This window comes from Cavia porcellus, unplaced genomic scaffold (assembly GCF_034190915.1).
Source record: "Cavia porcellus strain 051 isolate PalLab524CR breed Dunkin Hartley unplaced genomic scaffold, mCavPor4.1 scaffold_27, whole genome shotgun sequence".
Classification (NCBI taxonomy): domain Eukaryota; kingdom Metazoa; phylum Chordata; class Mammalia; order Rodentia; family Caviidae; genus Cavia; species Cavia porcellus.
In genome coordinates, this window is record NW_026947510.1 from 35,110,236 (window position 1) to 35,171,183 (window position 60,948).

The 60,948-nt window shown below is 34.6% G+C and overlaps 1 protein-coding gene and 1 long non-coding RNA gene across 11 annotated transcripts in view; both read left to right on the forward strand.

Annotated features, from left to right (window-relative positions):
- Positions 1–3,462, forward strand: part of LOC134473634 (uncharacterized) — a 4,846-nt gene extending 1,384 nt beyond the window's left edge. The window contains exons 2-5 of the long non-coding RNA XR_010043986.1: positions 967–1,035; positions 2,189–2,340; positions 2,668–2,771; positions 3,334–3,462. This is a non-coding gene — a long non-coding RNA (uncharacterized LOC134473634). The remainder of the gene's footprint in view (positions 1–966; positions 1,036–2,188; positions 2,341–2,667; positions 2,772–3,333) is intronic.
- Positions 3,463–18,810: 15,348 nt separating this feature from the next.
- On the forward strand, positions 18,811–54,761 carry LOC100722817 (NKG2-D type II integral membrane protein-like). Of its 10 annotated transcripts, XM_063238198.1 has the most exons (9): positions 18,813–18,954; positions 23,535–23,770; positions 40,320–40,418; positions 41,899–42,004; positions 44,981–45,073; positions 45,270–45,305; positions 46,035–46,186; positions 46,487–46,590; positions 53,948–54,761. In XM_063238198.1, exons 3-9 carry the CDS (start codon positions 40,395–40,397, stop codon positions 54,063–54,065), a joined length of 633 nt encoding a protein of 210 aa, XP_063094268.1. In that variant the 5' UTR covers positions 18,813–18,954; positions 23,535–23,770; positions 40,320–40,394; the 3' UTR covers positions 54,066–54,761. The 10 variants fall into 10 exon arrangements, with proteins under 10 accessions (XP_063094271.1, XP_063094272.1, XP_063094268.1 ...); XM_063238201.1 differs by lacking the exon at positions 40,320–40,418 and having other exon boundaries at positions 18,811–18,954; XM_063238199.1 differs by lacking the exon at positions 23,535–23,770 and having other exon boundaries at positions 18,822–18,954.
- Positions 54,762–60,948: the final 6,187 nt, after the last annotated feature.

Genomic DNA, 60,948 nt, shown 5'->3' on the forward strand with positions numbered 1-60,948 from the left:
TTCTAGTCTGATAATAAAATCAGAATTTTGAAAGCACAAAGCTTTATCATACCCAAGAATATTCATCGTTCTGAGCTCTCTGGGTGAAACAGCCCCTATGCTCTCCTCCTTCCCCAAGGAATTGACGCTCACCTTTTTTCTTCGAACATCAAAGCAATGTCACATTTTTAGAGAAACACCAGGAGCTCCCCCTTGGTCTATAAGAAAATTATTTGCATTTTTGCTAAAATTAATGACTTTTTTCATAAGAGAAAGAAAGATGCATTTGTTCCTTCTCTCTACTCATATTGAGTGCTTTTTAAAACTAATAAATTAATATATTATTTTCATGATGTGCTATTATTAGCAAGAATAAGATTTTTTTTTTCTTAAGTGAAATGGACTCCATTTTTTAAAGTGGAGAGAATGTTTCATGAATCTCCAGGTTAAAGTTTTTAGGATTTTGAGTAAAGGATGCTCTAAATTGTTGGTGTGAGTAAGTTGAGCAATAGACCTTAGAGTTCAGCTGCACCAGGGAGGAAAGAGTGAAGGGAGAATTGACCTGAAGGGAATTTAAAGAGCAATAACTGGGTTCAGTGCATTTGAGACACTATTCACTTCAGGATGAAGCCCTGAGGAATGAGGCAATGGAAGGTTTCCCTCTGAGAGGCGGCATCTTGTCTTACTTACTGATTTCTAGGAAAGAGAAACTCAAGCATCGATTCCCTTTCTTTTCTTTTTAGGTGCCCCATCAACAGCATGGAAGAGGATAGCTGGCATTTTAGCATTCGTTTGCATAGTTTTAATTACAGTAATTGGTAACTTGCTTTCAAACTGTAACTAATCAAGTAAATAATATGCTCTTACTACAGTGCATACATTAGCAGTATGATTTTGTATTTATGTAGAATGGCTTGTCATTAAGAATGAAAGTCACATTGTCTTAATAGTTATGTTACAGCCCTAATTAATTAATTTTTGTCACAGTGTTTTTTTGCAGAGAAGAACAAAGCAAAAACATCACACTTTTTCCTACTCTGTCTTCTAAAAGTAATGGTGAGTTTTAATGTGCCCACTTCCAGTAATTTTGATTATTAGAGCAATTATTATATCTTCTTCAGATCCACAGCTATAATGAAGTCTGACAGGTAACTATGGTGTTATCTACGGTCAGTTCTTACCAGGGAAATATTCACTTGGGTAAATCAGAACAGTGATTCAGGACAATATGAAATGTCTTAACAAACTTTAAATATAATGCCAATTCTATTGTGTGGTTTTGTTAAAATAAGGAGAAAAATGAGATTTAAATATATTGAATTCTAATATAAACCATTCAAGTTTTTGTCATTTTGATATCTCTTGCTAAAAAAATCATTCAAATAGGTTTTAATTATAGAAAAATGAAATTAAATACAAGTATATTACTCCTACAAAATACACTGATATGCCAAGTATGGTCAGGGTTTATAGGAAACATGCTTCTTATAAGTTTACATCTTCTTACAAAATTTAAGTATTTTAATCAAAGAAATGAATGCTGTATACCAGACTTCCATATAAATATCTGTGAACATGTCATTTATAGCTGAATTTCAAATATTAAAAATGTCTGTGATCTGATGAATGATTGACTAAATGTTTTTTATTGTATAATGGTATTATCTGGCAAGAGCTTGTTTCCTGACACTATTGGAAGACAATAGGATTTTTGGTGTTTTTTCAGGGAAAAAGTTTTGTTGCAGAGCAAGTCAGGAAAGAACCTATGTGCCATAAACTCAAATCTGCTCTTGCAGATCAGTTGGTAGTCCAGGAATATGTGGGAAGCGAGACAGGCAGAGGTTGCTGTGAAATGGTTGGCAACCACTTCACAGCTGTAGGTTTATTTTTGAGGGTGAGTTATGTTTTGCACAGTATGTGTGAAATAGTACCATCTCTGACATGGAGATCTGCCTTCTCATGCTCATCTTTATTCTTAAAAAGCCAATTCCGAACCCAAAGAATCATTAAGGAAAGACTTGAAAGCTTCACTGGAAGACAACTTAAAAACTTTTTTATGTAAAAAATACGCCTGCTTATGTCTAAGTCTTAGTGGATTTTAATGGTTGTTAGTAAGCCTTGAACTGTGTTACAAACATATAAAATTGGTAATGGTTTTAATAACAGTTACTCATCATTCAGACTATCCTTCATGTATTTATGTTTCTAGGATGTTCCAGTGGTCTTTGCTCACACAACTGGATTGGGTATGGAAATAGTTACTATTAGTTTTCCAGTGAAGCCAAAACCTGGGCAGAAAGCCAATCTGCCTGTGCAGAGCTGAATTCTCAACCTCTCAAAGTAGACTCTGAAGAAGACCTGGTAGGTCACACACTCTCACCTTTCCATTACATTGTATCTTATTTGATTTGGAAGTACTAATGATAACATTGTACAGAAACTGACTGGCAGTTTTTATTTGACTTAATTTTCTGAGGGAGAAAAGAAAGAGACTCCACCATTAGACTATTTAATGTTATAAAATATCAAACTAGTAAAGAGATAATATCTTGAGGTCGGGTCTATAAATACACTAAGTGGCTGTAAGTGAGAACTTGGAAGAGTTTACACCACTAATCTTTGAGTCCAGGAAGGAGGAGATCTTGACACACACGCGCAATTACATTTGCAAATGTTTTCTCCCAATAGAAACTGCCTTCAGTGATTGAAACGACATGATGGAGAGCTTTCAAAACCAATGAAAACAATGGATCCAGGGTGAGGGAAAATGTCTCCCAACTGAAGGACAGCTTGTAAGTACAATGTTTAGACAGAGTTTCCTTAGAATAGTGGTGTGTGTGTGTGTGTGTGTGTGTGTGTGTGTGTGTGTAATTTGTGAAAGACACAGAAACAATACTACCGAAAAAAAGAAAGGCAATATACAGAAAATAACTGGTAAAAATTTGCCAACCCTCACCAAAGTCTCACCTTAGAACATTTACATGCTTAATGAACTAGACTTTTCAAACTAGATTTTGGCAAAATTAGTACATAGTTAGCTAAATTGAGAAATCCAAAGACTTCTGTTTTGTCATTGGTTACTTATTTGGTTCATAATTCTACTTACAATAACATAAAGGGATTAGCAAATACCCAATATTTTCTGTGAAAGTTATTGTTTTAAAATGTAAGATAACAATATTCCTTGTTTTTTCTGTATTCTTGATATTTCAACATATACCTGTTTGTTGTACTTGTTGTCTTATTCTTTTTGACCTATACTGGTGTAGACCATTTTCAGTCTGATATAAAATTATTGTTTGCAGAGATTATACCTTGCTTTTTAAATTAAGTTATTATATTATTTTCGCACAGATTTTTTGTTTTGGAAGGCAAGAACCAGAGTTGTGCTTATATGAATGGAAAGTATGTGTATCCTGAAGACTGTTCACCTAGAAAAATTTATATCTGTGAGTTTAATATATAGAAAAATTTGATTTATGCTACCTTGTTGTTATTAAAAAATATAAATATAAGACTGCTTATTTTTTATTTCATAATTTTTAATTAAATTAGCTCTGAATATTTTTACTACATTCAGAATTTTTTTCAGTCAGAGTTTTCGAGTTAAAAGTTTGACAGTTTAAATTGTATTGAAAAGAAAAAGAACTTCCCAATTACCAATTCTCCTGGAATAGTTTTCCTCCATCTCACAATTCAAGTTGATGTTAAATCATTAATCAAAGTTATTTAATACTGTCTGAGCACTAAACACATTTGCAAATTCAAAGCATAAGAAAAAAATAAAAGTTTCTGCATCAGTTAGGTCTTAGGTTAAGGAGACAGCTGCTGGATCTGAGACTGTAACTGAGACTGTAACTGAATTCCAGAGCCCCTACTACTCTCAAGCATTTGTCACCCTGGCAGTTAGGACCACAGAGACACTTTCTGTGCCCAGCATCAGTTAATGTTTCATATCAGATGGAAACTTTTTGAGATATGTACAGACTTAGTGAAATACTCAGGCTATTTCACTTCACTTAAGGTAAAGAGGACAAGTTTTAAGGACAAGAAATAATAAATGTAATTCACATTCAGAAAGTTAGGGAACTCAGAAACTAGCCTCAGTGGTGAGGCACTGTCATCATTTCAGTGTACCAACTATGAATGTCTTATGTAATTGAAAACCAAGCAGTTATAAATCAGTTTATATCAAATCTTCATAGCAAAATTAAAATGATGAAAGATAAATAAATTCTAAAACAGAAAAAATTTTCAAATATTTTGTCTTTGAAAAACCAGTAACTAAAATGTTTCCTGATGTAATTTTAAAAATATAATTCCTTTAAAAATTCAAGCAGCCTGAGAATTCTAAAGGAAAAACTAAGCACATTTCTGTCATTGTACAGAAATTCAAAAGTGAAGAATATATGATTTTGGCATTGGAAAAATGACCATATATAATGGAACAATGATGTAACTCATTGTTTGCTCATCAGAATGACACAGAAGGAATAGCAGTGATGGTAGCAGAAATAAGCTCTAACAATCCCATGAAGTCATTTGACTTCTGGTCCAATAGGCAAAGTGCTAATAAGTTGCCACTGACCTTTCTAACAAGAATGAAAGGCTGAAAAAAAGAATAAATCAACATTTCTCCTCAAAAACTTAAAGGAAGTGAGTTCACAAAACCAACCAAAACCATAGACAGAGATGTGGATATGGACAATTCTATTACATTGGGGGTGAAGCCTAGGGGTAGCTATCATGGCTGCAATTAATTGAAGGTTTATGTTTCCTCCATAATTTGATGTCTTGACCACAATGTCAAGGTGAAGAGAGAATTCAAAGAACTCAGTTTTTTTGTTTTTGTTTTGTTTTGTTTTGTTTTGGTGAAGTTACAAAGAAAAGTCAGCCTTCTGCAGAGGAAAAAAATACCTGTCTCAGAAGTCAATCAGAAACTGGCACCCTGTTCTCAGATTACATCCCTCAGGAATGTGAGAAATGGACTTGGGCTTTTCAAAAACAACTGAGCTTATGGCAATCTGAGCTGTGGAGTAGAAAAATAAACTATAAATGCTATATGGTGACATATTTGATGTGAATAAACTCAAAAGTGAAATTCAGGGGAGTGTATTCTTAATGAAGGTCCAGCTTTTATGCATTTACCTCCAAGAGCCTTACTTGTTTTTACTGTGGTTGCTGGAGAAGATAAATCATGATTCTTCTGAAATAGAGTTAAATTCAATAGTTTGAAAACTGTTAAGAGTATGTATTCTGGAGAAGCTCTCTGAGATAGTCAACTTACAATTCAACATAATACAGAGTGGGGAGTTCCAAACAGAGGTAGATGAATTCTCTCATCCCAAGAAGAAATTAAGTTGATTTGTTGACCATCAGAGGTCCCGACACAACTGGCCAACTCTGTGACTTGCTGGGGTCCCACCATGACTGCCCAGGATCCTGCCGTGACTGGCTGGGGTCCTACCACGACTGGCCAGGTTTCAGCTGCAACTGGTTGAGGTCCCGCCGTGACATGCCCAGCCATCCAAGGCCTCACTGCTTTGACTCACTGGAGGTGCAGTTACATTGAGTTTGAGGGTCAGTGAGCCAAACAGAGAGCTGAGTTGGTGGGGAGCCTATATCCACCTGTGGTGAGTGATGGGAGTGGAGCCATTCCATAAATAGGGGGTCTCTGATGGGCAACATTCTGGAACTAGGCAGGACTAGCAAGTACAAAGTGCATCAGGGACTTCAGTTGGTTGTTCCTTTCCCAAACGAGATTGATGGAGTGAGCTAGGCCTGGGTCATGTGACCTGTCTGAGGCCCAATATGTTATCCGAGGTCAAGTACCTGCAGTGGTGGCACACACGAACTACACTGGCCCATAGGGCCTCGGAGGTTTGGTTGGTCCCGAGGGGAGGCAGGGCAAATAATACAGTAGTGCAGGCCACAGCGTCTTAACTGATCTGGAGGGGAGGGGCCAGCATACACTGTCCCTCTCTGTAACTCATTAGCACACTGCAGTGTGAAGGGTCATCTAGCTAGCACCCTTCATAAGAATTGTAACCATCAAAGAAAAAAACTGGGGCCTCTGGGAAGAAGCAAAAAAGAAGGGAAGAGGAAGGAACAACAAAGAGTCCCCAAGCCCCAACCATGAGATCATTCACCCCGGATAGGTAATTACAAAGGAGAATGAGAACAGCAAATATACAATATCAGACACAGTGCCAGTGGACATAAAGAGATATATTCAGGACCTCATAGATGAGTTCAAAAGTGAAATATTTAGCCAAATAAAGCCAGATATAAGAAGATTAATAAAAGAGATACTAAGTACACCTCAAGCAGACACAGATGGAAGAAGGGAGGAACTCAAACACAGGAGAGAAACATTTGGTGAAGAATATAGAAAAAAAATAGAACACATGAAGCAGATTCAAAGAGATCACCAAGAAATTAAAAACTCTATGGAAAGATGGCAAATCAGCTTGAAAAAAAATAAGGATAGATTATCCAAACTGGAGGACAATTTTGCAATGCACTGGAGTATGAAAGTGAAAATTTTTAAAAATAACAAGGAAACAAGTAGTAACAATACAAAGGCTAGAAGATGACAGAAGGATCTATAATTGGAGAAAAAGAATGTAAATGAAGAAGCGGAGATACAAACAAAGGAACTACAAGTTATTCACAGAAATAATTAAGGAGAACTTCCCAAACATAGGAAAAGGAAATTATATTCTGAATAAGAGGCATACAGAACTCCAGCCACCTACAACCAAAACAGAGATACACCCAGGCATATAATAATCAAGATCCCAGAAATTCAATATAAGAGCTGAATATTAAAGCTGTTAGAGACATGAAACAGATAACCTACAGAAGAAGGCTCATCAGAATAACAGCAGACTTCTCAACACAAATGATCAAGTCAAGAAGAGCCTAGAGTGAAATATTCCAAGCCCTGAAAGAAAATAACCTCCATCCCTGATTGATATACCCTGTTAAACTGTCTCTAGAAATTAATGGAGAAGCAAGATGCTTCCAAGAGAAAAAGGAACTTGAGAAATTTGCAATCACCAATCCAACACTACAGAGAACACTCTGGGGAATTCTAGAGAGAGAGAAAAAGTACTAGGATTCCAGGAACAGTGGCAGAGAGGCCTCAATGAATGGAGCAGACAACAGAATGAAGAAGATAAGAGGATAACTGGTGGCAAAAAAAGAGCATAACAGAAATGAGGCAGAGAAGATTTTATTCAAAACTGATATGATTGATAGTATCAAGTCTGAGAGTATAGGCAACTACACTGAAGATGACAAGACTCTACAATACACATTCTGATTTGATAACTGCTGGTTTCTGAATTTCTATACTATATACAAATTTGTGTTTTTATTAATACTGTTATGTACTGATATATTCAATTCTACTATGTCTGATGATATAGCCAATTCTATTGGAGATAACAAGAGACAAAACAGGAACTATGGTAGAACTCTATTTTTCTCCATGGTAGAAATCTTTGTACAATAGTCTTATATGTTTATTTCATTTCATGTGTTTATTGGAATATGTTTATTTTGCCTTGCTTTGTTTTGTTTCTCCCTCTAATATAGAAAGGACAGAAATACATGTTAAGACTGAGGCATATGTAGGATGTATAAACAGTTTATGAGAACTGATCTTATGACATATGATGAAATGAACAGATACTTTGAAGAAAAAGAAACACTAAAATACCCCATGCTGTTCCTTTAGTGTCATAATGTGAAACCTAGCAATAGCATTATTCTTTGTCTAGAGTGATATTAGCCTGCCTGGATTCATTCAATCTCAACATAATTGAAGATATGGATAACAGCATGTATGTTTAAGTTTATAGGACCATATTTCTAAGTTTTTCTTGGATAGTTGAACAGAATTGGTTGTAATCTCACTGTTTGAATCCCCACTTTATAGGCTCCACTTTAGTATCTAGAATAACTATTTGTAAGAAGAAAATCTCTAATCTTCAACAAGTGATTTCTTACTGTTTATTTTTTCTTTGAAATTATGTGTTAGTTCTACCCATTTTCTGTTTTGTTTAGTCTTTCTTTAAATTAAATTTAAAAAAGACACTACAGTACCCAGTGATGATCATGGAGTCTCATGATGTGAAATCCAGCAATACTGCTATTCTTTGTTCAGACTGATTTTAACCTGCTTTAGTTTGTTTAATCTCAACATAAATGAAGTTATGAATAACTGCATGTATGTTTAAGTAGGATTGATAACCATGTTACTAAGTTTTTGTTGGACATTGAACAGAACTATTTGCAGTCTTGCTGTTTGAATTCCCACTTTACATGTTCCATTTTTGCATCTTGAACAATATTTGTAGAACAACAATATGTAAACATCAACTAGAGATTTCTTACTGTTTATTTTTTCTCTGAACGTGTGTATTATTTCTACCTATTTTATGTTTTGTTCAGTCTTGCTTCAAATAAATTTTTTAAAAAAGAGTATGTATTCTTTTTTTGCCCTCTACAGAAAGTATTTTAATAGGATCCAAATGAAATTTTAGCAAAGCATAACCAACTTAACAAAGAACTAAGCCTCAACTTCAGTCTGTAACTTTCTTCCATATAAAACAGAAAGACACCAAGTTTCAGGTCCCTATGACTTTCCTGCTTCACCTGCGTGGATTGGAAGCTTTGAGAAATTCTAGTGCTGGTAACATCGCATTGAAAGACTGACAGCTAATGTAGGACAATGGAGTGTTTCTCTTTTCTTCCTGTATCTCACTTGCAGTTCAATAAGCCTCTAGCATAATACAGCATAGTACAACTGTGAAAAATTTGCACATGTCAGTGCATTAAACCTCATGCACATATCAACTCATAATTTTTTTCAGTCTCTGTTTTTTTATTTTAAAGAGATTAAGACAAAACAGGACATAACAGAGACGATCAGAACAGAACAATGTAAGCAACACAGTATTTCACCACAAGACAACAGGTAATTACCAGTAATTACAACGATGTCTCTTTTTTTGAAATAGTTGAGTATAACTTCATATACAATAATATCAAACATAATAAAATAGTATAAAACATTCAAGAGAATGAGACTATTACAGGCATTCAAAACCAAATAACAGAAAACAAACAATGGCTACTACATTATCTCACTTTTCATAGAAAATTTGTTTATACTTTGACACATAATACAATCCAATAAGGTACAACATGATAGAGCCAATGGAAACAGAAGAGGAAAAGCATGGTAGGATGTCAGAGTAAGATATTATATCAGTACTGGCTATTACAATTACTTGTTTCCCTCAAATTATCTGTTCATACCATCACAGATAATAAAATCAAACAAACCAGGACAAACCCATTCCAACTAATGAATGTGATAATTATAAGTATTTAAAACAATGTAATGGGGAATCACGATTACTATAAACGCTTATGTTCTCTTACTATTAATTACACTAGGGAGACTATAAGGTATTTATACATGTGACTTTGATTTATTTCACTTATTAGTATGGTAGCAAGTTGTGCCCATTTATTAGTAAATATCTCAATGTGATCATTCTTTATACCTGAGTAGTACTCCATTGTATAAAAATATCACAACGTTTTTATCCATTCCTGAGTTGATGGACATTTAGGTTGTTTCCAAGATCTGACTATTACAAATTGTGCTGCTATAAACATGAGTGCACATATATCACAGTGGTACAATGTTTTCAGTTCTTCTAGGAATATGCCTAGAAGTGGAATAGCTGGGTCAAATGGGACTTCTAATCCCAGTTTTTTGAGGAAACTCCAGACTGACCTCCACAGTGGTTGCACCAGTCTATACTCCCACCAACAGTGCAAGAGAGTTCCTTTCTCCCCAGAGCCTCTCCAGCATTTGTTGTTGGTAGTTTTCTTGATCCTGGCCATTCTTAAAGAGTAAGATGTAATCTCAGTGTAATTTTAATTTCATTTTTCTAATGACTGATGATGGGGATTTTTTTCATGTATTTATTTGTCATTTGTATTTCTTCATCTGAGATGTATGTATTCATCGCAGATGCCCATTTTTGGATTGGGTCCTTAAGTTTTGAGGATCTGATTTTTTAAAATTCTTCATATGTTTTAGACAATGAACATTTGTCTGAGGGACAGTTCACTAAGATTTTTTCCCATTTTGTGGGTTTACTTTTCACTATGTTGGGGATTTCTTTTGACATATAAAAAGTTTTTAATAAGACATGTTATTGATTCAGGGAAGTATTTCCTGTGTGGTTTGACTCTTGTTCATGAATTCTCTACCTACCCCTACATCTTCAAGATGTGTACCCAATTTGTCTTCCAACAGATTTAGTGTTTCTGTTTTAATACTCTGATCTTTTATCCATTTAGATTTTAGTTTAATATGTGATGATAGGCATGGGTCTAGTTTTAGTTTTTGGCATATGGAGAGCCATTTTTTCCAGCACCATTTATTAAAGAGACTGTCTTTTTTCCAATGAACATGTCCGGACCCTTTATTAAAGATAATGTGGTTGAGTGTGTTGGTAGTTGTGCTTGTATCTTCTAATGTATTCCACTGATCTTCAGATCTATTTTTATTCCAGTACTATGTTGATTTTATTACAGTAGCTTTGTAGTATAATTTCAAGTCAGGGATTGTGATGCCTCCTGCCTTGCTTTTGTTGCTTAGAATTGTCTTTGCTATTCTAGGTCTCTTCTGGTTGCAGGTGAATTTTAGGACTGATTTCTCTAGTTCTGTGAGGTATGTAGATGGCATTTCATTGGAATTGCATTAAATCTGTATAACAATTTTTGAAGAGTGGCCATTTTCACAGTATTTACTCACCCGATCCATGAACAAGGGATGTTTTTCCGTTTTCTGAGGTTACCTTCAATTTCTATTTTCAGCATATTATAATTTTCCCTATATATATATCTTTCACTTCTTTCCTGAGAATAATTCCTGAATATGTCATTTTTTTTTGGTTGCTAGTGTGAAGGGTGCGGCTTCATTTATTTCTCGTCAGTGATTTTTTTGTTAGGGAATAGAAATGCTATTGATTTTTGAGTATTGATTTTGTTTCCAGCTACATTGCTGAATTTATTTATTATATCTAGTAGTCTTTCAATGGAGTTTTGGGGATCTTCTATGTAGAGTATCATGTCAATCTGCAAATAATGATAATTCAAGTTCCTCTTTTCCTATCTTTACCCCTTTTATTTCACTGTCTTGTCTAATTGCTCTGTATAGTATTTCCAGTATTATATTGAACAGGAGTTGTGGTGCTGAGGGATATCCTTGTCTTGTGCCTGATTTTAAGGTAAAGCCCTTCAGTTTGGGGGCATTTAATAATAATAATAATAATAATAATAATAATAATAATAATAAACAAGGTGCTCAACAATGGTTACTATAATGCCTCTTGTTATCTTAAAAAGAATTGCTTATACCATCAGTTCTAATAAAATTGAACAAAACAGTAAGGAACAAAACTAATAAAACCAAAACTTTGGAGACATTACAGGACTTCAAAAAAATGATAATAGTCAAACCAGATTGGGCATCATAGTGAATCTTATTGTCTTCACAGTTGTTGCATATAGTCTCAAACTTGGTGCTATCAAGCAAAACAGAATAGAGTAAAATCAGTCAAAACAAGATGGTGAGAGCAATACAGGGTTTCAAATCAAGATAATAGGAAATCAAAGTGGGTTACTATAATATATCCTGCTATTTTAATTTATTTCCCTAATTAAAAAATAAAAATAAATAATAAATAATTTAAAAAGGAGATTGAGACAAAAGAGGACATAGCAACAAAATAGTACTGGTCAGAACATAATGATTTAAGCAAAATAGTGTTTCACCGCAAGATATCCCAACATAAAAGTAGTTACCACAGTGTCTCCTTCTTTGAAATCTTTGAGTATAACTCTATATACTGTAGCATCAAATATATCAAGACATTATAAAACCATTCAAGAGAGTGACAGTATTAACAGGGTATTTAGAACCAACTAACTGAAAATGAACAATGGTTTCTGTATCATATCCTTGTCTATAAAAATTTTGTTTATATTATCACATATATTAAAATCCAATAAAATACAACATGTTAAGACTGATGGAAACAAAAAACAAAAGCTTGATGGGATTTCAAAACAAGATGATATTTAATCAGCATTAGATATTATGATGTCACGTTTCCTCCAAAATAACTGTACATACCATCCAACCTTCTCTGTCTAATTTCTGTTGAGCTCTTCTTCTGTCATTAGTTGTCAGTTTGTCGTCTTCATTTCTCTTTCTGCTCCATTCATTGTGGCCTCTCTGCCACTGTTTCTGGAATCTTGTTATTTTTCATTTTTAGAATGTCCTGCAGTATTTTCTGTAGAGTTGAATTGGTGGTTGCAAATTCCTCTAGCTCCTCTTTATCCTGGAAGTACCTTGTTTCTCCATTAGTTTCTAGGGACAGTTGTGCAGGATATATCAATCTTTGCTGGAGGTTTCGTCTTTCAAAGCTTGACTTATTTTGCCCCACGCTCTTCATGATTCGATGGTTTTTGCCAAGAAGTCTGCTGTAATTCTGATGAGTGTTCCCTTGTAAGTGATCTGTTTTTTGTCTCTGATGGCTTTTAATATTCTGTTCTTATATTGGATTTCTGGAATTTTGATTATTATATGCCTGGGTGTAGTTCTGTTTGGGTTGTAGGTGGCTGAGGTCCTGTATGCCTCATACATCTGAGTATCTTTACCTTTTCCCATATTAGAGAAGTTCTCCTTGATTATTTCTGTGAATAGCCTTTGCAGTTCACTGGTTTGTATCCCTGCTTCTACCTTTATATTCTTAGTTCTTAAGTTATAGATTCTCTTATCATCTTGTAGCCTTTGTATTGTTACTGCTTGTTTCCTGGTTATTTTTAAGAAGTTTTTCCTTTCATGCTCCTACATTACAAATCTGTCCTTCAGTTCAGATAATCTATCCTTAGTTTCTTTCAAGCTGTTATGCCAGCTTTCAATAGAGTTTTAGTTTCCTGGTAATCTCTTTTAACCTGCTTCATGTATCCTAAGTTTTCTCTGTTTTCTCCTTCAAACATTCTCCCCTTTTTTCTGTTCTTGCATTCCACCATCTGTTTTTTCTTGGGATGTGTTTAGCATTTCTTGAACTATTCTACTTATATATTTCTTTACTTGGTTAAATACTTCACTTTTGAACTCATCTATGAGGTCCTGGAGATATCACTTTATGTCTACTAGTGCTGTGCCTGATATTGCATGTTTTTTGTCCTCATTCTCCTTTGCATTTACCTTTCCTGGATCAGTGTTCTCAGGATTGGGGACTGAGGACCCTTTCTTGTTGCTCCTTCTTCCCATACTTTTTGTTCCATCCATACAAGCATATATAGGAGGCCTAGTTTCTTTCTTAGTTGGTTACAGTTTGTTTGAATTGTGCCAGCTAGGTGTTTCTGCCCACAGCAGTGTACTAGGGAGACACAGACCTGGGCAGCCTAGGTGGGCCTGCCCCTCCAGGTCACTCAACCTGCTGAAGGCCTCACTGCATTAGGGTGCACTACTAGGTGCAGGGACCTGTTTGGGCTAGCCTACTTGGTCTTAGTCCATGGCATCACCCAGGTCAAGTGCTCCCACCAATCCCACTTTAGAGGGGAATATGTGACTGAATTCACTGCAGTGTCCTGTTTTGGCTAGTCTGCCTGGTACCAGAATGTATCTGTGGGAGCCTCCTAGTCTATGGAATGATCCCGGTTCCTCTCACTCACTGCAGGTTGATGAAGGGCTCCCTGTCAGCTCTGCTCTCAATTCATTTCACCAATTCCCACTCTCAGAGCTTTTGCTTCTCTATCCCTGCTCTGCTGATTCAGATGCAGCAGCAGCGGCAAGAAATTCAAACCGTGGTTTCCAGTGGCACAGGTTCCAGCTTCAGCACTGAGACTTTACCTGTTCCAGTTGTAGCACCGGGATTGAATTTTCAGTTGGTTTCTCTCAGCTTAGTTCATTCCTGGGACGACAGGGAATATCTCCTCCTGTTTAGGACTCCCCACACTGCACCATTCCTGGAATCTAAGCTGGCTATCTCAGAGAGCCTCCATAGGTGCTGTTATCTATTTGCCATGTTCTCCCAGAAGTCAATCTCTTTACATTTCTCAGAAAACTTTTGTGGTTATCCTTGTCACCTCAGTACCTAACACATTTGGATTTCTAAAAAGTCAAATCATAGATATTTGATGCTAACATACTTCATGGTACCACTTCATGATATCATTAATAGAAGTATGCCTACAAAATTTGCATGCCCAGAACAAATCCCTTTTCTGATCTTCATAATTGTGTGCCAAAATGTCTGTGTTATGGCCTATATGTATCTCAATATTTAATAAATTTTTAAAATTTATATCTAGAACCAAACTTCTTCCCCTCTCTCCATCTATCAATGAATAGATATGTTAATCCATTATATGAATCAATGACTACAACTTTTTGTGTATTGCTGAACCAATAAGCTTGGATCTATGCCTGAGTTTTTTTTCACACAGTTTCAAAATTTGTCAAGAATCTAGTTAAATTTTTACAGCTCTAACCTGACCAGCATCATTCTTCACCCAAATAGGGTATTAAGTAGATGCCTCACACCTAGTTAAAATTATTCCCCACCCTAACACACACACACACACACACACACACACACACACACACACACACACAAATTATAATGCTAACAGATTATCCAGAATACATTTAAAACAGGAAGCTATCTCTTATGACTTTTTTCTGCAAAAAGTTTTCCAACAGATTTTCAGGTGAGTGTGAACAGTGACCTCTGAATCTTGCATGATCTCACCCTTGTCTTCTCTCTGACCTGCTATTCTCCCATTGCTCTCTCTACTCCAGCACCACAGATATTCCCCAAAGCATGCAAAATCCTCTTCCTTAGTTTCTTTCAAACAGATTTGCCATCTTTTCATAGAGGTTTTAATTTCCTGGTAATTTCTTTGAATCTGCTTCATGTATTCTATATTTTGTTTATATTCTTCATCAAATGGTTCTCTCCTTTGTTTGAGTTCCTCCCTTCTTCCATCTGTGTCTGCTTGAGGGGTTCTTAGCATTTCTTTTATTAATCTTCTTATATCTTGCTTTACTTGGCTAAATATTTCACTTTTGAACTTGTCTATTAGGTCCTGAAGATATCTCTTTGTGTCCACTGGTGCTGTGTCTGATATTGCATATTTGTTGCTCTCATTCTCCTTTGTATTTACATGTCCTGGGTCAGGGTTTTCAGGGTTGGTATCTGGAGACTTTTTCTTGTTGCTTCCTCTCCCCATCTTTTTTATTTCTTCCAGGATGCCCCAGTTTCTTTCTTTGTTGGTTACAATTCTTCTGAAGCATGCTGGCTAGGTGACCCTTCCCACTGCAAACAGGTGCAGCTATGCTGGCCCCTCCCCTCTGGATCAGTCAAGCTGCTGAGGCCTGCACTGTATTACTGTGCACTGCCTCAACTCCATTTCAGTCAAACTTCTCAGGCTTCACTGGGTTAGTGTCCACTGCCACCATAAGGAATTGATTTTGATAACCTATTGGGTCTCAGCCAGGTAACATGACTCAGGCCTAGCTCACCAATCCTGTTTGGGAAGGGAACAATTGCCTCAAGTCACTGCTGCCCTTTGTGCTGGTCAGTCCTGCGTGGTCCCAGAAAGACCTCTGCCAGAGCCCCCCGATTTATGGAATGGGTCCAATCCCATCACTCACCACAGGTTGATGCGGGCTCCCTGCCAGCTCAGCTCTCTGATTGGCTGGCCAACCCTCAACCTCAGTTTGACTGTGCCTCCACTAAGTCGTAGCAACAGGACCTCAGATGGTTTGGCAAGTCGGCCACTGTAACAGCAGTACTGAACCTTTAGCTGTTCCAATAATAGCACTGGGACTATATGTTTGATTGGTTCTTCTCACCTTAGTTTCATCCTGGGAAGAGATAATTCATCTCCCCCTGTTTGGTGGCTCTCCACACTGTATTATGTTGAATTCTATGTTGACTACCTCAGGGAGCCTCTGTCACCAGTTGTTATCTATCTGACATCTTTGCACCACCCCCGAGTCTGTTGTAATTTATCCAATGAATTTATTAAGGCACCCCTTATTCTGTTGAAGAGAAAATCATTAGTGAGAAAAGGGGATCCACAAGTCATATCAAGTAGAGTGAGGCCTAGGATTTGAGTTGTATTTGTACTTTTATAAGAGTTAATAGTAGTGAGTGAGGTCACTGTAAGCCACTATAGGTGGCTTCATTTTGCTAAGATATCTCCTTAGGTCTCATTCATTTTTCCTACTTTTCCTGATGATCGTGGCCTCCACACAAATCCAGGGTCTGAGAGACACTGTGTGTAACTGTTTCCTTAAAAGAAGGCCCAGTCTGTAAATTCTTAAGGAGTCCAAGTCTGGGAATGATTTCTGAGACTAAAACTTTTACCACTTTTGTGCTTTTTAAGTTCTCCAAGAAAAGGCCTCAGTACAGTTTGTGAAAGTATCTATCCAAACCACTAGTTTTTAGAGCTCCTTACTCTTTGGAATATGAATAAAACTGAGCTGCCAATGTTCTCCAGGATATTTACCATGTTTCTGTATAACTGGAGGGGTTATGGCCTAGTTAAGAGGACTGTTATTTTGGTAGAGCTCACATGTCTTAACTATCTGATGTATCATCTAAGAAAACTCCTCTCCTAATGAGTAACTTTAAGGTCATTTTGTGGGACTTTATCACTCCCAGAGTAAAAGGTTTGTTGTAAAGACAGTAATTTTCCATCAACTAGTACCAGAAAGGAACAATTTGCCAGCATCTGATTATTATCCTGATGAAAGGAACTGACACCTGTGGGAGGGAATCCATTCTATTTCTTCCTGGGAATATTTGGGTGGAGTATGATGAAGAGCTATTTCTCAGATCAAAGGGACTGAAAGGGGAACACCTTTATTGAGTTTTTTTTTTTTTGCACATGCATCAGCCAGTTGATTACTTTAAGATATTTTGCAAATTCCATTTTTATATCCTTTACAGTGAGTCACCCCTACTTTGGAGAGCATGTGTACAGATGATAAAAGTACATCTACTTCCGTATGGTACTTTATGGTAGATTCACTAGTTGTCAGGTAATTTCTTTATTTATATATGTTATGTAGGCATGTAACACTAGGAAGGCATAATCTGAGTCACCAGTATAAATATTGACTTTCTGTCCTTACTGAGTCATCAAGTTCTTAGTTTATTGTTTATAATTATAAGAGCTATGAATTTTGCTAGCTGGGCACTAGTCCCAGGGGCAAGTGAAGAATTTTAAAGCATTTGATGTAGAATCCTTATTGCATACCCTACCTTTCTTGTCCCACTTTTCATAAATGATCTGCCATCACAGAAGGAAACAAATCAAAGTCAGTAAGATGTGTCTAACAAGTCTTCTCTAGCTGTGTACATATGGCGAATTACTTGTTTGTGATCATGTCTTTTAACCTCAATTATTTTCTTTTCTAGTAGAAAGATGTCAGGGTTTGAGAAAGAACGTGTCTTTGTTTGAATGGTTGGCTGTCTGAGAAATTAGCTATCTGTGAATCATAGGTTCCCTTTGAAAGAAAGAAGTCCTGCCACATTGTGAGGTATACATGCAGTGAAACCTTTGCCTAAATCAGCTTGAATGCCTCTGGTTCCAGGAGAGCTACAGCAGCCATAGCTGTAAGACACAGATGCCAACCCTTTGCTGTAGTCTTTAATTTATGACTCAGATACTCCACAGGCTGTTGAGCAGGTCCAGGATCCTGAGTAAGCTCTCCCAAAGCGTGCCCCACCTTTCATCAACATACAGACTGAAATGGTTTCCTCTCAGTAGGCTCAGAGCTGAGGCATTTATGAGTGCTTGGTTAAGCTTCTAGTATGCAGTTTGAAGATCAGCTTACCAGGTTAAAATATGGTATCTGCTTTCTGAGCTTCTTTTATAAACTGATGGAAGAGTCGTGCAAGCTCACCATACATGCAACAAAAGCCTGTAATTCCCAGCAATGTCTTAGCTGTTTTAGGGTCTTGGGCTGTGAGAAGGACAGTGTTGATTTAATGCCTTCTTACTCCAGCATTCAGGTTCCCTCAGGTATGACAAAGCCAAAGTATTTTACCTCAAGGCTGAATCGTTGTGCCTTAGACCTAGAGAAAATGGAGTAATTTTAAGAACTCAAGCAGAAAAATAGAGAACATGAGTTTTTGTATCACTGACAAGATATTGAAAATGTAGCAATGACAAACAGTAACTTGTGACAAATATTGTTATCTCTTGATAATGTTACTGAAAGTTCTATAATTTTTCATTATAATGTGAGTGATATAATAAGAATATGATGAAAAGAACTGCACAGTATTACACACAGTTAGCATCCTTGGAGCCTGAGATTAAATACCAGCACTAAAATAAATAAATATAATTCAAAAATACAAGCTGAGATTCAGCAATTTAAACTAATTTCAAAGGTAAGACTTAAATAGAAGAATCTCTTAACAAGGCAATGTTTGTGATTGACATGTAAATTGGCTAAGCACACTGGTGTGCAAACTTCTGTTCCTGATACATACATAAGTTGCAGAATAACATTTTTTCAGAGACAATTGTAAATGGACACAATAAATGGTACATTTAGAAGTTCAGTGTCCTTTTAATAGGAGCCTAAAGTGTCCTAGATTCTGGAGATGTGTGATGAGATAAATTGATTTCAAAGTAGCCAAGTGTGCGAATTTCCTGTGCAACCTTAAGTGACATATTGTTGTGAAATCTACTTTTTTCCATTTTTGACTCACTCTGAGGACAGTCAGTGAAGAAGATACTGCCATTTTTCTGGATTTCGGTCATTAAATCATACCTGCCGCAGGTTTTCTTACGTACATAACCAAGCCTTCTCACAAAAAGTTGCCCAACTTCAGGCAAAAGCAGGTATGTGTCACTTTTTTCTCCTGTCTCTCTACTATTCTAATTCAGTGAAAGATGACAATTGATAGATGTGATTCGATTGAGAGGCAACTCATATAAAATAAAATCCAAGTAGAATGTGAATACATTTCTTTTATAAATTCAGGGGGAAAATAATGAAATAAATACTTTGAATGATTTCTTATAGTATTCTGATTATTGCCTGTGAGCAATTAATGATTATTTTCATGAATTTCAATTTGTTACTTAATATAAATTAGAATAAAACCCATATGTAAAGCATAGCAAAGATGAATAATTAACTTTATATATTGTAAACAGTATTTTGTTGGTCTTTAAATAATCATAGATTGATAAATATTTAGTTCAGCAATTGGAAATTCTTAAAAAGAATTTTGTACAGTGATCAAAAACAAACACAATTCCTCACTTCGTAACATTAAACAAAAATAATGTTTTAAAATATCAGAATTGTCTACATTACATGAAATGCTAAACTTAGTTATGGACAACCAACAGACTTCTAAAACTTGATCAAAACATTTCAAAAATAGATTATTCCCACGCTGTGTGCCTGGAGCCTGAAGGCCAAGGTCTTTTTCCTCTGCCAATGACAGACTTTAAGAAGGCCTAACAATTTAGCTCTCTAATCCTGGGCACCAAACTTGTTCACTTTTTCTTCTAATTTTCAGAATTACCTTTTAGTTATGTCTTTCATTAATTTCTGGGTTTATGTTAGAAAAAGAAACAGGAAAATGTTGCTGCAGTTTTGTCTGAATTGTTAGTATGCAATAATGCAGGCAGAAGGGGACAGTTTATTTAGCTAATGGTGTGATGCCCAGAAAACTACATTTTTGGTTTCCAGGTCATTTATTTCCTCAGTAGTAAGTGATAATTTTCTTCTAAGGTGCAAACTCTGAGAGACCTACTAGAAAAATACACTTTTTAGTTACCTCATCTAGAGAATTTAATACACAGTGTCTAGAAACTTGTAGAAATATTGCTGGGTTTGTTTTGTGAAAATGGGCCATCATATTACATGAATCACAGCAACTCTTATTAACATAAGAAAAAAATGAATATTAAGAGTAAATATCTAGGAGTTAGTTTTCAACCAATCTTAAAAACACTTGTGAAATTTTTAGTGACAGAAAAGTTGTTTTTAACTTTGATATGGTTTATATTGATTTTGCATGTTGAATATCAAAAATTCTAAAAATAATACCTTATTTTTTAAAATAATAAGGCTGTCATACTGTTTATGTGCATGGTGTCTCCCATTCTGGCAGAGATCATCCATGGCTGTCGGTAAACAGCTCAGCATTCATTAGGAAGTACTTTTTTTAAAAAATAGTTGCCACATGTACAAGAAGAAATACAAAAAACCCCAAAGGAAAAAGGTTATTATTAACTTATATGAAAATGCAGAAATACATTGCAAGTTTGTAAAATATTAATATAAATATTAATGAATGATGTTTTCCAAACACCAGCATTTAATATTATTATATGAAAAGTCATTATCTATTTAATATGTCATGAAAGTATATCACTTTTTTAAACAGAAAAATGCTTTTGTTTGATAGATTACTCCCGAAACATAACTCATTGGTGTATTTTTCACCATTTCAGAGTAAAGAACTCATCATCTAATGAATCCAACTGTGTTTGGTTATCTTTATCTGGCTTTATAGCAGAAAATTGTGGATCATCACTCACATATAATTGCAAATATAAATTTTAAAATTAATATACCTGAATTTGGAGCCTCTCAAGTAATTTTCTACTTCATAAAATGGAAAATATATTATGATTATACGGTTCTTAAATTGAATCAGATGTGTTCTAATAACAAACATTAAAAATCACTATTGAAATATATTATTTATACTACAAGGGAAGAATAGTGCTTTGTGTTTACTTCCTTTTGGTCAAAATATAAGCAATCTCATTTCAACCCTACCAAACTATGGCCATCAAATATTTGTAAAAATTTCTCAAGAATTAGAAGAATATTTAGGAGTCAGCGAATACGTCTCACATACAGACTACTTTTAATGTCTATTTGTTCAAATTAACTGAATAAAGTTTCTGTGCATTGTGTAGGAAAATAACCATTCTTTAGAAAGCTAAAATTGACTCTCTTCTTCAAAGAGTTTCTAATCTCAGTAGAAAAATTTAATTCACTGGGCTTCCAAGGTTGTAATTTTTCTACACAATGACTAGTGAACTTAGAAGAAAACATATGTATGTATTTTGGTTTTCTTTAGCTGGTTTGGTAAGTCACCATTTTCAAAACATACCATTGACTACAAAAGGATCAGAATAACACATCTATTCCTCTTACTAGAAAATCTCTTCCATGCATGTATTCTGTGAAGCTGAATTCCAGGCATCTTTATTGCATGCGAAGAAACCACATTTCTTATCTTCTCATAGTAAAAACTACTGGATACATAAAAAAATTGTAAGCATTTATTGTGATAATTTCTTTAATAGAATTTTTAAAATTTTTGGTTATTGACATCATTTTTAGGAGGTTAGGTATTTTTTTTGAAATTGAAATATTTTATACTCAGTTTAAATATAGGCAAACTGAGGAACAAATATTAAACCTTTACATATTTTTCATTAAAATTTAAATTCAAAGTGTCTACTAGGAAAACTTGACTAGTGGGCTCCTGCCTCACTAGTGCAGTGTTACATATTTATATTAATATATATGAGATTAAGAGCATATAATGCATTTAAGGAAATATCTACATGAATTTCAAAATACAAGTTTTCTGTGTTGGTATGGAGTGTATATATATCAGTATGTTTGTATGTATTTGTTGGTTTATCCAGGTAAAGTATTTCTATAGCCTTACTATGATATTTGCTTGTGTGATAAGTAACAATACAGAAGTGTCTAAATGTCTATTAATAATTGTTTACTTATTTACTTCTTTTGGTTCTATGTGAAACTTGTATTTTAGAATGTGAATACGTGTTTCAAAAACACTGTCAGTGGTTTGGATAATAAATCTGCCATTATAAAATGTTTTTTCATTTCCAATGACAATTCTTTTTTTAATGAGAGATATCAACTATATTAGTCTTCCACTGGTTGCAATACATAGTGCATGTTTTTCCTCTCTTTAACTGTCATCTTTATACTTACGTTAAGGGAATATCTCATTAAGGTAATGTAAAGATATTTTAAAAATAAATAGTTTATACTAATGAAATATTACTCCATACATTTTATATTTCTATATAGTACTAAATATACTGTTTATGTATATATTTATACATATGTAAGTAATTATTAATTATAATTTTCTGTAATTATGTAAATTTAATATACTTTAAGTATTCTTTTATTAGTGTCCTCCATTCACTGCATGTATTGTTTACACATGCAAGTTCTAATGAATTAGTGATTTTATCCTTTTCCAAATGCTGAAGAACATCTTAATATTTTCAAAGACTCGCTTTTTCCCTGAATTCTGTTAGTACATTTATTCAAATTTGAAACTTTGCCATTTATATTTTATCTGTTCAATGTCTACATAGATATAACCACATAATGTCTTTTATTTTCCTTTTTGTGTATGCTGTTTTCATTGACCATAATTCTTTCAAAGAATTATGAAGATCATTATTTCCTTTAGACTCAGTAGACAACTATGTGTCTCTATTTTTCTTAATCCCTTGAAAGTAAATCTATTTGCATATGATATTAAAAGAATATTTTCTCTTAATAACTTTCAATGTATTCATCTGTCTGAAGGTACTAGGAGTAGATATCATCTTTAGCCAAATTAATTACTGCACTATATATTTAGCTTCTCTCTATATATATCATGAAGAGTACATTCTAACTACTCATGCTGAGTAATTTTGGTTTATCTTTAAGTTTTTACTATACGTTTATCTGAGCATAGAGTTCACCCTTTTCTTTAATTGAACAATAAAATCTTACAGACTCATTGCTGAATATGTGATTCATGTTGACCAAAATGTCTTTATGTTGCACATGACTACAAAGTTATCCAGCTTTATGTATTAAATGGATTTAAATTCCATTTTTGTAGATTTTAGAAAGCTAAAAATTTAGATTTGCCTGATCTCGATATTGCGGAGTTTGTAAACAAAGTGACTATTCCTTGGAGTGACAGATAAGGAGTATTCCTGCATTTTTTCAATGCAAGAGGAAGAAAAAAGAAAATAATTCTATTGGAAGCAAACCAAATGAATTAAATTTGAAGCTTTGTTTTTCTTTAGGTTCATTTATCATTTTAGTTTGTTTTAGAAGCTTAATTTGTCTACCATGCTCATTTTTACATGATATTGAAATTAAAAAAAATTTTTCCTCATCATATAGTTCTCTTGGACTATGTCACTTACAAGAGATATTCCTGTTAAATATAGACAATTATGACTAAAGGGTTACGAGCAATTTAGTGAGGGGTCATACAGCATTTCAATCTCTAGCAAAATGACAGTTGAATATTATGAAATTTATTATCCAGTCCAGAGACATTTATTTTTGTCAGGGAAAAAATAACTTATTTATAAATAACTAAATTACAAACCAGACATGATGGCACACACCTGTAATCACTACACTTCAGAAGCCAAGACAGTAAGATCACAGTTCACACCCAGCCTGGAACATGGTGAAACTGGAGCAGGACAAACAATAAAAGAAGTAGCAACAGGAGCCTAAAAGCTGCATTTCAGGAACAGAGCAGGAAATAACCTATACAAGACTGAACTTCCAAAATGCTTCTCAGGATCTTCCAAGGAAATTGCAAGATCCACCATTATACAGGTAAAGCATTTAATCAATCCTCAATGTGACTGTTGCAGGACATGCTGTGGGATTGTGGGTTAAAAGCAGGGAAGGAGCACACATGATTTTCATGTGTTAAGATCACAGTTTAAAGTTGGGACATAGTGTTATAGTATAAAATTAACTAATTCATTGTTAAAATTACCAATCTGCTCAACAACTCATGAAGTAGTCCCTTTAGTAGAACTTTGATGGGATGGAAAATTAGTATTGCAGATGTGGTTGGAGTCCAAGTGACGATTTCCTGTGCATGTGGCTTCTCTTGTATGTACTTTTCAGAAAGTGAATTCTGTCTTCATTTCTCATTGTTTCCATTTTATTCTCTGTGGACTTTGTCACCTCCAGAGAAGCTCATTGCTGGGATCCCAGGAATCATCTGCTTTGCTTCAATGGGCACAACTGTCAAGGTGCCACCTGGGGTGGGTCTGGGCAGCACCTTCTCTCCACAGGTGACACTTCCAAGTTCCTCTCTTGGTGAGGCTGGCCCCTTAAATAGCAGTTGAGACTCAAGTGGCAGTGGATGGGAGGCAACTCTAGAGACTCCCCTTGAATGTAAAACAATTATTGTGACTTTGATTATTTGGAGACTTATTTTTTAAACTGATATGTAGAGAGCTGGCTATGGTATTTCCTTCTCTCTTCAATTGGCTCTAAGCATTGCAAATAAGGCTAGCCCAGGTGCTGGTGTATAATTTCTAAATCCAACAGACAGTCTTTTCTCCTCACATAGTGTTCCCAGTTTGGGATATGAGCACAGCAGGATGTTAGTGCCAGTCAGTTCTGGGAATGTCAACTGGATAAGAGCCTCAAGGTAAAGAGGTTAAGATTTTACATATGAAAAACCAAAGCAACAGCCTCCCAAAACAATTCTGTTGCTACCTTAATTAGATGATGTAAATTGATCCTTCTGCACATCACTTTCTCTCACCTGGCTAGCCAGCTCCAGTTACTCAGTAATTCAGTCATCCTCACTGTCACTCATTCCTCAGCCACCCTCCTTCTTACAAGATAGTGAATTCTGGGAGAGGCCTAACATCTGGGCCTTGTCTGCACACACTCAAGGGAACTGGATTTAGGCTGCCTAGGCTGCCTTTAACTTGGAATCTGTCTTGGTGTTTTTTATTCTCTAGCCGTGTGTTGCCTTAAAGGAGGTAGATTGGAATTAACTTGCTGAGATTCCAATAATGTCTCAGTGGGATTGTGAGGAAAACTAAAAAGAGGATTACAATACTTGGGTGACTGCACACAGTATTTGGGATTACAACAGCAGTGTCCCAATGGTTTGCAAGACTGGAGGTGGGGTTGTCATCTCAAGAATTAGCTAAGGAAGAGAAAACCCCTAGAGAAGAGAACGGCCAGGCTCATGGGCTGTCCCCTTCATGGCAACTTGCTCTGACAAGCACCCTGACATCTAATCTTTAGAAGAGGGCCTTGGCACTCTCTTATGAACACAGAAGATCTTTCTGCATGTAACACTAACACTTTAGAATGCTGATCATGTCATTGCAAGAAATACAGACTGAGGGGAGGAGTAAAGAAAGGAGAAATGCCTTTCCGGGACATGTGACCCTCAACTTCCGGTGAGACCTCACCTCCTAACAGCGTATCAACCATTCCCCTGGTAATACAGTTACCTTCTAAAGGTCCTTTCTCTAAGACCCTGAGGCTTTGGGGGACACCCCAGTTCTTAACCATAGCATTGTTTATTACTAATTTTGTGAGTTTTATCATGAAAGGATGCACAGTTTTGTCAAGTGCTTTTGTAACATCAGTTGAGATAATTACATTATTTTCTCCTTTTAGGATGGTTCATTACTCTGGTGATTCTTCTATGTTGAACCATTCTAGTGTAAGTCTACTTGGTCATGATGTATTATTCTTTAAATATTCTCCTAAATTTTGTTTATGTGCTTACTGTTTAAGATTTGGTATCAATCAGTGTAGTGCTAGTTATATATAAAATGTGTTTGGAAGTGTAGGAACATATAAAGCAAATATTGATGAAATATGTCATATGCCAGAATTTAATATGATTTATGTACTACCATAAAACTATAGTATTCTATATTTGCCTGTATTTCCATCTTTATCAGAGAGCTTATATATGCTTTTTTTGATTATACAGTGTCCTATTGTTCAAACTTGAAGAATTCTTGGCATTCCTTGGGGAGTACATCTAGAGGTGAATTTATTCAGTTTTATTCACTTGAAAAAGCCTCGATGTCTCCATTTTTGTTCACAGCTTTGACAGGTATAAGAACATTATTTGAAATTTTATTTCCAATCAGAATTTTGAATAGTTCACATTTGTCTCTCTGGTATGAAAAGTTTGTTGTGAAAAATTCATTAATAATCTTATGGGAGGTCCCATCAACTGAGAAAAATACTTTTCTCTCCAGCATTTTCTGTCTATGACTTGGTTAATCTAATTATAACATATCTCAGTGTATTTCCAGTTTTAGCTTAGCTGCATGTAATTGAGCTGACTTTTTGCATCCATTTTCTTTCTTTCATTTGAAAAATTTTCAGTCGGTATTTCTTTAAACAAACTTTTTTGATCCTTTATCTTTTTCTCCTGAAGCTCTCATAATGCATATAATTATCTTTTTTGAAGTGTTAAAGTTCTTTTTTCCCCATTGTTCAGCATCCTTCTTTTAATTTACTACTTCTGACTCAATGGTTTCAAATCGACCTGTGTGTTGATTTTATGCTTGATCAAGTGTATTTTTCATTCATGTAGTGAAATTTTCTGTGCAGTTGTTGTATTTTTCAATTCTAGAATTTGGTTTAGTTCTTTTATTTAAAAAAAGATCTCTGTTAAGAGTTAAAGATGAGAATATTATTTTCATTTTGTTCATACATTAATTACCTGATATTTTTAGTTGTCTCACTGACTTAGCTTGTCATCTATTTTTAAAATTATAATTTTGAAACATCTGTCAGGTAATAATATGTCCTACTGTGTTGCTTTCGAGAAACTCATTTTGTTCCTTTCATTGGGCCATGTTTACCTATTTTCTAGTAGATTTTGCAATTTGTGCTGAGATTTGAGCATTTTAAAAGATATCCACCCTTTCTGTTCTTCATAGATTCGCTTTGTACAGGGAATATTTTTACCAGTCAACCCAGATACAAGTTCTGGAGATTCTTAGATGCCTTTTCTGCAGTTCAGGCCTCTGTTGAAGAGGCTAATTCTCCTTGAGCTTCTAAGCTCTTGCTCCCTCTTGTGGTTCTCTGTGTTACTGTTGTCTCTCTGATGCTATCATAGTCTCTTATGCTTCTCTTTGTTTTCCACAGCCCCCAGGCATCCAGCGTAGATGGCTATTTTACTCATTTTTCTAAGTTGTGCGAAATGAAGCAACTTTTCTCTTAGAAAATCTCCAAAAAACCTCTTCAGCATCTGTCTCCCAAAACCCAGGACATTAAATATGTATCCCAGTCTTCTCTCTTTCAAGTGAAAAATTTGAAGCTGGAATTTTTCTTCCAATTATGTAGCCCTCGGGAGAGCAGGAGACTATGACATGTAAATGAAGCAAACCTTCCTTGCTTTCTGGTATGTTCTTGGCTTAGCACTTACCTTTATGCTGCTGTCTCTTACTGGGTTTGCAGTTTGTGTAAATGTAGTTTTGTTTTTACATAGTTGTTTCCATGGAGGGAACTAGAACCTGTGTTTGGTATTCTATAGATAATGCTACTCCCATTAGCTATAAACAATGTACTTTTTATTTTCTTCAAGAACTATGCAAGTATTTACTTAACATTATTTTTAAATCTTTATTTGTATTAACTTTAAAATGTGTACACTGACACATTATAAATTTCTCAAGCTTCTATTATTTAATCATAGTAAAGAATTTATAAATTATAAATAATGTTATTTTAAAATCTTCTAAAAATGAGAACTCAGTAATTCAGAGTTTCGAACTATGCTAATAGATCCCCATATTCATGGGAAATATACAAGATATCCTGAGAGTGTAGATATTACTGAACCCTATACATGTAAAGTTTTGTCCTACATATAGATATGTAAGGTAAAGATTAATTTAAAAGTTAGTCACATCATGAGCTTAATTACTTAATAATAAAATACAAAACCTATAAAACATATATGGTCAACAAGACCTTGACTCATATTGGCAGATGACATTGACAAAGGATCTAGAAGGTTCCACACATAGTTCCAAAAATAATCCCTAAGAATTCTTAATTGGACTTGATTAATCCATCTATCTATATCTATCTATCTATCTATCTATCTATCTATCTATCTATCTATCTATTACAAATAGGCCTCACTTTAACTTAGTCTTAAACAGCCAGCAGAAAAGTCTAACTAAAATAACATAAAAGAATAATAGTATAGTCTGGCTATAGGAAAAGGGCTCCAGTTGTTAAACTGGTCCCTACTGGAAGTCTCTGGCTATCACTGTAATTTATCACTATACAGGCTTAGTGAAATTAGAAATTCTGAATGGTTGTTATAGGAGCTCAAGAAGAATCTTTAAATTCCTTGGCTGAAACTGTGCTTGAAAACCACAGACTTTTCCATCTTCTTATGGCTGAAACAAGAAGGACTTCTGCAGCAATAAATGAAAACGTTTTGTCTTTGAATGAATAACTCACATCAAGTAAAAGAAAAACTTAAAACATTACAAATATTGGTTTGATAGATAACACCCATGAACAAGCAGGTCTAAGACCCAGCTGGTTACAATGCTTACTCTGATTCTTTTTTTAAAAAATTGTATTTAAAGAAAGACTAAATCAAACAGAAAACAAGTAGAAATAATACATACGTTTAGAGAAAAAAATAAACAGTAAGAAATCACTAGTTGATGTTTACCTATTGTCGTTTTACAAACAGTGTTCAAGATACAAAAATGGAACATGTAAAGTGGAATTAAAACAGAGAGACTGCACACAGTTCTGTTCAACTGTCCAACAAAAACTTAGTAACATGGTTGTCAATCGTATACGCTTAAACATACACGCAGTTATCCATATCTTCATTTATGTTGAGATTAAACAAATTAAAGCAGGTTAAAATCAGTCTGAACAAAGAATAATAGTATTGCTGGATTTCACTTCATGAAACTCCGTATCAGCACTGGGTACAGTAGTGTCTTTTTTAAAACAATTTAATTTAAAGAAAGACTAAACAAAACAGAAAATGGGTAGAACTAATATATAATTTCAAAGAAAAATATAAACAGTAAGAAATCACTAGTTGATGATTACAGATTCTCTTCTTACAAAGATCCTAAGGTGGAGCATATAAAGATCCTAAGGTTTTTCAAGATCCTAAGGTGGAGCATATAAAGTAGGGATTCAAACAGTGAGATTGCAACCAGTTCTGTTCAGCTATCCAACAAAAACTTAGAAATATGCTTCTCAGTCCTTTACACTTAAACATACATGATGTTATCCATATCTTCAATTATATCTTCAATTACATAATCTTCAATTATATCCTCAATTATGTTGAGATTGAGTAAACCCAAGCAGGCTAATATCATTCTGAATAAAGAATAATACTATTGCTGGGTTTCACATTATGACACTCCAGGATCAGTGCTGGGTATTTTAGTGTCTCTTTTTCTTCAAAATATCTGTTCATTTCATCATGTGTCATAAGATCAGTTCTCATAAACTGTTTATAGATTCTACACATACCTGAGCCTTAACATGTATTTCTATCCTTTCTATATTATAGGGAGAAACAAAACAAAGCAAGGCAAAACAAAACATATTCCTATAAACACATGAAATGAAATAAACATATAAGACTATTGTACAAAGTTGTCTACCATGGAGAAAAATAGAGTTCTACCATAGTTCCTGTGTTGTCTCTTGTTATATCCAATAGAAATGGCTATATCTTCAGACATAGTAGAATTGAATATATCAGTACATAACAGTATTAATAAAAACACAACTTTGTATATAGTATAGAGCTTCAAAAACTGGCAGTTATCAAATCAGAATGTGTATTGTAGAGTCTTGTCACCTTCAGTGCCTATACTCTCAGACTTGATACTATGAATCATATCAGTTTTGAATAAAATCTCTGCCTCATTTCTGTTGTGCTCTTTTTCCCGTCATTAGTTGTGTGCTTATCTTCTTCATTCTGTTTTCTGCTCCATTCATTGAGGCCTCTCTGCCTCTGTTCATGGAATCCTAGTACTTTTCTCTCTCTCTAGAATACCCTGCAGTATTCTCTGTAGAGCTGGATTGGTGGTTGTGAATTTCCCAAGTTCCTCTTTGTCTTGGAAGCATCTTGTTTCTCCATTAATTTCTAGAGCCAGTTTATCAGGGTGTATCAATCTTGGATGGAAGTTATTTTCTTCCAGGGCTTGGAATATTTTGCTCCAGGCTCTTCTTGACTTGATGGTTTGTGTTGAGAAGCCTGCTGTAATTCTGATTGACCTTCCTCTGTAGGTTATCTGTTTCTTCTCTCTAACAGCTTTTTAATATTCTGTTCTTACATTGAATTTCTGGGATCTTTAGTATTACATGCCTAGGTGTATCTCTGCTTTGGTTATAGATGGCTGGAGTTTTGTATGCCCCTTACATCAAAATATAATTTCCTTTTCCTATGTTTGGGAAGTTTTCCTTCATTATTTCTGCGAACAACCTTTGTAGTTCATTTGTTTGTATCCCAGCTTCTTCATTTACAATCTTTATTCTCAAGTTATAGATCCTTTTGTCATCTTCTAGCCTTTGTCTTGTTACTGCTTGTTTCCTTTTATTTCTAAAAAGTTTTTCCTCTCATAATCCCACATTGCAAAATTGTCCTCCAGTTTGGGTAATCTATCCTTAGCATCTTTCAAGCTGATTTGCCATCTTTCCATAGATTTTTTTAAATTTCCAGGTGATTTCTTTGAATCTGCTTCATGTAATCTATATTTTTTATATTGTTCCTCAAATAGTTCTCTCCTGTGTTTGAGTTCCTCCCTTTTTCCATCTGTGTCCGCTTGAGGGCTGACTAATACCTCTTTTATGAACCTTCTTATATCTTGCTTTATTTGGCTAAGTATTTCACTTTTGAACTCATCTACGAGGTCCTGAATATATCTCTTTATGTCCACTGGCACTGTGTCTGATATTGCATGTTTTTGCTATTTTCATTCCCCTTTGTATTTACCTGTCCTGGGTCAGTGTTCTCAGGGCTGGAGCCTGGGGACTTTTTGTTGTTGCTGCCTCTTCCCATCTTTTTTGCTTCTTCCAGGAGGCCCCAGTTTCTTTCTTTGTTGGTTAAAATTCTTCTGAAGCACATTGGCTAGATGATCTTTCACAGTGCAGTGTGCCAGTGAGTTGCACACAGGAACAGTAATGCTGCTGTGTCCTGCACTACTATATTATTTTGTGCTGCCACCCCTCGAGACCAGCCAAACTTCCAAGGCCCCACTGGGCCAGTGTGGTTAGTGTGCACCACCACTGCAGGGACTTGATCTCAGATAACCTATTGGGTCTCAGCTGGGTCATGTGACCCAGGTCTAGCTCACTCCACCAATCCTGTTTGGTAAGGGAACAACTGACTGAAATCACTGCAACACCTTGTACTTGCCAGTCCTGCCCTGTCCCAAATGTCATCCGCCAGAGACCCCCTATTTATGGAATGGCTCCACTCCCCTTACTCACCACATGTCCATGTAGGCACCCTGCCAACTCAGCCCTCCTTTTGCTGGTCAACCCTTGAACTCAATGTAACTGAGCCTCCAGTGAGTCGAAGCGACTGGACCTTGGACAGCTCCATAAATCATGGCGGGACTCTGGCAAGTCGCAGGGGGATCCCGGCCAGTCTTGCAGGGACCCTGGCCAGTCGTGGTGGGACCTCAACCAGTTGTGATGAGACCTCAGATGGCTAGAAAGACACCTTAATTTCTTCTTGGGATGAGAGAATTCATCTCCCTCTTTTTGGGGCTCTGCACTCTGTATTATGTTGAATTCTAAGTTGACTATCCCAGGGAGCTTTTATAGCCAGTTGTGATCTATCCGTCATCTTTGCTCCTCCTCCTTTACTCTGATTTCTTAAGAAGAATGTCTAGACTTGGGTCCTTTCCTCCAATTTGTCTTTTTTATTCTGGCTATTTGGGGGAGGAAATACAATCTTAATGCTTGGTAAAATTTGTTTCTTCTTACCCCAGAAGCTGTTAAACTCCAAATGATCACATAGATGGAACTAACAGTGAAAGTGTTGGACTCATAAAGTGAATATGACTTTTACCCAAGTCCCTTTAGATTAGCTCTCTGGAGAAAGTCCCAGACTGCCATATACCTTACATTGATATTCCTGAGCTAAAAGTATCCAGATTCAGTCTTTCCCCTTGTTCTCAAGGGCAGTTTTGAATACTTCAGAGAGGAAAAATGTAAAGATTTGTGAGCTTATGAGTAAGACAGCTAGCAAGGAGAAAGGGACTGAGAGAGAGTTAAATGACCAGCCATACTGATACTGGTAAGATTTAAAATAAGAATAGAGAATAAGCTAGGACTTTGGACCCAGGATGAACTTTCTCAGGCAACATAGAGAGCAGGGCTTATACTAAAGGAAATGGTATTCATTCCCTACTAAACTCCTGAATTCTGAGGAATTTAAAATATAAAATAACGATTGTTTGTTTTGATTATTTTTTCTCTAAAGTTCGTTTTCTTTAAACCCTTCATGTTGAAGAACTGAGTTAGAAAACATGAGTTTCAACAAGCCATTTTAAAATCTACAGAGTGATCCATGATGGGTGGCCACTAAACAATTGAGCACCTCCTATGATTTGCTTATCTATATGTATCCATGGAAAGAAGGGTCATCCACTCAGGACCCCTCCTGGAAATCCAGAAGCTATTCTTCTCTCCAATAAAAATCTCCTGACCTCCAAAAAATAAGTTATGTGATACTCTCTCTTGCTGGTGATGGGAGAAGCTGTTCACTTTATAGCATCTGGGAAGCTAAGAGGAAGAGTGGAAGAGACCAGAGATGCACAGTCCTTTTGGAATATGTGCCTTAAATAGCCTGAGATCTCCACCAGGTCCCACTCTTAGTAATTCTATCATCACCCAATAACACCATGAACAAGGGGCAAGTTCTGTAACACATGAACTTTGAGGACATTCTAGATTCAAACAACAGCAATGATTAATCATAGGAAACCGAAATTACAGACAGTAAATTAAAAAGGAGCACTGAATAAGTCAGAATTCAGTTAGAAGACAGAACACAGGAACTTTAATGTAAAGTTTCTCTATCTATAGAGAGTAAATTACTAAGAGACAATCAAAGAAAACTACAAATACCTTAGTTCTCAAGGTATTAGTACTAGGGGAGAATACTGAAAGACAGTACTCAAAGAAACATGATTTTCAATGGAAGATTAGACTATAAAAAGGTTTTAGACCTCAATGAAGACAGTGTTATTGGATTCCCCTGGGGTGAGGGAATTCCTTGGCCATCTGAGTGAAGCTGGTGAGAACAGAAATCACGTGACTGGTGACAGACTGGCCAGCAGGAAGTGCCCCTTGACACAGTGCCAAAAGGATGGAGCATGGGGGACTGAGAAACCACAAATGGGAGATGACAACAAAAACTTACTGTCCTGTGGACATCTGGTTGGCAACTTCACCATAAGAAATAAGGGAGAAAAAACATGAAAATAGTCTAAAGATGAGACAAGAAAGAAAGTTCCTTTACCTTGCAGTCTCTATCCAGAATCTTTTACTGTTTAAATATGTTTTAAGGTATCAAGGGAGAAAAGCACTGCACATAGGTCCTAGCTCCATTGTCTCAGATGGTATAATTCAGGTTGCAGGATAGATTTGGCACTGAGAGGCAATAATTCACTGGTACACAGGTTACCTTGCAACAACTTCAAGATTGTATTGTAATAGTCATTGTGCCTGCCCCCCTTAAAGAATGCAATTAAAAAACATCTTCTGAATATGTTTTCTTACATTATGTTCAATGGTAATTTCCATTTCTGGTAGAGATTGGAAGTGCATAACAACTGATGTTATTAGATATATATCTTCTTTTTTTCCTACACTGGACTTTAGATATTTGAGAAGCTGTTCTGTTTTATTAAGTTCTCTTCACTCTCTTTCTGGTGGATAAAAATGTTAAATAAAAAAGATTTCAAATGACATGTATTTGTATTAGTCAAGTATATATTTACTCACCAACAGGACCACAGTTTGGAAATTTAATAGTTCAGGAATATTTTTACCATAATTCATTTTAAATAAAAATAGTGCCTATTTTTATTTGAAAAATAAATTATGTTTCATAAATATTTATCTCTCTGAGAAGTATCCTCTATATTCTGCATATTTTTCTTTATATTCAAGTAGTGAAAATGAATGAATGCTCGACTAATTTTATAAAATATAGATACATAAATTATAGTTGCTTCCAATAGTTAAAGTTATATAACAAACTACCAAGAGTACATAAATAGTCAAGCTGTGACTAATTTCATGACAGTTGAAATTTTAAGTTTTTAACGATGAAGAGGCTGAAACATACTTTCCTGCCAAAGCTCGTCTTTTAGTCCGTACTCTATTGCTATAAAAATATCATAACACTGAGAATTTATAGCAGAAGAATATTATTTTGGCTCATGATTCTGAAGACTGAAAAATCCAGCAATATAATGCTGGCATTGGCTCAACTTTTGATGAAGGCTTCATGCGTCATCATAAGAAAGTGAAAAGACAAGGAAGTGAACACAAATTAGATAGGACTTCACAAAAAAGAAACTAATTTCTTTTCACAGCCTAATCTTTTTTAAAATCTCCACTACCTTTCCACAACATTATAGGGTGTGGGATAGATTTCACAGGTGAATCCAGATAAGCTATCACTTCTAATACATAGTAGTGAGACAAACATTTTCCTCCAAGAGAAAGAAAATAGGCCAAAAGATGGGGTGATAGTCCTCATTGGGAGGCAGACAACATTGAGGTAGATAATAATCTTAAAGATTTAAGGACAATCATTCACACCATATTCCATCTTCTTGGAGACACTGGGAAGTCAGGACTCCCAAAATGTCAAGCAGCTTCATTGTTATGACTTTGTTGCTTTCAATTCATGTTTTAAGTCTCTTGGGTTTTAGTTGCACATTGGTGGCTACAGTTGTCCCAGACAAGTATTACAGGCTCCCAGTGACTTTACTGTTCTGGAACCAGGCTGCAGCCACACTCTCATGATTCCACCAATCATTGGTACAGTGCAGACTCTATGTGGTAGCACCACTTCTACTTCTGCAGCCAGTTTCTGCTTGGGTCTCCAGGCAATTGGATGCATCCTGTGAAATCTAGGTGGAGGAAGCCATGCTTTCAGGATTGCTGCAATCTGGATGCTTGCAGAGTTAATCCCATGTAGCTGTGGATGCCACTGAGGCTTATTGCTTGCTCATTACAGAGCTAAATCAAGAGCTGCCTCTGGGACCACAACTGAGTGCTACCAAGGTTTAGCTTTTATGCTCTCTGAGCAACAATATGAACTCCACTGGGGCTGCTTAAGTTGTAGTTGTTATAGTCCACCAGCTGCTCCAGAATGTGGGGAGTAGAGTCCTATGTAGTGCTGTGCAGTGAGCCTATGCATGGTGCCCTGGACTCGTCCCCCAAGATCTTTGTGCCCTTCTAAAGCTCTGGGTCTGTGAAGAGAGGATGACTTCACAAACCACCAAAAGGCTTTGGATGCTGCTTTTTAAAAGTTATCTTGAGAATTACCACTTGTCATCAATGGTCATCTTTTTGTAACTGATCACTCTGCCTGCTTGTGCATGGATTTTTAATCTTCACATAGCCAGGCCATGACTTTTCAATGTTTCTACGTTGCACTTTTTAAAAAATTACATATTCTACTCTTAAGTGCTTCTTTTCCTCTCTTACATTGTTCTAGGTAATTAAAGGTAACTAATGTGGCCTCTTTTTACTTCAACTAGAAACCCTAGGTTATTACTCTTAAGTTTTGCCTAACACAAAGCCCCAGGCCATGAACATAATACAGCCGAACTGTGCAAAGATGTTTAATGATTTCCGTCCCTCTAGTTCTCAATAAGACATTCTCATGTATGTCTGAGACCTCAACTGAATGGCCTTTAATTTCTAAGATGATGGGATATTGGGTTTTTTCAGCAACTGCTCTAAGTATGTTAAAATGTAGACTGAATATTAATATATGCTAATGTAAAAAATAAAATGCTTTTAAAAAGTATGCATCATCTTCAGGATTTTTTGCTCTTTTTACATTGTCATTCATGGAAACATCAAGATTATAAAATTTGCACCTAGCTCTAAACAAACATATTTTACTTTAATTTTTCACCAGTTGCCCAGTAGAAACCTCTGACTACATCCGCTTTTAGAAATAACAGCTCAAAGCAAGCGTCCCACTCACTTCCCTGTTTGCTACCACAAAAATGCCTGTGGTCTCAGCACCTCCTCCACGTGGGGCACACAGGAAGAACTTAATGTGCACTAAGCCACGAAGAAGGCCAAGCCTAAGCTTAGTGGTCAAGAAGGACATTTGATAAGGCCTTGGTGGTTCTCATCTGACAAAAATAATTCCTAATTGCTGCTGTGGTGTTAGTTCCCACATAAGTTGAACCAAGATGTTTGCATTACAATTTTTTTGTGGCAAAATTTTTATGAGGTTGGTTATATATATCTCCATATGAAGGCCATACATGTACTTTTACAGTTAAATTATTGTTTCTGCATGAATTTGTTTCTGTTGTTTCTTTAAAATAATATTTTCCTAAAGAAATGCTCCTCAAATCACTAACAGAATTCCCACTGTGACACCTGTAGAAAGAGAGAGTCCGTGCTTGGCATGAGAAATAAACAGAAGTTTCTTTGAACATAGCATTTCTTTGTCTACGTAATTTATTTTTTAAAAAATTACACAGGCATCAATGTAGTGTTTTTCTGTTTATTAATCTTTTCCTACTTTATCAGTTTTGCTTACATATTAATTGTGCCAAAATGGCTCCTGTGCTGAGCGTTATCATGGTATTTATTTAGGAGAACTTATTTTTGTGATTCCTCCATAAATTGAATTGCTAATATTTTTAAATACTAATGTCTGAATTTTTTTACTTCAATATTCTACAGCCCATAAAGTGCTTTACAAATAATATTCATTAAAAGAAGTATTGAATCAATTTGTTTGTTTTCCAAATTTAGCATATCATGACACAATATTTGGTATCCGTCCTTGGTATACAGTTTTGAGATTGATAGTTATATTTTCTTCAAATTTTTATATTAATTATTGTACCTTACCTTAATATTACATCATTTCACACGTTTTGAATAAATTAAACTACACAAGATGTATATTTAATCAGTTTGTCAGTGAAGATCAACTCATATATTATTAATATTTACATGCCAAGGGAATATCTGTCTCTAATTTTTATGCAAGTAATGCATACTTAATAAATGCCCAAATTTATGTTTTTATATTGGTAAAAAATTTTCTTATCATGAACTAGTGGATAGGGTCTCATTTCTTACTTTATCTGCTGTGCTGCCTTGTACATTTTTCTTCTATTTACATGGCTTGCCCTTTTTAGTTTGTCTCTCTGTGCGTGCATTTACTTAGCATAATTTTAACATGGATCAAAGTATCTTACTTAACACCACTTTCTCTCCACCTTTCATAGTGATTTCCCTACCCTTGGGTTCAGTAAGTTAATATATATTTAGGATTATACCTTGGATGTCCCACAATAAAACGTGGGATCATAATTGAAAATGAACTAAATCTCTAAACTATTTTAAGAATACTTGGCATATTATGATGTCCAGAAAATCTACCAAATTGACAAGATATTTTTAATATATCTGTATACAATTATACAGTAAGTTCCACATATATCTATTTCTGTTAGATATATTAATAAATATCTTGTAGTGTTCTTACTGTGATTTTTATGGTACATTTAAAAAATCAATTATTTTCCCACTTAGAAATATAATAATATTTAAAAGATTAAAACTAAAGCAACTCAATTATTATAAACTCAGTTATAGTAGGTGGTTGTTAAAACATTTTTGTTTTCTACACAGATGAACACTTCACTGGGAAACATTTTCTTAATTCCTGAGCTGTTATCTCTTTATTTTCTTGAGATCTTCTTAAGTGTTTACAACACAAATGGAAATAAGTGATCTTAGGAGTCATTTTATCCTCACAATTTTCTAATAAAACAACTGAGACAATCGAGTTAAGAATATTAAATCCCCTATGTGTGCTGGATTGCTTTAATGATGGAAAGATATTGAAGGATGTCATTTCTATTTTGCTGTGATGTTCTATTTCTTACCTATGCTTTATAGCAAATTATACGTGAAGACTTTTTATTCTAGAGGGAAATTACTATTCTAACCTGAAATAATCACCCTTTGATTTTTTTTGGTACTGTTTTGGGATACTCATGTGTGAGATGGATTGTTCCTTTTGTTTAATTTATATATCCTTGTCTTGTTTTGGCATCAAAGTAAGTCAGTGTTCAATGAAATAAATAGCATCTATGCTGTTTTTCCTCCTGTTGTCTGAAACATTACCCACTGCCGCAGCCTCCCAGAGTTCTGCGATACCAGTCTAACGTAATGTCCTTCTGTGATCCATTATGCCACCTCGAGTACTGCATTACATTTAGTTGTTAAGTCTCTTTAGCCTTCTTTTGGCTGTGACAGTTTCTTTATCGTTTTTCAGCACAATACAAATTACAAATAAAAAAGCTAAAAATCAGAATAGTTTTGATTATACTTTTATTTTGTATAAGATTTGTTGCTGTCATTCTGCCAAATTAAAAGAAAGTTATAAAAAGTTATAGCTACAAGGAAAAAGGTAGACATGGATCTATGGCATTCACATGAATCATAGCTAAATGAATATTGATCATAAACTGATAATTATTTAAGCTATACTTATGACAACTCATCATGGAATTGATTTGGATATGTCTTCTAATTTCATAATGAAAAGCACATCGTGTGTGTGTGTGTGTGTGTGTGTGTGTGTGTGTGTGTGTGTGCTTTTCTGTACAGGGGCACAAAAGATATCCTTCTGTCACTCTAGCCTGCCTAATGAAGTGTGCTTGGTTCCATTCAAATTAATAAGTATGTTCACAGATGACCCAAGACTTTTTCTTCTCTGCTTGCTTTCATGTAATTATTTAACCATATTTTTATGTTTACTTTTGATTTAGAAATAGATTATATAATCCAATATTTTTCTCAAAACTCTAATTTTCATCATTAAACTTATCATTTTTAAGTCCTAAATATTAGAAGTTAACATTGATCAGTCAAGGGGTAGCCACAGCTCCCTCAAATTAAAATTTTTGTGCAGCCATAAAATGAAAGTATTGTGATTTGTATTACATCTTCTTCACAGGAAGAGATTAGAATAATTCTTGTCATGTGTTTCTTGTGTATTGAAATCAACCAGCCAGTTCTACTTTCAATTTTAAATTAGGAACTCAGAGTATGTCTAAAGTGTTTAGTTCTATGGAAGCCTTTTATCCACCAGACTCAGGATCTTCCTTCTCTAAGCAGGTGTGTGTGTTGGGGGAGGCTATGTTTCAAGCTCAGATCATGTTGTAATATAAGACAATTCAAATTATTTATTAGGTGTTTGAATTGAAGTGCTGATGGCCAAGAATACTTACCATTTCTGAGGTTTATTCTATCATGGAATCCAATGATAAGCAGTTAGGATATTTACTAAAGAAATGGAAGTTAAAATTGTTGCAGTAGGAACAAGGTTTGTCACTAATCATAACTATAAGAATGACTCCTTACATTTGGAATCGGAAAGATTGCGTTTCATGGTGAATTCTTACATATATTTTCTTTTGGAATATACAGTATACAAGATGAAATAAGGAAATAAGTCATATCCATTTGTTCTAAATACTGTAATCAAATGTGATTAGTTTTTTTTAAAAACTAAATTGTATACACATTTAACAAATAGTTATTTCTTTGAGAGCTCTGCTAGACTTTGTAAAGCATTATTTATATATAAGCATATTTGAGTTCATGTCTGTTCATGATAGTGATGATAATGTGTTACTATTGATAATGGTGATGATACGGACAATGTTGGATTAAAATGTGATGGGTAATAATATCCAATAAAAGTGCATGCATCTTTCATAAGATTATCTTGAAAGAAACCAATTATCACAAAATAAGATAAAAACTACAAACAGAAGACTACATTTGTTTTTCATATCAGTGGTATCAGGTATCCTTGATTAAATTTTTTAATGCTGGTGAACTCAAAATACCTATTATGTACTCCGTGATGTTTTGAAATAATTGATCACTGTCTGCAAACCAAGATAGAATTATAAAATTATTTTTACTTGGATTTATGTGAATTATTTTCATTTAAAATTTTTAAAGATATGTATCTGTAGAATTTTTGAATGTTATCTTTCCAATCAAAAGATTTCATTTTGTCACCAAAATAATCTGTAAAAAATAAGTGCTCAATGTGGTTTTTTTCAAGACTCTTTTTGTGGGTGGAAAACTTTAGATTCACTGTATTGAATGTGCACTCATCACTCCATACCGGGGCCGACTTATGAATGAAGTTCACCACATCTTGGTAACGTACTTCTATTTCAATATGTGCTTCTGCTTTTGTATATTTTGTAAGTAGGCAGATTTTATTTTAAATCAAAAGTTTAAGAAATTTTTCTCTCCATATTTCATCATTCACCACTATTGAAATCATTCACAATTTTAACTAAGTTGAAATATGAAATGCCATTAGGATTTGGAAGCAGAAAACTTGAATTTTAATAAAAATATTTGCCACTTTTTGGCTTCAAGACAGGAGTAATCCAGAGTTCTTATACACTTTCATTTTTTCTATCAAATAGTAAAATAAAACATGTCATATTTATCTTAATTAACTTCTAAAATATTCAAATCAAGTTACAAATAATATGAAAATATTTTTTACCCTAAAAGACTAACACATTACTCTTGATTAATGGCATGATATCAAATAATCAATATGATTTTTGAAATCATTAATATTCAATTTCTTCATCCATAAAATTATACTTACCATCTTTTCTTCAGGTTTAATAGTTGAATTGTATGAATGCAATGTTTAAGTCTAATTTTTAGGTACAAATTAATTAGTATTATATCAATTATAAAAGACTTAAATCTTCAGAATTTAATATTTTAATACAAATGATTTCATTTTCTTCATAACCAAGATTCTTAATTTTTCTTTATGCAAAAGCTTTAAATTCAATTTTAGTCTTTGTATATTCTCCACTATCAAGAAAATTAGATTCACATGTATTTACCAAATATTTCTATACAATTGACATTGCATATGCTAAGTCCATCATACCTTATTTTTTAAAAAAAACATCTCTAATGGAACATGTTATATCATGTACAGATGCAGATACAAATTCTCTATGATGTGTGTGACAATTATATGTACCTAAAATTTACCATTGAAAACTGTCAAAGAAACAAAAAAGAATTAGTAAAACAGAAACAAATTTTTAAATTAAACTGTGAAATACATATCACTACCATATTTTAAATAAAAGAATGAGCTTTTACTTTTACTTTTACTCTCAAGGACCCTTTCTGTATGTTAAAACTGGACGCAGTGTGGAGAAACCCTTAAAGTAATTCCTTTAGATTTTCCTTTCAAACTTTTGAATTACTTTGCCGGTCAAAATAAGAAACTGAAGACAGTTCCAGAAATGCGCTTATTTCTATGGGCAGCTTAATCTGCTCTTTCTTCTCTATGAGGTCTTTAGAAACTGCCTCCTACTGGTCATTCTTGTCAGAAGCAGCTTATGAGATTTTTTTTCCAGGACAAAACATTTTAAAGTGCTAGTTTTGCATATGGAAATACAATATATGCAAAAAATAAAGTTTAAGAGAAACATAATGAATCAAAATCTGTAAAAAGAAAGCCATGTTATCCTTTAGCAAGGATACTGATGGGAAGTGTATTCACAGATATGTCTGGTTGAATATTAGAATGTCATGGCCTCAGTGGCTGCAGTGACAGAACTCATACTGGCTTGAACTGTTTTATCCTAAAGATGAGAAAACTGAGTGATCACAACCTTCAACGAGCAACACGTAATACTTCTGAAAGGAGGCAAAAACACAAATCTTCACTGATTACAGGCAGATGTACGCAAAATGGTAAGTCATACATTCCATTTGATACCTCTCAGTGTACTGAGGTGAATGTTGGAAATGATTTGATTAAATCAACAACAATCACTCAGTTTATTTTACCTTCACGATAAAGCAGAGAGATGACATTTACTGTAATAGAAACTTAAATACAAAATAAAATTAGAATAAGTGAGGTTTTTTGTTTTTTGTTTTGGTACCTAGAATCTAACGCACAGTTTCATGCTTCCCAGGCAGGCACTTATGTCACTAAATCCCTGGCCCATAAGTTAGTCTTTAGCACTTTTTCAGGCCCCCAAATGGATGAGATTACTCATCATCATAATAATAGGACAGGAGATTTCCATTATCACTGAGTCACTACCTTTAAGGAAGAAAAATAAGAGTAGGAAAGAGAGGACAGGAATATTTTCACAATTCGCAAAAGTTATGTTCTTAAATATATAGATGAAATGACCTGATTGCTATTTATGGAAATGTTTCTGAGTATAATGGAGAAGATAGATACTCAAATGTCTTTCCAAGTCAGATTATTAATATTACAGTTTGGGAAAACTGATGCCCAAAAGAAAATAATTATATCATCTTCATCTATTAATTTTGATGAAAAACTAAGAAATAAATTACTAAGAAATGTCATTATATGGAGGTAATTTTCAGAATGCAAATATGCTGTATGTTTTAATCAAAAGAGAAAGATAACTATTGTACCAATAATGGTATGAAGATGTTGGATAAAAATCAATAGAACTTGATATATATTCATGTACAGATAATGCACAAATTAAAGCACCGTTATACTATAAAATGCTGACATTTTTACTATAGTTAGAAAAATAAAATATTTTTATTGTTATTTACTATTATTTTTACTCTTGTTTAATATTAATGATTTTTGCTGATGCTAACTACTGATCAAGAAAAATTAGTGTAAAGTCAGAATTAAAAGAAAAAATTAATATAACTTCAAAATGTAGTATCCAAGGAAATAAGATATGGGCACATGCATTCCACGAATATTATAAACAATATTATCCCTCATATGAGTACCTGGTTGAAAATTAAGACATAAAACTGAACTATCTTCTTGACTACAAATAGATGGGAAAAAACTGTGATGGGACAAGATATATTTTAAGGGAAAATGTAAAAATAATTTTTTTTAAAACACAAACACCTAAAAATGTATTAATTTGAATTGCTACTATTGAACAAAGAATAAATATGCTGAGTGGAACAGAAATTATTCAAGGATAGAAAAGAAGATTTAGCAGACCTAAATTATTTCTACATATCTATAGACAATATATCATACTTTAGAATTAGCATGCCTTTGACAAATTCATTTTAAATTTTGTATGTCTCAAAGCGTAATTGTACCAAAATCACTGGATCAAGAAATGTATTAAGACATGACAGGCATTATTAAATATTCAAGCATTTCATACAGATAGGTAAATTGTACACTTAGTGAGTGAACAGACTGATTAAATAGGAACAACTGGAGTACATAGAGGGAAATGCAGTATTATGTGCTAAAAATGACATTTTATAGTCAGTGAGGGCATATTAGCTTATCCCGACAGTAGAATTAGAAAATTTCAATGCTCATTTGACAAATCAACTATAAATTTGATCTCCTGCCAAACATAATTCACAAAGACACACAGACACTGATGCAAACATCAATGGATAAAATAACAAGAAATTTAACATTATGATGAGGCATGGGCATATTTAATATCATAAACTCAGAACAGTAAAGTTTGTATTTATCCATAAAACATACATAAAGGGCCGGGCGTGGTGGCTCATGCCTGTAATCCTAGCACTCGGGAGGCTGAGGCAGGAGGATCATTGCTAGTTCGAGACCAGCCTAGGCTACAAAGTGAGCTCGAGACCAGCCTGAACTGTACAGCGAGTCCCTGTCTCAAAAAGACCAAAAAAAAAAAAAAAAATACATAAAGGAAAGTATGATGAAGTGGTCCACAGAAAAATGAAACATTCAGCCCTTGGAAGCGATCATAAATAATGTTGAAACAGAAATGACATCTGAAATGAGTTTTTGCAAAATATGGTGAGGGAGAGTGTCATACTCTCAATCTACAAAAGTAAGAGACAAAGCAGCGACTTAATGCAAAAAGCAAAAAAGAAATAAAAGAATGATTTATATACAATAAAATATACTCAATTTTATTCAGAAAAGAAAATAGAAAGTTAAAACTGAAAAGTATTACCTACCAAAGTTATACATTTAGTCATGTAAAGAATATTTACTCTGATAAAGATGCAACAAAACATATGTTTAGTTTATTTTTGCCATTCTGCAAATTGGTTTTATCTTTTTGGGCTGAAATTTTCAGCCACTGTAAAAATGGAATCTGTCCATAACCTTTGACTCAGTAATTACAATAGAAAGAATTTTTCATAGAGAAGAACTAAAAGATATGCACAGGTGTATATAAAATGTATCATTTAAAACAGCAAAAAAATAACAAAAAAAAATTTAAATATCTATTAAAAAATTTAATGTCACTACATAAAATTTGTTCAGATTATCTATGAAGTATAAGGCAACTATAATAAAACTTAACATCTTCATAAGTCATGATAGCATCTAATTACCAGGACATTGTATTAAGCAAGAGAAATTTCTTGGAATATTTGTGTATTTCTGAAATACGATTTAAGAACTCGATGGAAGAAAAGGCCTATCTTATTTTGTTTACAGAAAATAACAAAAATTAGTAATTGTGATTTATTTCAGGAGATGATTAGAGAACTTGTAAGAATTACAGGATGTAATATTACTTTTTGTAATTTTTTAATTATTTGTGAAATGCTTAGGTAACCTGATCTGGGAAAGGCAATTAAAGCATAAATACACTTACATTACTCCCTCATAAAAACACACTAAAGTTTACATGAAACGTGAATTCTCCGGCCTTCCTTTTTTGTCTTGATTTTTTTTTTCTTTGACAGTATCTCCAATGCCTTTTGGCCATATTGTTGCTATAACTGTGGTGATCCGTTTCCTCGTTATGTTAGCGATATGGGCTGCCGTAGTCACCAAATGTAAGTTGCAATGAACTGGATTGCAGTGGTTAATCACATAACTGTAATGCATTACTTTGATTAGTATTCAAATGCACATAAAGTAGAATTTAATATTATTTGCCATTAGTCTTCAAATTTATCAATTGTTTTTGCTTGAATTGTATCTTGTTAGCAATAATTATATAAAATTTTAATATTATAATTATTTTAATAGCATTAATCATCAAAGGAGTTTCGTTTCCTTCAATAGGTAAGTGAACCCTTTTAGTCTTTTGAAGCAAAAGTTCTCATATCTGTGTTTACTGGAATGGACCCGATGTCATTAAAAAATAGAGAAAAGAAATAGTTAATCTTTTTCCATATTTCAAGGTGGGTTTATATGAAGTGGTTTCATAATTAATATAGGAATCCAAGCAGCGAACCTCACAAATTTGGAATTTAATTAGCTGAGCTCAGCGGCCATTCACATGTACCCATGTTAGAGTCTCACTGAGGGCCCTGAATGGGAAAATTATAAAACTTTTAAAGAGAATCACAAAAAGACATCCTGTTGGAAGCAATTTATCTAGAATCTTATATTAATTTTTGGTTCACACCTGTATCCTGCTTTTTTTGTTGAGCAGGTTTATTTTTCTCTTATGGGTATAACTCATTCTGCTTTTTTCATGGGATTATACCCTGAATAATTTTCCATTTTCCTGGATCAAATAAAGGACACTAGTTAAATGCAGGGCTCAAGATGGCATCAGTCATGCCAAGCTCCAACACTATATTTTTAAACAATGAAGAAGAATTTGTGAAGAGTAGAAAATTTTTAGTTTTGGCATCTGCCTTCCCATGAATGTGTACAGATGGGGATTTGGGTATGACTAGGCAAACGTTTAATTATTTCAAATTTTGGAATTTAATGGGAAATACATATAACTTTTCTGGATTACATTATACAAGAATTAATACCATATTCTTTATATATTTCTAGAAAGTTACTGTGGCCCATGTCCTAAAAATTGGATATGTTATAAAAACAGCTGCTACCAATTTTTTCATGAGAAGAAAAACTGGTATCAGAGCCAAGCTTCTTGTGTCTTTCAAAACTCCAGCCTTCTGAAGATCTACAGTAGAGTGGACCAGGTGAAGCACTCGCTTTAATCCTTTATTAAATCTCAGTACACACATTGACTCTCTGGAACTTTAGCTTGGAGTATGAAGGGAACACTAAAACTTAGACCTTCTGATGCTCACCCCAAAGCTTTCTGCACTAAAATTTAGAAACTTCAGACATTGTGCATATATTGCTTAGGCAGGAATTATGCTAGTTATGGGATAAAATGTTTCCCTCCAACTTCAAAAAGGAAAGATGGAGTGATTATAGCTTTACCTTTATATTTTCTGAGAATAATCTTATATTCACTTATTTGTGGTTTCAAACAGGATTTCTTTAAGTTGGTGAAGTCATTTCATTGGATGGGACTAGTACAAATTCCCAAAACTAGATCCTGGCACTGGGAAGATGGCTCAGTTCTCTCACCAGATCAGTAAGTCTCTGACCCACTAGGTTTCTAGTTGTGGATGTTTTCAAGTTACCTCTGAGCTCTTTTATCAACCACATTTCCTTTTGCACAGTCCCAGGCATTTCCATATGCTGAGAGAGATAGAAAAAATATTTAAGCTCTAAATTTAGAAGACAGTGCTACAGAGGAGTCAATATGAATAATAATAATAGATTGCTTACAGGTGATAAGTAGCAGGCAAGCTAGATCTGATAGTATGAGCATTTTACACATAAGAAACTGAAACCGGCTTACAAATTCTTTTCAAATTTGTTATTAAATCTGTCGAGATATAACTGACACATAGGAAACTGACCATATACAAAGTATATAAATGAACAAGTTTTTAAAAATGCATACACTCACAAAACCATCACTAACAACAAAATAATTCACCTATCACCTGCAAAACTTATCAGCCCCTGCAATCTCTTCACTGTGCACATCCCTATATTTTTGTTCCTGTTTCTAGGCAACTAATCTTTTTCCTGCCACTATAGAGTAGTTTGCAATGTACAAGAACTTAATATACTGGGAGTCCTAAAATGTATACTGGTTCTATTTTTGTTTTTGCACTCAATTATTTTTAGAGTTAGTTATCTCAAGGCACCAATAGGGTTATTTTATTTTTGTTCCTGACTGACATTCTATTACGAATGTAGCACAACTTGGTTGTCCTTTTGTTTGCTGATGTGTATTTAATCAATTCTCATTACAAAACTACTGTGAATACTGCTGCTTACCGTGAACATTTGTATACATATGTTTGTATAAAAATAATCTTTCTTTTGCACAAATTCTTAACAGTGTAATAATTAAGCAATATGATAGATGCTGGATATGGTTGATTTTGTAAGAAACTGCCCAAACTTTTTACCAAACATGCCATGAAATTTTATAAATTTCACATTCCTTTTAGCAGTATGCAAATGTTCTAGTTGCTCTACATCTTGACCAACATTTGTTATGATAAAATTTTTAATTTGTAGATAGTGTAATAGGGATATATTCGTATCTCACCCTGATTTTAGCATGGATTTTCCTAGCAAGTGACAAGGCAGAGGCTCGTATTATGTGCATTATCTGTTATCTACATTTGAATTTTTTATTTCATTAATTTCTTCTCAGATTTTCTTACTTTCTATCTTTTTTACTCTAAGGTAAATGCTTTCTTATTATGGTTTCTTATGGAGACAACTGAAATATTCATTTTAATCATTCACTTCTAAGAGAAGTTTTCTTGTTATATATGCTGTATGTTGTAGTCAGGGGTTTGCAAGGAAAATAAGATAATATAAGACACATAATTTACAATATTATTTTGAAATAGTCACCCAAGACTTAAATACAAGAAGTGCAGGTAACCTGTCCATGCTGAGACCCAAGGAATCCAGCTCAGAGCCTGGATCCCACAACAATGACCTGCATTGCCTAGGACCCATGACAATGCCTCCCATGAGTCCAGCTGCAGGTCTAGAGCCCATCACAATGACTCATGCAAGTCTGTTTTATGGATATGCACTGGAAAGGTCCGAAGGTCAGTGGTAGAAACTAGAAAATCTATGCCAGGGGGATGAAGGATCTTTGCCAGTAGGTTGAGGGTTCTACATTGGAGCCAAAAAGCAACACTCAAAATAAGGACCAAGGCTCCCCTGGAAAGTACCACAGCTATCCTCAGGCACAATGAGGTCTCAAGTTCCTCTGACAATGAGAAGAGCTGAGTTCATATCAGGAAGCCAGCATGATAAACCTCCTGCAGATTGAGCAGCACATCATCTTCTTCTCTGGAGCCAGGAAGCAATGCTCAAAGCAAGGACTAGAGCTCCCCCAAAGTGAACCACAGCCATTCTCAGCTACAAGGTACGAAGATCCTCCAATGATATCAGCAAAGTTTATATCAGGGAAGAAGCTCCACAGGTTCCTTCAGGAGAACCAACAGCTCCAAACAACAACAGTGCTTAGGAGAACTCACAGGGCTCCTTTTTCCTCTTCAGTTCTCCTTTATAGGTGCGTCCTCTAAGCTCAGCACCACACTGACTCAATCCAGATGGTTTTCAAGTTGATCACCAAATATCAATCCACCATAATGTATGAGGTCATTCACCAAGCTCCCTGAATATTCTGAGATAGTGTCTTCATTTCCATTTAGTTCTTTCAAACTAGCTTCCAAATAAATGCCTTTCTACACTTTTCTTAAATTCATGTATGACTTAAAAGAGTCTTATTTAATTTCTAACATTTGAAAAATTTCTAGGAATACCTCTGATACTATTTTTCATGTTCCACTGTGATCAATTTACTGTGTCTATTTTGACATCTCTTAAATTTACTGAAATTGGTTCTGTGGACTAGTCTATACTCTGTGTTTTCAAATGTTCCACATCTATTTTTACAGAATGTAGACTCACTCAATTATCCCTTGGTAGAATGTTATATAAATGTCAATTAAATCAAGTTATGTAAGAGCGTTGCTACAGTTTTCCAGACGTTTTCTGGTTTTCTACCTGCATTGGGGAGCAGGCCAAGATCCTTAATTGCCTGCATGAGCATTATAGCAAAAGAATGAATTATGAAACAAAGACAAATTTAATAATGAATGATGGGTGGCTGGGAGGTCAATGCCTCACGATGACCAAGCTACTCAAACCAGCCATTATTTATTGGGTGTATGCAGTGTAGTGGGGCTATTGGAAGGTGCAAGATTCAGAGGTCGTGACTCAGCAAGCAACAGAGAATCCTGTGATGACTCAAGAGGGTGGAAATGATCTTATGCTATAAAGGATCTTATTCTGGAGTGTTCTCTTTAATTTTCATAGTTTTAGTTAGTTTTAGTGGGTGGGAGAGGATGGTTCATCCCAACAGCGGTAGTGGGAAATCTCAAAAAGGTGATACCTTAATCCCAAGGATAGTACTATTTATCTCTTAGGGAAGTATGCAAAATTAGCCATTGTGAATTTGTTTGATTATTTTTGATAAAGCTATCAGTTATTTATATGAAAGTATTGAAAATTTGTACTATATAGATGAGTTTTTATTTGTAGTTCAAATAGTTTTAGTCTGATACATTTCAAAGTTCTGTTTTTAGGTATATAAAGTTTAAAATTTATATATTCTTCATGAATTTGACTTATTACTAAGTTATGAGCTCTTGAAGTAATATGTTGAAATTCTACTATTCCAATATAAAGTTACTCAAATTTCCTTTTGATTAATATTATGTTGCATGTTATTTTTAATTTACATGTAGTTAACTTACCTATGACTTGATATTTAAAAAGTGAGTCTCTTATAGACAGTATAGCTGAAGTTCAATTTATTCATGATATCTGATAATTTATGCATTTTAATAAAATGTTTAGGCTATTTACATTCAACACAATTATATGACTAAGTTTAAATAGTCTTGCTATTTATTTTCATTTGCTCTACTTAGTATCTATTCCTACTGTTTTCATTTGTAGTTTTTTTCTTTTGTGACATAATCTCACTATGCAGTTAGGCTGGTATGGACTCACTATGTATTGCAGGCTGGTCTTGAACTTGAAGCAATCCTTCTGGCTCAGTCTCCTGAGTGTTGGGATTATAGATGTGTACCACCACACCTGAATATTTTACAAGTTTTTTAAAAAAAAACGTTTTAACCTATGTTAGTATTTTTCTCTTGTATGGTTTAGTAGAAATTTTAATTGCTAGATATTTTAAGTAACAATGATTTTAATTGTTTTTAAAGCTATTCTAGTTTATTGCATGTATGCTCAATTTATCCATTGATATATCTGTGTAACATTCTTTCAGTACTGCCCTTCTATTTTTCCCTTCTCAAACTGTGTACTATTTTAGTCATACACTTACCATTATGTACTTCATAAATTTCATGGAAGAGTATGGTTAATTTCGCTGAAGCAGTCAATTACATTTTAAGTGTTTTATGTAAAAAAGAAGAAATATAAATTATATATTTGTGCCACTTTCTGGTGCACTTTACTGTTTCTCATAGATCCTTATTGTTATCTGTGATATTTCTTCCCTTCTACTAAATGCTCTATGAAAGGAGTCTTAGAGAATGCAAGTATGCTTCAGACTTGAGGTAAAAACTGGTACTGTTCCTTTTAAACATGTCTCATAGTTTTTGAATGGTAGTTATCTTGCACATATGTATGAAAATGTTTTGTTGCACTGTGCTGCATGCTTAAAGGATCCTTTTATAGGACTTCAGTTTTATTTACTTGTTCAACTCTTTCATTGTAAATTTGGTCTCCTGTGAGTTACTGGTGCCTTGGTCTTTATGGGGTCTCAGGGACTCCATGTATCCTTTTTGTACATTGTTATGGTTTGTGTTTGGATGCCCTCCACAAGCCTCATGCAATCATGGAGGCAGCTGAGTCTAACATTTGTGATTGGTTCATTGTCTAGCACTGGGACTGGTGGTGTGAGCACTGTACCAACCCAGGGGCAGGACCAGCATACAATGTAAGAGAAGGAAGGAGGCATGCTTTTCTTTTGTCCTTTGGCTTTTGCTGTTTGTGGCCACCATGAAGAGTTGCCTCTCAGCCATATCACCCCGCCTTGGAGCCAGCTGAGTATGGACTGAAATCTCCAAAAATCTAAGAAATAAACCTTTCCTTCCTTCATGTGAGGCATCAGGTATTTTGTCTCAACAATGAGAAAAGAGTAACCAAGACATGCAGCTTGCTGTTTCAATCACCCAGGACAAAGAGTTGCCAGGGCTAAGTAACAACACCTTAGTATTCTCTAGTTCATGAACCTCACCTTAGTCTTCTGGGTGAATGCTAGAGGAACTCTCAAACAGATCATTTCTACCACTTGAAAAATGTGATCAATCAATACCCAGCTCAGTAACTTTCCATTCTGGAGTAAATATCAACATTGACATTTTTGCTTTTTCTGTTCTTTGGTTTTATCCTATCACAAAAGCAGCCAGATTTCTAGTCTACAAAGACTTGAAAATTTTTATTTCAAGTTTATAATAGTTATTTGAATATCCAATTCTATAAATTATAAAAGCAATAAAACGTCAATTCTAATGTTAGATTAATGAATTCCTGTCGGACACCTTTGTTCGTACTTTATATGTGTCTTTTCATAACTACTGTTAAAAATTCTATATCAACAAGTACTAATTTATCCTAATTAATAGTAAGAAACAGAGAGTGTAATTACTAACTTAAGCCATAAAAATTCATCATTGTTACAGCAGGATTTAGACTCATATACGTCTGATTCTAGTACCAGAGTTATCAGTAAGTGACTGAGAAGAATAGTCTTTTCATTAATTTTTCAATTTACTTTGGTATTTAAATTGCTAGTTGGCTTTAACCAATGAACAGTCTGTTACTATCATTTAAGTTTTCCCTTGTGTTCATTATAACAGTTACTATCTTGTTTTTTCATTTTATATTTGTGATTTGGAGGGCCCAGGATAGCTTAGAATTGAACTCATTTCTGCATTATTTGAGGCTTTATTTTTATCAAGAGATTTTGTTCTCTGAAAATACCAAGACAATTTTGTGTCATATCATCTCAGTGTTTTCCTATTTCAAGTGCAAAAATTTTTTCAGAAGCAAAAACATTGGCATACTAATTTATATTTATTTATATAGTGAATAGTGTTGGAACATGCTCAGTTTTCAGGAACTGGGCAGATATGACTGGAGATGAATATACTCTAACCCCTTCTTGAGCCTCATACTGCAGTCAGAGACACAGTTATAAACAGCTAAGTGTGATCCAGCATAATTGGACTCTAGTAGCAGTGTGAGGACAGTGGTAGGGAAAAACACACATAGAAATCAAAGGAACATATAAAGAAATTGAAATTAGAAAAGTGATTCTATTATTTCATTGCAATGAAGAACATTCAAAAATCTCTTTTCTGGTTACTTTAAAATATAGAATAACTTACTTATTAACTATTGTGCTGTAGGACTCCAAAATGATAAATGCATGTCGTGAGGAAAATGCTAACTACTCTTATTTGGTCAATATATAGTGGATACATGTACCAACACATGAAATTGTACCCCAACAATGTATTTACAGTTATAAAGTATAAATAATTAATTTGAGGCTCAACTATGCTTAGACTGAGACACACTCAGAGCAGATACTAAAAATCTCTTGGACCTTTCTATTCCAGTGGCCTATTATTTCCATTCTACTAAGAAAATTTCTTGCTTTTTAAAATCCAGACAGTATCAAACTATGGTCTTTTCTTTGGTCAATTTCATGTTGAAGAAGCATCATCAACTTTTCTTGAATCTTCTAGTTCTGACCTGCTCTTGGAAGAAAAAAAGCCCAATTATTATTTTAAACATATAACCCCAAATATAAAGGTGTCTGAAAGGGAATGAAAGAGACAGGGAGACAGAAAGAGGGAGAGAGAGAGAGACAGATAGACAAACAGACAGATACAGACACAGACACAGACACAGAGAAATGCAGATACACATAGATCTATAGGTATATAAATGTAGATATCCTTCGTGGAATACTTACACATAAAGGGCAGCATACACAAACACATATATGCTTGTTCATGTGTGTATATATTTACATGCATACGAATTTTATAATTTATCTTCATTTCTTCACTGAGTAAAGTTACATAGCCAGTCATTTGTTGGTATTCTTGGAGTATTGGTTCCAAGACTCCTCCCCACTCTTCATGGAACTGACATCAATCCACAGGTGCTTACCCCATTAATAGTGTGTGCACGTACTCAACACACACCCTCCTGTGTAAATTAATTCTATATATGCATAACACTTAATGAAATATATGCTCACTAATGTTATGTAAGCAGCTGCTATCCTATATTGTTTATGAGATTTTAAAAAAAAAACTCTGAAAGTGTCTGAAATACATGGAGAAATAGCACTATTAGTGGAATACGCAGATTCAGAACCTGTAATACAGCAGATTGGCTATTCATGAAGCATGTTCTTTTTATGTTTGCCCAAAATTCTAACTGATGAATTGTAAAGTGAATTTTCACTTCATTCATAAATATTTATGTTTAACTAAACATTTCAGAGCTCATGTTTTATTCAAGTACAAATGTGAAGAACTTCAGATTTCAGAACTGAATAATTTCCAGTGTATGAGAAAACAGTGGCATATAATTTATAATAGAATACAAGTTTATTTGTATTATCTGAATGTGTTCTATCTTCAAGTCTATGAACTGGGAAGGCTAAGCACAGTCGCGAAATATCCTGAAATATCATTTAAGCAGTTATATTTGAAATGCTGCAAATATTATTTTATTTTCATAATACTGTATTAATGTAACCATGGAATTCTTTGTAATTCCCTCTCCAGACTCACACTGATGGACACGCAGAATGGAAAGTGTGCTCTCTATGGCTCAAATTTTAAAGGCTACACAGAAAACTGTTCAACTCCGTACCCATACATCTGCATGCAAAGGACTGTGTGAAGACAGTACCAGCTCTACAAAATCCCTGAATAGAGTGTACAACAGGGACTCAAAGAGATTATTATGGGGATGTAAGATCTTGTGGATTTAGCTTTCCTAGGTCTTGAACTTGCTGGCTACCCATCACACTATCTTTGTTATTTCCCTTTTTTTGGTGTGGGAATGTTTACCCAGTGCCTATGACTCATAGTTTTAAATCATAGTTTTAAATGACTCGTTTAACTTAACAAGTTCACAATTTAAGAAGATTTTTGCCTCTCTTCCCCATATCTTATTTAAATTATATTTGGATGAAACTTTGAACTTAAAATTCTAAAGGACTGATCCTGGAAATAATCAAGACTGTAGGGATTGTAATTATGTATTGTTCCCTGTGAGAAGGCTGTGACTTTCAAGGGTGGTAGAATACTACAGATGAATGCTTGTGTTCCTCCAAAATTTAAACTTGAAGCCTTAACTCCAAATATTATGATACTAAGAGGGGTTCTTTTGAAGGTGTCATTTTGTCAAGAGGATAAAGCCAAAATGATTGAGATTAATGCCATAAAGATAGAGCCACCGTGATTTCTCTCACCTTCTATTCCTCAAGTATTCAAGTGTACAAGAGGACCCCCACCAGTGCCCTGCTATGTTGGCACCACATTCTTGGTTTTTCAAGATTTGGAACCATAAGGAATAAATATCTGTTGTTCATAACTCATCTGGTCCATGGTACTTTGTTATAGTAACCTGAATGCACTATGACAGAAGAAGAAGGTACTCTGACATTAGATCTCATTGAAATGTCATGGCAACTGCTGTGCAGTATTTTTGTATGATATATTACAACTTTGGCACATCATTGCTAAACCTACAGAGAGGTAAAAATTGTAGGCTATCAAGATGAAGTAAAAATAGAAATCACAAGAGAAATGACAGAAATGGGCTTTTCTCTTGAGAGCTGATAGGTCTGAAGAGTTTCAGTTTCCATTTTGTGGGTTGTCAGGGAGCTGTAGAAACACAGATAAGGCTCAGGAATCCCTGATTTGAAAGGTAAAATGTGAAGTTTTCCTTCTCAAACTGGGATCCCCATCAAAGCCTAAATACTCATAACAACAACAACAACAATGACAATAAGTATGGTCTGCAGATCAGGAAACGGTCACAACAACTCTTGCTGATCTAGACCTTTGATAAAATAGAGAATTCATGAAAACCTCCATGAAAAAATTATAATCACAGATGATCTTTATTTAAGTGGTCCAACCCAAAGTAGGGGCGATGGTGGCATTGAAAAATATTGCAGAAAGTATTTTATTTGAAGTCGTTCATGGTTCTGTGAGACTTGGTGGCACATCCATGTAATCCCAGCACTCTGGAGGCTGAGACAAGAGGCTTACTGTGAGTTAAAGGCCAGAATGGGCTACAAAGAGAGTTCAAAGCTAGCCTTAACTGCACGGAGTTTCAAAAAGACTAAGTAAAAAAAAAAAAAAATAATGATCTATCAACACTACCACTGATGTTTTCATTCTTTTCTCCTTCCCTCCCTTTTATTCTTCCATACAATATTTGAGATTAAATCCATGGACATCAGACTGGGCTACATGATAGCCTTTATTTTTTTGAGGTAGGGTCTTGATAAGTTGCTCAATTGTTTCAGTTGTTCTCAAATTCCTCCTGCATCTATCTCTCAGAGTTGCTGGATTACAGGTGTGCATCACGATGCCAATCTCAAATATTTTTCTAAAGGAAAAGAATTTCAAGCAATTCTTAAGGAGTTTTGATAAATAATCTTCCAAAATTCTCTGAACCAATATGATGCAACAAATGAGGTGATATTTTAACGTTCAAGTAATGGATCGGGGATCTACAGTAATTTTTTGAGAAACTTTATCACATCTTTTTGTAAGTTTGAAAGTATATCAAAATAAGGAATTAAAATAGGTAAACAAAAGAGTCATCTTTGAAGCTTCTTTCTTTTATGTACTCCAACACATCAGCAAATCCAAGTGATAAGGCAAATATATCAGCTTTCAGTCAGTTTTCACCTCATTGCTGTTAGACTTAACAACCCTAAAACTTGCAATTTTATTTGTGTAAAATACTTTTATTTTACTTTAATTTTGGAAGGATATTTTTACTAAGCACACAGTGTCATTTTGGAATTTAATTTTGTTGACCATATTCAATATGAAATGCTATTGAATTCCAGTTTCCATTATTTATGCTAACAAGTTAATTTCTTAGTTTATGGTTGTGCCTGTCCCACTTGATTCTGGTGTTTAGATTTTTGTTTTTGTCTTTGCTTTCAGCAACTATAAATTGTGTCTTGATATGGTTTTGTTTCTATTTATTTTGTCTGATATATATATATATATATATATATATATATATATATATATGTATAATCTCTTTTTCTTTGTTTTCATCATATGATTTCATTTTTAAAGATTTTTTTTAAATTTTAAGGAGAAAAAAAGTAGAAATAATAATTTCAAAAAATATGAACAATAAGAAAACACTAGTTGATAAATTACATATGGTCATCTTAAGTATAGTTGTTAAAGTTGTAAAATTAAAGCACACAAAGTGGACATTCAAACAGTAAGACTACAAACAGTTCTGTTGAATGATCCAACAAAAACATAGTAATATGTTTATCTATTTTACACACTTACACATGCATGCAATTATATCTTTTAAAGCACTTTCTTTTCCTCTCATTTAAAAAAAATTTATTATTTTGAAGGTAGTAAAATACAACAAAACAAGATGGAACAAAGCCAAAAGAGACAATAGTGCAGTGAGACTGGTTTAGAACTTCAAAGCAAGTTACCAGGATAACAGCAAGAAGTACTATAGTACATCTCATTATCTTCACAATAGTTCTTTCAATCATGTAGAGCAAAATCAAATGAAACACAGAACATTATAGAACTTATGAAAACAGAATATTGAATGTAGCAATACCTGAAAGGTTCTTGCCCTAGTATAAATTACTGTATAGTTATGGCAGTCATCTAATGTTGCAGAAAGCCAAAGTGAGAATGCCTACCACTTCCTGCTTCGTCCTCAGCCTTAATTGCAACTTCCCTTCCTGTTTGCACTAGAAGAAAATTCATATTGGCTCCTTGTGCATCATCAATGCTTACCCAAAGCACCACCCCTCATCAAAGGTTTTATATATATATATATATATATATATATATATATATATATATGCCATACTCCACCTTCCGATCAGAGGGACCCAGGCCATCTATGGTCATGGACTCCTCTTCACGTCCTTGGAATAAAGGCTGTTATTTTTTTATACTTTGTATTGTCTCTTTCACTGCACCAAAAACTCTTTCAATACAATTAGTCAGAACAACGCAAAACAGTGAAAAAAATGTTTGCCTTCCAAAAGAAGGTAGAAGGAAATTCCCTTTACTTGAAATATTGCATAGATCAACCTCCCAAGAGATGCTCAGATCTCTGGCTCCCATTTGCTAATTGGGGGAAGGGAGGATGGGGTTTTTGATTCTCAGCCCACATGCAAGTTAGACTCATGGCCACATACCAGAGAGGGGAGCTTGTTGCTTGGTTTCCCAGATCTCCAGGTTCCAACATGACACGGATCTCGGGAGACACCGGTGGTTGTCCTCCTGAGGTGGACACAGCTTGCCTGAGCCACAGCCACTTACTAGCGAAACAAGATGATGGCTTGGTTTCCCAGCACCCCCAGTTCCAACATGGCATGGATCTTGGGAGACACTGATGGTTGTGCCGCTGGGGCGGCCACAGATTGCCCAAGCCCCAGCCAATTACTAGGTAGGTGAGCTCTTCCTCTTATTTTTACATTAGTAGTTATACATTTTGAGTTTAATTACTCCTGAACTACAGTTCTTATTACTATCTACACTAGAGACACAATATGATATTCATAAATGTGTTCCTTATTTATTTCACTTATGAGGATAGTCTCAAGTTGCCTCCATTTACTTATGAAGGCCTCAAGATAATTCTATTTATAGCTGAGTAATATTCCATTGTATAAAAATACCACATATTTTTCATTCACTCTGCATTTGAAGGGCATTTTGTTATTTCCTACATTTAGCTATTACTCATTGGGCTGCTATGAACATGGGTGCACATATGTCAATGTGACATGACTTTTCAGTTTTTCTGGGAAAATACCCAGGAGAGGATTGGCTGGATTGAATGGAACTTCCAATCCCAGGCTTCTGAGAAATCTGAATTCTGATTTAGATAGTAGCCACACCAGTCTACAGTCTCACCAACAGTGGAGCAGTGTTCTTTTCCCCCAGCAGCTTCACCGACATTTGGTATCAGTTGACTTCTTGATGGTAGCCTTTCTTTCCAGAGTGAGATGAAATCTCAATGTTGCTTTAATTTGCATTTCTCAAATAACCAGTGATGGTGAACGTTTCTTCATATATTTATTTGCCATTTATCTTCATCTGAGAAATGTATATTCATCTCCAATATCCATTTTTGGAGAGGGTCTTTGATTTTGAGGGTCTTGATGTTTTTCAGTTCTTTATATGTTCTGGATATAAGTACTTTGTCTGAGGGGGTTCTAGCTAAAATTCTTTCCCATTCTTTGGGTTTTCCTTTCACTCTGCTGGTGATTTCTTTTGAAGTGCAAAATCTTTACCATAAGATGAGATCCCAGTTGTTGATTCTTTGAAGCATTTCTCGTGCAATTTGCATTTTGTTCATGAATTCTCTGCCTACCCCCCTGTTTCCAAGATTTCTGCCTACTTTGTCTTCTGATAGATTTAGTGTTTCTGTTTTAATATTTACATCTTTGATCCATTTAGATTTTAGTTTTTTGCATGGTGATAGCCATGGATCTAGTTTCAGTCTTCGGCATGTGGAGAGTCAATTTTTCCAACACCATTTATTACAGAGGCTATCCTTCCTCCAGTGAACATGTTTAGCCCCTTTGTCAAATATCAGGTGGCTGAGTGTCTTCATAGTCGTTTTGCTTCTTCTAATCTGTTCCATTGACCCTCAGGTCTATTTCTTTGCCAGTACCATGCTGATTTCATCACTGTGGCTTTGCAGTATAGTTTCACATCAGGGATTGTGATGTCTCCTGCCTTGCCTTTGTTGCCCAGAACTACCTTTGCCATTCTAGGTTTCTCCTGTTTCCAAATGAAATTTAGGAGTGTTTTCTCTAGATCTCTGAGGTATGTCAGTGGTATTTTGAATGGGATTGCATTAAATGTGTATAACAGTTTTGTGATAATAGCCATTTTCACTATGTTGAAGATAACATCACTAAAGAAGAGCAAGGAATAGCCTTCCATTTTCTAATATCTTCTTCAATCTCAGTTTTTAGCATAGCATAATTTTTGGCATATAGATCTTTTACATTCTTAGTTAGGTTGGTTCCTATTTTACTTATTTAGATGTTATTGCAAAGGATAGTATTTCCATAATTTGTCTCTCTTGGAATTTTTTGTTTGTGTACAGGAATGCTATTGACTTTTTAGTACTGACTTTGTATCCAGCTACACTGCACAATTTGTGTATTACCTCTAGTATTCTTTTAATGGAGGTTTTTGGGTCTTCTATGTAGAGTATCACGTCGTCTGCAAATAGTGATAATTTAACTTCTTCCTTTCCTATCTTTAATTCTTTATTTTTCTCTTTTGTCTGGTTGCTCTGGCTAGGATTTTCAGAACTGTATTTAATAGGACTGGTGATAGTGGACATCGTTTTCTTGTTCCTGATTTTAGAGTGAAAGCTTTCAGTTTTTGTACATATAGTATGACGTTGGCTGTTGGTTTGTCATAGATGCCCTTTGTGAGATTATGGAGATATCATGTATTGTGAGTATCTGAAGGGTTTGTATCACGAACATGTGTGGGACTTCATCTAAAGATTTTTATGTGTCTATTAAGATGACCATGTGGTTCTTGTTTTTGGCTCTGTTAATGTGGTGTATTACATTTACTGATTTGCATATGTTAAACCATCCCTTCATTCCTAGAAGGAATCCCACTTGGTCATGATGTGTAATGTTGATTATTTGTTGCATTATACTGCCCATTATTTTATTGAGAGTCTTTGCATCAATATTCATTAGTGAGATTGGCCTATAATTCTCCTTTTTGGTTGTGTCTTTCTCTGGATTAGGTATCAGAGCAAAACTTGTCTCCAGGAATGATTTAGGGAAATTTCCTTCCTTTTCAGTTTCTTGAAGACTTTAAGGAGAATTGGCATCAAATCTTCTGTAAGTTTCTTGTAGAATTCAGCCATGAATCCATCAGGACATGGACTTTATTTTGTTGGCAAGATTTAATTGCATTTTCAATTTCATTAAAAATTGAGGTAGCTTCTTGATTGAGCTTTGCTAGTTCATATATTTCAAGAAATCTGTCCATTTCCTCTTTGTTTTCCAATCTATGTGAGTAGATATTTTCCAAGTAGGTATTCATGGTCTTTTGAATTTCCATGGGATCTGTAGTAATTTCCCCCTTTTCAGTCTTTATTGCATGAATTTGGGTTTTTTTTCTTTCTTTTTCTTGATAAGGTTAGCTAGTGGTTTGTTAGTTTTCTCTCAAAAAAGCAGTTTTTTGATTCATTCATTCTTTGTATTTTTTTAGTTTCAATTTCATTGATTTCTGCTCTAATCTTTACAATTTCCTCTCTTCTATGAGCTTTGGGTTTAACTTGCTCTTCTTTTTCTAGAAGCTGGAGAGAAGCATTAGGTTATATTTGTGCTCTCTCTGTTTTCTTGATATGGCAATTTATTGATTTATATTTCCCTCTTAAGACCACTTTCATGCATCCCACAGATTGCAGTATGTTGTTTCTGCATTTTCATTGAATTGTAGGTATTGCTTTATTTCTTTTTAAATTTCATCTGTAGCCCACTGATTGTTCA

Excerpts from the sequence above, each read along its gene's own strand:
- LOC100722817 (XM_013153211.3), top strand. The coding sequence starts at position 39,290 with ATGTCTAAAGTGTTTAGTTCTATGGAAGCCTTTTATCCACCAGACTCA. Across the intron at positions 45,074-45,269 it reads GGCTGCCGTAGTCACCAAAT|CATTAATCATCAAAGGAGTT; the intron begins GTAAGTTGCAAT and ends TTATTTTAATAG. Across the intron at positions 46,591-53,947 it reads TCAGTTCTCTCACCAGATCA|ACTCACACTGATGGACACGC; the intron begins GTAAGTCTCTGA and ends TTCCCTCTCCAG.